At 34.2% G+C, this 72,089-nt stretch overlaps 3 protein-coding genes, 1 long non-coding RNA gene and 1 other non-coding gene across 8 annotated transcripts in view; 1 reads left to right on the forward strand and 4 right to left on the reverse strand.

Moving 5' to 3' along the window:
- Nucleotides 1-433: 433 nt before the first annotated feature.
- On the reverse strand, nucleotides 434-540 carry LOC121225984 (small nucleolar RNA R71). The gene has a single exon (XR_005923885.1). It is a non-coding gene; the product is annotated as a small nucleolar RNA R71 (small nucleolar RNA).
- A 33,722-nt stretch (nucleotides 541-34,262) lies between these two features.
- On the reverse strand, nucleotides 34,263-38,272 carry LOC107920121 (uncharacterized). 2 transcript variants are annotated; one of them, XM_016849653.2, is made up of 2 exons: nucleotides 36,869-38,272; nucleotides 34,263-34,629 (listed from the first exon to the last, which is right to left on the reverse strand). In XM_016849653.2, the coding sequence occupies exons 1-2, from the start codon at nucleotides 37,811-37,813 to the stop codon at nucleotides 34,498-34,500; spliced, it is 1,077 nt and encodes a 358-aa protein (XP_016705142.1). In that variant the 5' UTR covers nucleotides 37,814-38,272; the 3' UTR covers nucleotides 34,263-34,497. The 2 variants fall into 2 exon arrangements, with proteins under 2 accessions (XP_016705142.1, XP_040965653.1); XM_041109719.1 differs by having other exon boundaries at nucleotides 34,263-34,641.
- Nucleotides 38,273-51,036: 12,764 nt separating this feature from the next.
- On the reverse strand, nucleotides 51,037-54,807 carry LOC107919284 (SNF2 domain-containing protein CLASSY 3). The gene is made up of 3 exons (XM_041109720.1): nucleotides 54,074-54,807; nucleotides 53,428-53,589; nucleotides 51,037-53,201 (listed from the first exon to the last, which is right to left on the reverse strand). Exons 1-3 carry the CDS (start codon nucleotides 54,770-54,772, stop codon nucleotides 51,186-51,188), a joined length of 2,877 nt encoding a protein of 958 aa, XP_040965654.1. The 5' UTR covers nucleotides 54,773-54,807; the 3' UTR covers nucleotides 51,037-51,185.
- A 1,129-nt stretch (nucleotides 54,808-55,936) lies between these two features.
- LOC121225413 (SNF1-related protein kinase regulatory subunit beta-2) lies at nucleotides 55,937-58,996 on the reverse strand. The gene is made up of 3 exons (XM_041109721.1): nucleotides 58,425-58,996; nucleotides 57,074-57,252; nucleotides 55,937-56,969 (listed from the first exon to the last, which is right to left on the reverse strand). The coding sequence occupies exons 1-3, from the start codon at nucleotides 58,587-58,589 to the stop codon at nucleotides 56,681-56,683; spliced, it is 633 nt and encodes a 210-aa protein (XP_040965655.1). The 5' UTR covers nucleotides 58,590-58,996; the 3' UTR covers nucleotides 55,937-56,680.
- A 10,313-nt stretch (nucleotides 58,997-69,309) lies between these two features.
- LOC107920553 (uncharacterized) overlaps nucleotides 69,310-72,089 on the forward strand; it is a 6,081-nt gene continuing 3,301 nt past the window's right edge. For all 3 annotated transcript variants that reach the window (XR_001690674.2, XR_001690675.2, XR_005923289.1), the window contains exons 1-3: nucleotides 69,310-69,524; nucleotides 69,736-69,762; nucleotides 72,006-72,089. The exon at nucleotides 72,006-72,089 is cut by the window's right edge. This is a non-coding gene — a long non-coding RNA (uncharacterized lncRNA). The remainder of the gene's footprint in view (nucleotides 69,525-69,735; nucleotides 69,763-72,005) is intronic.

The following is a 72,089-nucleotide window of genomic DNA, read 5'->3' on the forward strand; positions in this document are numbered from 1 at the left end:
GAATATGAATCAAGGAAACGGAGCAAACCTTGCTCAAAATCCTATCCTTATTGCTGATGATAGGGATAGAGCTTTACGATAGTATGTCGTACCAGTATTTAACGATCTTAATCCGAGTATTAGGAAACCCAAAATCGTGGCACAATAATTCGAGCTAAAGCCAGTCATGTTTCAGATGCTTCAAACTGTGGGCCAATTCAGTGGAATGCCTACTGAAGATCATCATCTTCACTTAAGACTATTTATGGAAGTAAGCGATTCTTTCAAGTTAGCCGAAGTACCCGAAGATGCATTGCGACTGAAGCTGTTCCCATATTCGCTAAGGGACAGAGCTCGTGCCTGGTTGAACTCATTGCCACCAAACTCCATTTCTACATGGTAAGAGTTAGCTGAGAGATTCCTCATGAAGTATTTCCCGCCGAGCAAGAATGCCAAGTTGAGGAATGAGATCACAGCCTTCCAACAAATGGATGATGAGTCCCTGTATGAGGCATGGGAAAGGTACAAAGAGTTATTACAAAAGTGCCCTCATCATGGAATCCTACATTGCATTCAACTTGAGACATTCTATAATGGTCTCAACGCTCACATGAGGATGGTAGTGGACACCTCTGCTAATGGTGTTCTCCTTTCTAAGTCTTATAATGAGGCTTACGAAATTATTGAGAGGATTTCCAGCAACAATTCTCAATGGCCAACCAATTGAGCAGCGTCAGGAAGACGAGTCATTGGAATACATGAAGTGGACGCTCTCACTTCACTCGCATCACAGGTATCTTCAATATCATCAATACTTAAGAATCTTACCACTAATGGATCTAATAGTTTTACAGCCCAACCACCTAACCAATTTGAGAATATAGTCTGTGTATATTGTGGGAAAGGACACTTGTTTGAAGAATATCTATCGAACCTCGAATCTGTATATTACATGGGTAACCAAAACCAAAACCGAGGGAGGCAAGGACTGCAATCCAACTTTTATAACTCATCGTGGCGAAATCACCCGAATGTTTCCTGGAGTAACCAAGGGCTGGAACCAGTAACACTTATGCCCATCCTAGACCAACTCAGCCACCTAGTTTCCCCCAACAAGTTCAGAAACCAACCCAAGCAAAACCATCCAAAAGCTTAGAGAATCTATTAAAGGCATACATGGCAAAAAACGACGCCACTCTAAGGAATTTCGAGAATCAAGTGGGCCAGCTTGCTACTGAGCTCAAGAACCGACCACAAGATGCTCTAACTAGTGACACATAGAATTCGAGAAATCTGGGGAAGGAACATTGTAAAGCATTGACATTGAGGAGAGGAAAGACAGTAGAGCCCAACACTGTCGAAGTTGCAAAGGAGCAAGCTGACGCTCAAGATTCAGAAGAAGTTCAACCAAGTGTTGAAATTCCAGTTTCACTAGAACCAGAATCTGTAAAACACGACAAAGTAACCTCAAGACCAGCTAATTCTGATCAAGTAATAATGTCGTTAGATGCAGAATTACTGCCAAAGAGGAATCAACCAGAATCAGTCTCAGTAATGAAACCACCACCACCCTACCCTCAAATACTTCAGAAACAGAAGTAGGAGATTCAATTCAAGAAGTTCCTTGACGTACTCAAGCAACTTTACATCAGCATCCCGTTGGTTGAAGCACTTGAGAAAATGCAAAACTACGTGAAGTTTATGAAACATATCTTATCTAAGAAATGAAGACTTGGAGAATTTGAGACGGTAGCTCTAACGAAGGAATGCAATGCATATCTTCAAGACAAACTACCCCCAAAATTGAAGGATCCTGGATGTTTTACCATACCGTGCAACATTGGAGCAACATATTGTGGTAAGGCATTATGTGACTTAGGTGCAAGTATCAACTTGATGCCTATGACAATATTTAGGAAGTTGGGGATAGAAGTTAGACCAACTATAGTTACGCTTCAACTAGCAGATCGATCCTTAGCACATCCAGAAGGAAAAATCGAGGACGTATTGGTACGTGTAGATAATTTTATCTTTCCTAATGACTTTGTAATTCTAGATTTTGAAGCAGGCAAAGAAGTACCAATCATCCTAGGAAGGTCGTTACTAACAACTGGAAGGACCCTTATTGATGTGCAGAAGGGTGAGTTCACTATGCATGTTTAGGATGATTAGGTAACATTTAACGTCTTTAAGTCTATGTGATTTCCTAACAAAATGGATGATTGCTCTGCGGTGTCTGGTTTAAAGGATTCAATAGTGGAAAAGGAACTCAACTGTGTTGAGGACCCACTGGAAAGAATTTTGACATTGGATCCTCCAAATGATGAAGAGGAGAATGAATGCTTAGCTTTGCTAGAAGCTAATCAAAGGGGATTTAATCCGCAATCTCACTTTGAATCTTTGGATTTAGAAAAGAGGGACTATTCTCAACCAAAAGCGTCAATTGAGGAGCCACCTAAATTAGAACTCAAGGTATTACCTTCTCATTTAAAATGCGTTTATTTAGGTAACGTTTCTACTCTGCCTATGATTGTTTCAATAGAATTGACCACTGAGCAAGAAGAGAAACTTATCTTTGTTCTGAAACAATTCAAGAAGGCCATCGGATGGACCATAGTCAGTATTCGCAGTATTAGTCCATCTGTATGCATGCACAAGATTATCCTGAAAGATGGTAAAAAAGGGACGATCGATGGACAACGGATACTGAACCCCATCATGAAAGACGTAGTAAAAACGGGTATCATCTATCCCATCTCAAACAGTTCATGGGTAAGCCCGGTCCAGTGCGTGCCAAAAAAAAGAGGTATCACGATCGTACAGAACAAGAACAACGAGTTGATACCGACTAGAACGGTTACGGGATGGAGAATGTACATCAATTATCAGAAGCTAAACAAGGTGACTACGAAAGATCACTTTCCTTTGCCATTCTTAGACCAGATGCTGGATAGACTCGTAGGATGAGATTACTACTATTTTCTCGATAGATACTCAGGGTATAATAAGATTACAGTAGCACTGGAAGATCAATACAACACAACATTCATCTGCCCGTACGGTACGTTTGCATTTAGACGCATGCCATTTGGTTTATGTAATGTACCTGCTACATTTCAAAGATGTATGATGTCTATTTTTGCTGACATGGTTAAGAAATATTTGGAAGTTTTTATGGACGATTTTTTAGTATTCGGAGATACTTACGATGATTGCTTAGCCAATCTAACTAAGGTACTAAGGCGATGCGAAGAAACGAATCTCGTACTCAACTGGGAAAAGTGTCATTTTATGGTACGAGAAGGATTTGTTCTAGGGCATCAGATAATTACATGGGATCGAGGTAGACAAAGCAAAGGTAGACGTTATTGAGTAACCCCCACCTCCAACATCTATAAAGGGTGTGAGGAGCTTTTGGGCCACGCATATTTTTATCGAAGATTTATCAAGGACTTCTCCAAAGTTGCTAAACCCTTATGCAAATTATTGGAGAAGGACTCTATATTCAACTTTGATGAGTAATGCTTAAAAGCCTTCAACGATTTGGAGAGTCGATTAGTCACGGCACCCATAATCGTCACACTAGACTGGGATTTGCCATTCGAATTGATGTGTGGCGCAAGTGACTTCGCAATTGAAGCTATCTTGGGCCAGCGAAGGAACAAAGTTTTTCATCCCATCTACTACGAAATTTGAACCCTAACAGGAGCTCAACTAAATTATACGATAACAGAAAAAGAGTTACTTGCTATTGTGTTTGCTTTCGACAAGTTTCGATCTTATCTGGTAAGTACCAAAGTGACTGTCTATATAGATCACTCGTCAATTAAGTATTTACTTGCAAAGAAAGACACTAATCCGAGGCTATTTGATAGGTACTTCTACTTCAAGAGTTCAATCTAGAAATTCAAGATCGAAAGGGAGTCGAAAATCAAGTAGCATATCACTTGTCCAGATTGGAGCCACAAGAAGAGAATTCTCCTCTTATACCAATTCAGGAGACATTTCCAGATGAACATATCTTGAAGGTAAATCATGTCCATAATACCCATTGGTTCACTGATATCGCTAACTATTTAGCTTGTGTTTTGGTGCCAGTTGGTAAGACGTATCAACAAAGGAAAAAGTTTCTTCACGATATGAAGTACTATTTCTGGGAAGAGCCATATGTGTTTAAAAAGTGTGCAGATCAGATGATCAGGAGATGCGTGGCAGGAGATGAAATAACGAAGATTTTATACCACTGTCACTCAGCTCCAAGTGGGGACAGTTCGGAGGTACACGTACAGCGGCCAAAGTATTGGAAGCCGGATTCTTTTGGCCAACACTATTCAAGGATGTATATGCTTACGTGAAGAGTTGTAATCGATGTGAAAGGGTTGGAAATGCCACCAATAGAAATGAGATGCCTCGAACAAACATCATTGAGGTAGAGTTATTTGATGTATGGGGTATCGACTTTCTTTGTCCTTTTCCTCCGTCTTGCGGTCACAAGTACATACTAGTAGCAGTAGACTATATGTCTAAGTGGATCGAGGCTGAGGCGAATCCGGCAAATGATGCTAAGGTTGTGATGAAGTTTCTGTAGAAGCATGTGTTCACAAGGTTTGGAACCCCAAGAGCTATCATCAAGGATGAAGGATCCCACTTTGTGAACAAGTGGTTAAAATGGTTATTAGACAAGCATGGAGTGAAACACAAGGTTGCAACAGCTTACCATCCGTAGACAAATGGGCAAGCTGAACTGGCAAATAAGGAGATCAAAGGCATACTTGAGAAAGTAGTCTGCCCGAACCAACGAGATTGGTCCACAAGATTAGATGATGCTTTATAGGCTTACAAAAAAACATACAAGACACCGTTAGGGATGTCACCCTATAGGTTGGTCTTTGGAAAGTCTGCCATCTACCATTGGAGTTAGAGCACAAAGCTTACTAGGCTCTTCAATAGCTTAATTTGGATCCTAAGCTCGCGAAAGAGAAACGAATGTTCCAACTCAAAGAGTTAGAAGAGTTTCGAATGTTCTCATATAAAAATGTGAAATTACTTAAAGAAAGACTCAAGAAATGGCATGACAATCACATTCGAGTTCGAGAATTTGAAGTAGGTCAGCAAGTCTTGTTGTTCAATTCCAGATTGAAGTTCTTTCTAGGAAAGCTAAAATCACGTTGGTCCGGTCCATTTACGATTCACCAAGTCTATCCATACAGAGTTGTTGAACTCCAAGGTAAGGGGGTAATTTCCTAGTTAATGCTCAGCGCCTGAAACATATTGGAGAGATAAAATTGAACGGGATAAAACCTCGTTCATTTTATCGGATACTTAATTTTTAATTTTTCTTTTTGAATAAATTATTTAAGGTATATTTTCGGGTAAAGTATGCTTAAATAAATTCTGTCTAGGAGATTGGAACTTAAGCGAGACCGTTTGTGACCCCTCCACTCTTTCCTGGGAATTTATTTTGACATAATTTTCTAAGAAATTATCCCCTAAATGGAAAAATAAATTTTTAGTTTCAAATAAAAGGGTCAATTTTGATCCAATTTTTAATTTGCAACTCAATTTTAAATTTTCATTAAGTCTAGGGACTTAATTGAATTGTTTTTAAAATTTAGTCACTCTTTTCGTAAATAATAAAAAAACTAGGTGTCTTTCTTTGTGAATATTTTCAAAAAAAGCATCTAGAATAAATATCTTTAATATTATTAATAATTTGATAAACTTTAATAAATAATTATATTGTTTATAATTTATATATTAATTTTTATCAACTTAACTTAGAACTAGGATTAATTTGGAATTTTTTTTGTATCTGCACAATAAAATAAGAGATGGGAATCAAAAGTAAATATGGACAAGTAGTAAAGTATAAAGTGTGGCAATAGGTATATACATGTATAGGATTGGATCTAGGAAGAGCTTGGTACTTAAGCAGTCAAATTTAGTCACCTCCTCTTTTTTGGAATCCTACCTGGTTTATAGTATCTATTCACTTTAAGCAATAAGGACATTGTTCATTTTAAGTTGGGGGGATCGAAAATTGAAATTATTTCCACTCAAAATAAATTTTTTCTTTTAATTATGAATATGATATATTTTTGTTCAATAAATTTGAATTTTGTTAAGTATGCTAAATTTAAGTATGAATAAAGTTTGATTATTTCAATAAATTGTTGTGTTAGCTTAATAATGACATGAAATGTATTTCTAATAAAGCATGCAAATCATACCATAAAATTTTAGTTCTTTACGAAAGTTAGGCACGCATGAAAGTTTAAGTCTTTAGAATTGACTTCGTAGTTTCTTGAGGCGAAATCCTAGGAAGCATGGAATGTTGAAAATGATTTAGGCAACTGTTGTTTGGATCATTTGAGCCTTTCAAGCCAACCATGATGAAATTTTTATCCTTTGAAACCCAACTTTGAGACTTTATGGCCTAATTTTATTTGAACCCTTACAAAGTTAGCCATCACTTTTCTTAATTATCTTGACAATGTCCCAAACACTAGACTCAGTACTATTCAGAGTATTCTTTGAAAATAAGGTTGGAGGAGTTGCAAAGAAGTATGAAATGCTCTAAAAATTGTAGTACATGCAGTAAAATACTGGAAAAAATAGCATATGTACCTGAAATAAATTGCACTAAAGAGCATGTGAAAAGGAAAGAAAAGTTGATTTATTGAAGGTAATTTTAAACCTAAAATTATCTATCTTTTACCTACCCCTAAGCCCAGCCACGTTACAACCTTGTTAAAGACCTATTGATTCAAAGTTCCAATGTTACCTACATTAGTGGAGAGAAATTGCTCTGTTTAACATATGAAGACATCAGTTAAGCTTAATGATTGCAGCTTCACTTTGAATAAGGGATTAAAATCAAATTGGTAGGGATTAACATGTCTTTAAGAAACATTTAGTCTAATTTTGCTATTGTAGTAATTGTTGAGATTAATTTGAACGATATATATACTTGAGTAGCATAATTATCAAATTTCTTGGTTTTGAGCATAAGTACATTGATTTCATGATTTTGGGAAGAATGTTGTTCTGAAAGAGTTTTTCAAAAAGTGCTTCTGAGAAAATTCTTTTCAAATTTGTGCATTACTCGGGACGAGCAATGAATTAAGTTTGGGGGTGCGGAAATACAAAAAGTTATGTGTTTTTACATGCCCTTTTGAACTTAAAATCATGCTATTTCGGTTAAATTCTTGTCGAAAAATAATTAAATATTATAAAATAAATAAATTACGTTAAAAATATGAACATGATGAATTTTAATTAATTTTATAGTTAATTTTGATTAATTTTGACTATTTTCGATAGATTCGCTCAAAGGGCGAAAATTGGCTCGAGAGACAATGCTCGAAGAATAAAACCGAGAAGTAATTTGAAGCATTGAGGAAAATTTATTTCCAGCCTAAGATGGTCCAAAAATGTGTGTTAATTCATAATATAATTAATTTTAATTTATTCCCAATTTAATTTGGGCTAAATAAATTATTATTAATTAACTATGGAAAAAAAATGGTCCAGTTGAACCACATTGGTTGAAGTGAATCTAGTGAACCAAACCAGCCACCAATTGGGGTACCGAGAACCATCCATATGTTGACCCAAATCATCATTTTATATGACTAAACAAGCTTGTAAAGAAGCCCTTGAAGAACTTTCAACCCTGCATTCAAACCCCTCAAAAAAATGTGGCTTTATGGATTTGCCCCAGACTATTTTTAGCAAAGTTGAATCTCTCAACTTTGCCATGTGTGTGGCCAGCCAAGGGGGGTCTCTTTCTCTGATGGAATTTGCTATTTTTAGCAGCCAGAATCAGCTATAAAAGCCACGTCTTGGTGATCATTCAACTAATCCCTCACACTCTCATTCTCTCTGCCCCTCCCTCACTTTCTCTAAACTTTTCCTTCCCATTTTCCCTTTTGTTCAAGTGTCGATTTCTTCTCTTGGGAAATAGGTCTGCATCAGCCATTTTTGAGCAGCAATTAAAGTGTTCGTAAGCCATCTTGATAGCCAAGGACAACGGAGAACGAAGAATGGAGAAATCAGTCAAGCCACGAAGAAACACCGAATTTGCTTCTTATTCCCTATCGCTTTAAATTTCGTCGTTGTTTTGACAATCATGTTTATGAATATTTATGCTATTGAAATTTTTATTTTAATCAATCTAGCATGAATTTAATCCGTGTTGGGTTGCTTATATTTTGTCTGCTTGAATTATTGAAATTGTGTTTGTGTTGTTATAAGCCTCGGTAAGATGCTTAGTTAAGTAAAATCATGCCTAAGTTATTCTTGCAATATTAATTGTTAGATAACTAATGAATTAATTATTAAATCATATTGAAATTGTAATTAGTCGACACAATACTTAATCAGTGCATGTTTATTCTTCTAAGGTAGCTGAAGTTAATTTAGCATTGTATTTGGCGATACATATGTCTTGCATAACTTGCAAGATTATTGTGATTCAACTGTTTCAAGGTAATAATACTCTGTTACCTCACTTGATCTTTTATATGCTTGTGAAGATTGATTAATCACTTGGATTGACATAGAAAAATGTTCAAGAGATTGATTAATTTAATAAGTATGTATGAGCAGTAGTTACCAAATTACCGAGTTACCGTGAATTTGTTCGTAGCGGTATAAACATAAGTTTAATAATTCTAACTTAAAGGAATGTAATTAATCCAGCACAATTATATCATCTTGATTAAACCTTATTTTAAATCGTGCATTAGAACCTTTTTTATTTTTAAATTTTTTTATTTAGTTTTTAACCCTTAGTTTTCAATCATCTTTAAACCAAAATATTTTCCATCACCGAACTGTTTTAACATTAATTCCATAAATATTCCTTTTTACAGTCCCTGTGGGTACGATAACTTGACTTTTACTTGTCACTTTATTACTTGTTACGATTGTGTACACTTGCACATTTTCGTCGTTCCAGGTATTCTGGTTGAGCTGCAAGTAAAGCCTGTTTGGGTTCAGGAAATCAAACATAAGCAACAAATAGATGATTCTTTAGCACCTCGATTTAATCAGGTTAAGCATGGTTCAACAATAGACTTTAGGATTAATTCTGATGGTATCTTATGTTACGGAGGCAGATATTGTGTACCGAATTACCAAAGTTTGTGACAGTCTATACTATAGGCAGTGCATAATAGCCCTTATCTTATGCATCCTGGTGATAATAAGATATATCGTGACTTAATAGATCTGTATTGGTGGTCGAGTCTTAAGCGTGAGGTAACGGACTATGTGTCAAAGTGTTTGACTTGCCAACAGGATAAAGATGAGCATCAGTTTCCTTCTAGCTTATTGTTGCTGATCCAAATTCCATAGTGGAAATGGGAGAGAGTAACCATGAACTTCGTTAATGGGTTACCTTTAACAACCACTAAAAAATATTTGATTTGGTTCATTGTGGATAGATTGACTAAGTCTGCCAATTTCATTCCAATCCGCACTGATTATTCTCTTCATAAGCTGGCTAAGCTCTAAATTTTGAGATAGTGAGACTGCATCGAGTGCTAGTGTCAATTATTTCATATTGGGATCCCCACTTTACATCTCGGTTCTGGAAAAATTTGCATGAGGCTTTGAGTACACGTTTAGATTTCAGTACGGCTTTCCATCTGCAATCAGATGGTCAGTCTAAGAGGGTTATTCAGATTTTAGAGGATATGTTGAGAAGTTGTGTGACTGATTTTCAGTGTGACAGCCCAAAATTGACCCTAGTCGGGAAGTGGTTTCGGGACCGCTAAACTGAGTCATAAAAATAATTAACCGTCATAATTGATGCTCATTATATGTACATGTGCATGTGTGAAAATTTCGTGTTTGAATTTTGTTTAATTGTAGGTGAATTTTAGTAAATAGGACTTATGTGAGACAATTTTGAAATGTGATAGGTCAAAGCATAAGGATCTATTAGTGCATGAAATAAAAAGGGGGGACTTGCATGTCAATTTCCCCCCTAATTAGTAGTGGCCGGCCATGACAAGCATGGTAGACCAAGTGTGATGGGCAAGAACATGTCATAAACATGTTGAGTTAGTGTTTCATGGGAAGTATGATAAAATAAGGAGCATGGGCATAAAATAATGAAAGGGAATATGATGAAAACAAAAAAAAGTGTGTGGTTGTCCCCCCCATTTGGCCGAAACTAGAAAGAAAAAACAAAAAAAAAGTGTCCATCTTTCTTCATTTCCCTTGGCCGAATGTTCTAAGGAAGAAAGAAAAACAAGTTGTGTTCTTTGGTTCTTCTTGGCCGAATTGAAAAGAAAAAGAAGAAATTGAAGTTAAGGCATTTGGTCACCTTTAAGTTGATTAAGAAGCTCTTGAATATTCGGTGCCTAGGGGAAAAGTTTCTAAGAAGTTTGGCCATGCATGTAACTAGATTGAGGTATGTTTGATATTATTCTTTGAGATTCATGTATATTTTAAGTTGTAAGTTTGAAATCTACCTAGCCATGGTTCAAATTTTGTTAATTGATGGAGATGATATTCGGCCATGAATGTTACATTCTTGGTTGGTATTTTGATGTCTTTGGTGATGAGGTATGAAGATGGTTGATTTGAGTGTTTAATAAAAAGGATACATGAATTATTGTTAAAAAAATGGGTCGAGTGTTCATGATATGAAATTAGGTGTTTAAATGATGTTATAGTTGACATTGTGCATATATACATGCATTCGGCCATCTAATTGAGTATGAAGGTGGTGTTAAATCTAATTGTGATGCCTATTCCGAAGTATATATATATACATATATATACATAAGTATGCCCATTCGTGATGTTACCTTTAATTATGTGTTACCTTTAATTATGTGTATAATCGACTAAATGGGTAATTAGTGAGGATGGTTGCCGAATATACAGACATACATATGCATGTGTAATTGAATTATGAATGTTTAGCAAGATGGTTAAACTAGTTGATTTATTGATTAAGCTCAAGGAGTTAAAGGAGGAGAATCAAGCAAAGGCAAAGAAAAGATCATCGAGTAGCCGAGTTGGAACCGTCTTACCCAATACAAAGTAAGTCATTAAGCATATAGTTTGTATTAATTTAAATGGTCATAACGTCTATGTAATGATGCTGAATGGAATGATAAATATATATATACATGTATGCATGTGGTGATGAAAGTGTTGAATGAAAAGAAAAGAGGTGAGATGTATTGAGTTGTTGATCTCGGCACTAAGTGTGCGGGTATAAACATTTATGATCATGAGATTGGCACTAAGTGTGCGGGTTTAAATTGTACAGCACTAAGTGTGCGAGTTTGATTATATAGCACTAAGTGTGCGAGTTGATTATATAGCACTGAGTGTGCGGACTTAATATATACTTTTGAATCACTATGGACACTAAGTGTGCGACATTATTGAGTTGATCACGGACAGCGGATCGGGTAAGTACCTTGAGTTCATGGCTAATAGGCGCTATGTTTATATTTGGAGTTGAGCTTGGTAAGTTTGAACCTATGTGACAATTATAATTGAAGTCACGTACATAAGATTTATCGCGGAATAGGTGAAAGGTCGTTTAGTTGTATGATTGTAACGAAAATACAATGATGTATGAAAATGCCTCAAATATCCTATTGATTAGTATATGGAATGTGAATGCATGACTTGGTATGAGATTGAACCGATAGGTCTAAGGAACTATGGTATGGTTCGGTATGGATGGAGTAACTAGCCTCGTTCCATTTTGTTTCCTCTTGTGATAATGTTATTAATGGATGGTGGTGCATTGCTTATGACTTACTGAGTTATATACTCACTCGGTGTTTCCTTGTCACCTATTTTAGGTTTCTTGGACTCGTCTCTTTTTGCGTGATCGGGCCATCATCGAAGTCATCACACCGGCTAGCAACTTTTGGTATCTTCTTTTTAGTCGGTCTAGGAGAACATTTCGGCATGTATAGGCTAATATGTTTTGTTGAAATTTGGTATGTAAACTTTTAGCCATGCGAAAATGGCATAAATGTTCGGTTGGATTTGGTTCTATAATGTTAGGTCGTAAGTCTTGGAAATTCGATTTTTATGCCATATGTCATGGTTGATTATTTTTGGTGTCAAAATTCATGATATGGCAATAGTGTAGTAGGGAGATGTTTGACAATGATTAGCCCTTGGCATGGCTAGTCATGATCATAATTTGTGATATGTATGATGAATTACTAGTTAGATCAAGGAGAAATCACGAAATAGGCATAGTTGCTTTAGTAACAGATGCTGGCAGCAGCAGTGACGTGAGATTGAAAAATAACTAAAAATATTAGGAGTGGAATTAATTAATGCATAAATTATGTAATCGAAGCTCGATGAGTCTATTTTCATATAGAAGAAACGAAACGACCATATGAGGTGTCTGTTAGGAGATAATTAAACTCTTGTGAAACAGGGCCAGAGCGATTTCTGGATTCCCTGTTCCGACTTTGAAAATTCATTATAAATTAACCAGAGATAATTAGAAGTCATGCCATATGTTCATAGATTCCCCTTCGAGTCTAGTTTCTATATAAACAAACGACATCAGTAATGAAGCCCTGTACAGGGAGATATCCAAGTCGTAATGCGCAAAGGTCAGTGTAGTCGATCCCTGTAACTTGGGAGACTTTGACTAATAAACTGTACTAATTGGCCCAACCAAAAATTCTAGAAAAATTTATGTGGATGGGCATATGAGTCTAGTTTCAGGGAAAATTTACGGAACTGGATTTCGAGTTTCAGAACTCAAGATATCATTTTTAAAGAGACTAGTACGCAGATTGGCAGCTTGTCTGGGAAATTTTTTTTTAGTGGTTTGAAGTCTGTTAACACCTCGTGTTCGACTCCGGCGACGGCCTTGGGTTCGGGGTGTTACATTTGATTGGTATCGGAGCTATGGTTTAGTCGGTTCTAGGACTACCATAGCACGTATGAGTCTAGCTGTACATGCCTTAATGTTAATGTTTAAATGTGTGATGACTTCTGACGGTTAAAATTTTTGTTTTGATTAGTAAATGGATCCCGGTGTAGAGAGAACCTTGGCGGATGATGTTGAAAGTGTAGCGGCTGCTCCTGCACAAGGGACGCCGCCTGTTGAACCTCAGTCATCTGCGAATAATCAAGGTGAGGGGGCTAAACAAGCCTTCTTTACCATGATGAATGAGTGGGTCACGCAATATGCCCGAACCAATCCGGCTGTCCAACAATTCCCGAATTTGAATGATCCACCCCAAGAGCCCGTAATGCCATCAGTTACTGATCCTGTGAGGCTGAGTAAGCCACCTGTAGACTTGATTAGGAAGCGCGGGGCTGAGGAGTTCAGGGCCATAGTTACTGATGATGCTGAAAGGGCCGAGTTCTGGCTTGATAACACCATTCGGGTGTTTGATGAACTGTCATGCACGCCCGATGAATGTCTAAAGTGTGCTATATCCTTGTTGCGGGACTCAGCCTACTATTGGTGGAGGACCCTGATTTCCATAGTCCCAAACGAACGAGTTACTTGGGACTTCTTTCAAACGGAATTTCGAAAGAAATATATTAGTCAACGGTTCATTGACCAAAAGCGTAAGGAATTCTTGGAACTCAAGCAAGGCCGTATGACAGTATCTGAATACGAACATGAATTCGTAAGACTCAGTAGGTATGCCCGGGAGTGTGTAGCTGATGAGGTTGCTATGTGCAAAAGATTCGAAGAAGGGTTGAATGAAGATTTAAAGCTACTAGTGGGTATTTTGGAGATAAAAGAATTCGTGACACTAGTCGAACGAGCCTGCAAGGCGGAAGAACTTGAAAAGGAGAAGAAGAAGGCTGAATTTGAAGCTAGAGACTATCGTAAAAGATCGACGGGTAAAGCTCCGTTCTCAGCTGTAAAGAAGTTCAGGGAGGACACTAATAAGTCGAGGACGACTGCGGGAATTTCCATCAAAGCACGACCACCGACGGACTCCCGAGCTACTTCGGTAGCTAGTGTGGGCAATAATCGTCAAGAGAAACCTGAATGTCCCCAATGCGGAAGACGACACCTAGGTGAATGTTGGGGTAAGTCTACTAACAGGGCCTGTTACGGATGCGGTTCGAAGGACCACTTCATTAGAGATTGCACGGAGCTTGATGAGAAGAATAAGATTCAAGGTGCAAGACCTAGTGGAGTGACAACTAGAGGTAGACCACCGAGAATTTTAGGAGGTAGGGGTGGTAGTCAGAGAGGGGCCTCTGATACGGCTGTTCGAGCCGAGAACTGTACTCCTGCTAGAGCATATGCCATTCGCGCACGAGAGGAGGCATCCTCCCCTGACGTCATCACTAGTACCTTCATTCTCTTTGATACTAATGTGATTGCATTGATTGACCCTGGCTCTACTCATTCATATGTATGTGAAACCTTAGCATCCAGTAAGACTCTACCTGTTGAGTCTACTGAGTTCGTAATTCGAGTGTCAAACCCTTTGGGTCAATACGTACTTGTTGATAAAGTGTGTAAGAGATGCCCTCTAATAATCCGAGAATCCTGTTTTCCGGCTGATTTGATGCTTTTGCCGTTTGACGAATTTGATGTTATTCTTGGTATGGATTGGTTGACCGTACATGATGCAGTGGTGAACTGCAAAAGAAAAACCATCGATTTGAGGTGCGCAAATAACGAGATAATCCGAGTTGAGTCTACGGACTTAAGGGGGTTGCCAGCTGCAATATCCTCAATGTTGGCCCAGAAATATGTAAGAAAAGGGTGCGAAGCATACCTTGCGTATGTACTTGATGACAAGGAATTAGAAAAAAACCCGAATCTGTACCGGTGGTTTGTGAATACCCGGATGTTTTTCTGAAGAATTACCGGGTTTACCACCTGTTCGGGAGGTAGAGTTTGGTATTGAGCTTGTACCTAGAACTATGCCAATTTCGATAGCTCCGTATCGTATGGCACCAACCGAGTTAAAGGAATTGAAAGCTCAATTGCAAGAGTTGACGGATAGAGGTTTCGCTCGACCAAGTTTCTCACCTTGGGGTGCACCAGTATTGTTCGTGAAAAAGAAGGACGGAACCATGAGGTTGTGCATTGACTATCGTCAGCTGAATAAAGTGACAATAAAGAACAAATATCCGTTACCGCATATCGATGATTTGTTCGACCAACTGAAGGGAGCCTCAGTGTTCTCAAAAATAGATTTGAGATCGGGCTATTATCAGTTGCGAATTCGAGATTCGGACATACCCAAAACTGCCTTCAGAACGAGATATGGTCACTACGAGTTCTTAGTGATGCCGTTTGGGCTCACTAATGCCCCTGCGGTATTTATGGATTTGATGAATCGGATCTTCAGACAGTATTTGGACCGGTTCGTAGTTGTGTTCATTGATGACATCTTGGTCTATTCAAGAGATGAGACCGAACATGCTGAGCACCTGAGATTAGTGTTGCAAATTTTGCGGGATAAGCAGTTATATGCTAAGTTCAGTAAGTGTGAGTTCTGGTTAAGAGAGGTTAGCTTCTTGGGTCATGTGGTATCCGCATCGAGTATTCGAGTTGACCCGAGCAAAATTTCAGCCATACTTAACTGGAAGCCTCCAAGAAATATTACCGAAGTTCGGAGCTTCCTGGGGCTCGCCGGTTATTACCGACGATTTGTAAAAGGTTTCTCGATGATAGCCACACCAATGACGAAGCTACTTCAAAAGGATGCTAAGTTCGAATGGACGGAGAAATGTCAGAAAAGTTTCGATCAACTGAAAACTTATTTAACTGAAGCTCCAATTTTAGTGCAACCCGAATCAGGCAAAGAGTTTGTCATTTATAGTGACGCATCCCTACTTGGGTTGGGTTGCGTATTGATGCAAGAAGGTCGAGTGGTGGCCTATGCGTCGAGACAATTAAAGCCACATGAGAAAAATTATCCGATCCATGATCTCGAACTAGCTGCCATCGTATTCGCTTTAAAAATATGGCGACATTACTTATTTGGTGAAAAGTGCCATGTATTTCGGATCACAAAAGTCTCAAATATTTGATGACTCAAAGAGACTTAAATCTGCGACAAAGACGTTGGCTTGAGTTGTTGAAAGATTACGAGCTTGTCATTGATTACCACCCGGGAAAGGCTAATGTGGTTGCGGACGCCTTAAGCCGGAAATCACTGTTTGCTTTACGAGCGATGAATGTGCACTTGTCTGTTCTACCCGACAATGTGTTAGTAGCTGAATTAAAGGCCAAACCATTATTGATTCGTCAAATTCGTGAAGCTCAGAAAGTCGACGATGAATTGGTTGCAAAACGGGCTGAATGTGTTCCGAATATGGAATCCGAATTTCAAATTGATGATGACGATTGTTTGAGGTTCAGAAGTCGGTTGTGTGTTCCAAAAAATTCAGAACTCATTTCGATGATTCTGAACGAAGCCCATTGTAGCCGAATGTCAATTCACCCGGGGAGTACGAAAATGTACAACGACATGAAACGTCGGTTTTGGTGGCATGGTATGAAACGAGACATCTCCGACTTTGTTTCGAGATGTTTAATATGTCAACAAGTGAAAGCGGAACATCAAGTGCCTTCAGGATTACTTCAGCCGATCATGATACCCGAGTGGAAATGGGATCGAGTCACAATGGACTTTGTGTCTGGACTGCCATTGTCAGCAAGTAAGAAGGATGCGATTTGGGTTGTTGTTGATAGACTGACTAAGTCGGCTCACTTTATCCCCGTGCGTACGGATTTTTCATTGGATAAACTAGCCGAATTGTATGTTTCTCAGATTGTGAGATTACACGGGGTGCCTATTTCTATCGTGTCGGATAGAGATCCGAGATTCACCTCGCGATTTTGGAAGAAATTGTAAGAAGCTTTAGGTACCAAGCTGCATTTTAGCACCGCTTTTCATCCACAAACCGATGGTCAATCCGAGCGGATAATTCAGATACTTGAGGATATGTTGAGATGTTGCATCCTCGAGTTTAGTGGTTCATGGGAACGGTATTTACCTTTGATTGAATTCGCTTACAACAATAGTTTTCAATCAAGTATTAAGATGGCACCTTACGAGGCTTTGTACGGTCGTAAATGCCGTACACCATTGTTTTGGACCGAGCTCGGTGAAAGTAAAATTTTCGGAGTTGATTTGATTAAAGATGCCGAACAGAAAGTAAAGGTAATCCGTGAAAGTCTGAAAGCAGCCACAGATCGTCAAAAATCGTATGCGGATTTGAAACGAAAAGACATTGAATATCAGGTGGGAGATAAAGTGTTTCTTAAAGTTTCGCCTTGGAAAAAGGTACTCGATTTGGCCGTAAGGGCAAGTTGAGTCTGAGATTCATTGGGCCGTACGAAATCTTCGAACGAGTTGGTCCAGTTGCGTATCGATTGATTTTGCCCCCTGAACTTGAAAAGATCCACGACGTCTTTCATGTTTCGATGCTTCGACACTATAGATCTGATCCATCGCACATAATTAGCCCATCAGATGTTGAAATTCAAGCCGATATGAGTTATGAAGAAGAACCGATGCGTATCCTAGCTCGTGAAGTGAAGGAGTTGCGAAACAAAAGGGTTCCGCTAGTAAAGGTGTTATGGCTCAAACACGGGATCGAGAAAGCTACTTGGGAAACCGAGAGCTCGATGAAAGAACGATACCCAAACTTATTTACCAGTAAGATTTTCGGGGACGAAAATTTCTTAAGTGGGGGAGAGTTGTGACAGCCCAAAATTGACCCTAGTCGGGAAGTGGTTTCGGGACCGCTAAACCGAGTCATAAAAATAATTAACCGTCATAATTGATGCTCATTATATGTACATGTGCATGTGTGAAAATTTCGTGTTTGAATTTTGTTTAATTGTAGGTGAATTTTAGTAAATAGGACTTATGTGAGAAAATTTTGAAATGTGATAGGTCAAAGCATAAGGATCTATTAGTGCATGAAATAAAAAGGGGGGACTTGCATGTCAATTTCCCCCCTAATTAGTAGTGGCCGGCCATGACAAGCATGGTAGACCAAGTGTGATGGGCAAGAACATGTCATAAACATGTTGAGTTAGTGTTTCATGGGAAGTATGATAAAATAAGGAGCATGGGCATAAAATAATGAAAGGGAATATGATGAAAACAAAAAAAAAGTGTGTGGTTGTCCCCCCCCCATTTGGCCGAAACTAGAAAGAAAAAACAAAAAAAAAAGTGTCCATCTTTCTTCATTTCCCTTGGCCGAATGTTCTAAGGAAGAAAGAAAAACAAGTTGTGTTCTTTGGTTCTTCTTGGCCGAATTGAAAAGAAAAAGAAGAAATTGAAGTTAAGACATTTGGTCACCTTTAAGTTGATTAAGAAGCTCTTGAATATTCGGTGCCTAGGGGAAAAGTTTCTAAGAAGTTTGGCCATGCATGTAACTAGATTGAGGTATGTTTGATATTATTCTTTGAGATTCATGTATATTTTAAGTTGTAAGTTTGAAATCTACCTAGCCATGGTTCAAATTTTGTTAATTGATGGAGATGATATTCGGCCATGAATGTTACATTCTTGGTTGGTATTTTGATGTCTTTGGTGATGAGGTATGAAGATGGTTGATTTTGAGTGTTTAATAAAAAGGATACATGAATTATTGTTAAAAAATGGATCGAGTGTTCATGAGATGAAATTAGGTGTTTAAATGATGTTATAGTTGACATTGTGCATATATACATGCATTCAGCCATCTAATTGAGTATGAAGGTGGTGTTAAATCTAATTGTGATGCCCATTCCGAAGTATATATATATACATATATATATACATAAGTATGCCCATTCGTGATGTTACCTTTAATTATGTGTATAATCGACTAAATGGGTAATTAGTGAGGATGGTTGCCGAATATACAGACATACATATGCATGTGTAATTGAATTATGAATGTTTAGCAAGATGGTTAAACTAGTTGATTTATTGATTAAGCTCAAGGAGGAGAATCAAGCAAAGGCAAAGAAAAGATCATCGAGTAGCCGAGTTGGAACCATCTTACCCAACACAAAGTAAGTCATTAAGCATATAGTTTGTATTAATTTAAATGGTCATAACGTCTATGTAATGATGCTGAATGGAATGATAAATATATATATACATGTATGCATGTGGTGATGAAAGTGTTGAATGAAAAGAAAAGAGGTGAGATGTATTGAGTTGTTGATCTCGGCACTAAGTGTGCGGGTATAAACATTTATGATCATGAGATTGGCACTAAGTGTGCGGGTTTAAATTGTACAGCACTAAGTGTGCGAGTTTGATTATATAGCACTAAGTGTGCGAGTTGATTATATAGCACTGAGTGTGCGGACTTAATATATACTTTTGAATCACTATGGACACTAAGTGTGCGACATTATTGAGTTGATCACGGACAGCGGATCGGATAAGTACCTTGAGTTCATGGCTAATAGGCGCTATGTTTATATTTGGTGTTGAGCTTGGTAAGTTTGAACCTATGTGACAATTATAATTGAAGTCACGTACATAAGATTTATCGCGGAATAGGTGAAAGGTCGTTTAGTTGTATGATTGTAACGAAAATACAATGATGTATGAAAATGCCTCAAATATCCTATTGATTAGTATATGGAATGTGAATGCATGACTTGGTATGAGATTGAACCGATAGGTCTAAGGAACTATGGTATGGTTCGGTATGGATGGAGTAACTAGCCTCGTTCCATTTTGTTTCCTCTTGTGATAATGTTATTAATGGATGGTGGTGCATTGCTTATGACTTACTGAGTTATATACTCACTCGGTATTTCCTTGTCACCTATTTTAGGTTTCTTGGACTCGTCTCTTTTTGCGTGATCGGGCCGTCATCGAAGTCATCACACCGGCTAGCAACTTTTGGTATCTTCTTTTTAGTCGGTCTAGGAGAACATTTCGGCATGTATAGGCTAATATGTTTTGTTGAAATTTGGTATGTAAACTTTTAGCCATGCGAAAATGGCATGAATGTTCTGTTGGATTTGGTTCTATAATGTTAGGTCGTAAGTCTTGGAAATTCGATTTTTATGCCATATGTCATGGTTGATTATTTTTGGTGTCAAAATTCATGATATGGCAATAGTGTAGTAGGGAGATGTTTGACAATGATTAGCCCTTGGCATGGCTAGTCATGATCATAATTTGTGATATGTATGATGAATTACTAGTTAGATCAAGGATAAATTACGAAATAGGCATAGTTGCTTTAGTAACAGATGCTGCAGCAGCAGTGACGTGAGATTGAAAAATCACTAAAAATAGTAGGAGTGGAATTAATTAATTCATAAATTATGTAATCTAAGCTCGATGAGTCTATTTTCATATAGAAGAAACGAAACGACCATATGAGGTGTATGTTAGGAGATAATTAAACTCTTGTGAAACAGGGCCAGAGCGATTTCTGGATTCCCTGTTCCGACTTTGAAAATTCATTATAAATTAACCAGAGATAATTAGAAGTCATGCCATATGTGCATAGATTCCCCTTCGAGTCTAGTTTCTATAGAAACAAACGACATCAGTAGTGAAGCCCTGTACAGGGAGATATCCAAGTCGTAATGCGTAAAGGTCAGTGTAGTCGATCCCTGTAACATGGGAGACTTTGACTAATAAACTGTACTAATTGGCCCAACCAAAAATTCTAGAAAAAAATATGTGGATGGGAATATGAGTCTACTTTCAGGGAAAATTTACGGAACTGGATTTCTAGTTTCAGAACTCAAGATATGATTTTTAAAGCGACTAGTACGCAGATTGACAGCTTGTTTGGGAAATTTTTTTTTTAGTGGTTTGAAGTCTGTTAACACCTCGTGTTCGACTCCGGCGACGGCCTTGGGTTCGGGGTGTTACATTCAGGGTCATTAGGAGGAGCATCTATCATTTGCTGAGTTCGCTTATAATAGCAGCTTCCAATCTAGTATTCTGATGGCACCTTACGAGGCTCTTTGTAGTCAGAAGTTTCGTTCAACCTTATGTTGGACTAAATTGGGTGAGAGGAATATCTTAGGTTCGGATTTGATTCTTGAGACTAAGGATAAGATTCGGTTAATTTGAGATAGATTAAAGACAGCTTCAGATAAACAAAAGTCCTATGTTGACTTAAAGCAAAAAGACATCGAGTTTAGTGTGGGGAATCAGGTCTTCCTTAAGGTTTCTTCATGGAAAAAGGTTTTGAGGTTTGGCCAGAAAGGCAAGTTGAGCCCTAGGTTCATTTAGCCCTATCAGATTCTTAATAGGATTGGTCCAGTGGCACATTAGCTTGAGTTGACTCTAGATTTGGATCGCATTCATGATTTTTTCCATGTCTTGATGTTGAGACGATATCGATCTAACCCTTTTCACATTGTTTTGATTGAGGAGATCGAACTTAGACTGAATCTATTTTTTGAGGAAAAGCCTATTCAGATTTTAAATCATGAGATTAAGGTTTTGAAGAGGAAGTAGATTCTAGTGGTTAAGGTGCTTTGGAGAACTCATAGCACTAAAGAGGCTACCTGGGAGCCAGAGGACTCGATTCGTCTCCAATATCCTCATCTCTTCGAATCAAGCAAATTTCGAAATCGAAATTTATTTTAAGGGGGAGAGTTGTAACATCCCAATTTTTTTGTTTAAAGTTGATAAATTATTTTAAGGGTGAGCCATTGGCTTAGTGGTTAACAGAAAATAAGGAGACAATACAATTTTCTTAGAAGCCTGAGTTCAATTCTCTTCCCTTGCAAATTGTCAATTTTAGCTATTTTTTGCTCCCACTCCCTTATTTTCGTTCCGCCCATCATAGTAAACCCTAAGTATTTATACCACTTTTTCATTGATTTTTCAATTTTTTCCTCAATTTATCCATTGCTCTTGTCACCCCATCCTTCTTCCTCCTCTTTCTTTCAAAACTTTTCTTCTTTCTTTAATGATTTCAGCATAGTTTTCCCGCCCCCTTTGCTAAAGGTTTTCTATTTTCTTCCAGCCACCATGTTGGTCATTTAACCTCTTAAACCATACCCTTTTCTGCCCTAAAACTCATCTCTTTGCCTCCCCCTTCAACCTCCATTTGTTGTCCATGGTCGCCCCCTCTCCTTTGCTCGTAGTAGTGCCAATAAGTTATCTTTTTTTTTCTCTTTTGCTCTTCTTTGTGTGTCGATTTTTGGATACTATTTTTACATCTAATTAACCTTTGTTCCAAATTTAAAAATTATTCCTTTTTTTGATCAAAGATCCCTCCTTGTGTCACTCAAGTCAGCCCATTTTCTGCTGCCACTTATGGTATTGCTGCCCCTTGGACCACCATTGATTTGGGTTGTTATTTTTCTTTCAATTGTCACCCCTTAAAACAATAAGTATCTTTATTTCTCCTCTGATTAGATCTTTTCTAACTGTTCTCGACTGAGATAGTATCCAATGCGTGTATCCGACAACTCAGATATGGTTAATAGATAGTGTAAAATGCATATCTATGCGAGATCTTGCATTGTTTCAATTTCATTAGTAGTTGTCGCTTAGGTCGAATAGTCTAAGGCCTTAGCTTGAATTTTAGTTACTAATTTTTTTTGTGTTACTTATGTTTTAGGTTCTGGTTTGAACATCCCAGATCAGAAGTGAATTCAGTTTTCATTCGCACTCTCATTCACATCAAATCAATGTAAGTTACTTAACCAAAGTGGACTTAAAAATTATATGGTGTAAAAATTATTTAGTCAAACCCTTAGGGGTGTTGCAAGGCTAGTTTTAACAATAATTTGACGAGTTAGATGTTATAATTTGGTTTTAGGTACGTTTAAGGCATTAGTGCGAAAACACAGGCTCTTACGGCTTAGTGTTGCGAAATGCGTAACAAGGTGTGAGTCCTAACCTTGTTTAATCGATTGTTAAATTATTTTTATAAATTGAAATTTATTATAAAATTGTTGCTGGTTGGGCATGTTGAACGGCCTATTAGGCGTATTAAAAGTTACCGAACAATGTATGTGACTTTAAAACTACTAATTGGATGGTTAAGCCTTTATCAGGATTGTCGATATGTGTGATTGTGATACTTGAGTGTATGGTTGGTTGCAAATGTTATGGATTGATGTATATAGATAGTGAAATCTTTTTGAATTAATTGTATCGAGTTCATTGAATATGGGATGCAGGTGTAATGTTCGACGTACAATGCCATTGTTCAAACCGCGTACTAACGCATGACTAGATTGTATCGTATGCTACATACCAATGAAACTGTTAAATTGATTTTCTAATTGAGTGCAAATCTAAATCGAGCATGTACTAAAAGCATAATTATATGCTAAAAAAATTTTAAGTGAAAAGCATGTAGAGTGTGCACTGACACTAATTGTTGATATGCATGTTAAGCATGCCATTGTACCTTGACTGATATTGATAGCATGAATTGCTTACTGATTGTATGTCATATTACATTTGCATAGGGTGGGTTATTGTGGTTGACGAAGGAGTTCCATGGACCACCTACTGCAATTTAAGTCTGCATCACTGTTGTTAGTGCACTACACCGGGAGTACCAAGGATATTTGTGATTTGATCTCATTATTGGAAATTTTCATCTACAACCACATTGTGTATTCACAACCTACTGGTAGCGTATTCTCCTGCAAATTGTTATTGGTAACTTTTCCACAAAATTACTGGTAGCTTGTCTGCATATTTATTGGTAGTATAATTGCACTATCGTACCGGTGGTATTATCCACATTGACCTTTAGCTCACATTGTTTGGTGTTTAGCAGACGAGTTTTGGGGAACTCATGGTGTGTGACGGATGGATTGGTAGGAAATCTCCTTTTCATTATATCATTTCCATGAATTATACATGCGATAATGAAATGTTATTGAGATGTGCCATGTACTGAATTGTAATAAAATCTTTGATCGTGTATACTTCTGTTGACTCACACTGAGCTATTATATGCTCAACCCTTAGTCTTAACTTCTCACGAAATGGTTGAGACTAAGACCGGACCTGGCATGCAAACATTCCATGGAATATGGACTATTTCAACTTTAAATAATTTTTAATAAGTTTTATTTGGTTTTTGAACTGTAAGTTTTAATTTTGGAATGTGGTTTGTGGCTTTTGGATTTTGGTTATGCATGTATTTATTCATCACTTTGAAAATATATGATAACCAGAAAATGCATGTTATTTGACCTAATTAAAACCTGACATAATTAGTATTTTCTGTTGCATTAAAAGGTAACAAGATTTTACGAAACAAAGAGACAAACAACGAGTTTCCTAAAACGTCACTATCAATAATAAAATAAGTCTTAAGATTAGACGGCTAAATAAATGTATGTTTTCTAAACTAACTCAAGAGCAATCGTAGGTTTTCTTTCCAAAAAAATTCGATTAGGTTCTTTTTATGGTTTGTAAGGTTATTTAGTCCTTTCGATGACTAATGTAATCTTCACAATCTAGTCATAACGTCTAGGCCGGGTTGGGGAGGTTACAAAGGACTTTTTTTAGGTTTTAGTTAGTAGATTTAATTTTAATTAGGTTTCTATTTTCTTTCCAAATAGTTATTTTCTTGTTCTTCAACTTGGATTCAATTTTAATCCAAGACTTTGTTTTTAAGTAATTTTATATTTTTCTTTCACTTCTAGCTTGTCGACATCAATATCTCCATAATTGTTTAAGGATTTCGCAGATCCAACCGCATCCAACTTACCAAACGGGTTGATTTCTATTTCCTATTTTTTTGTTTAATTTTTGTGTTCTTGCATGATTAAATTAATTATTAGGAGAATGACATCTAAATCCCTGAGTGGCTAAGTCATTTAGGAAGATTAACGAGTAGATAGGAAAGTATTTAAGCGAAGAATGAGGGTTTCCCATGAGAATTAGTTAGTATAAATTATATGTGCTTAAACCCTAGGATTGATGACTCTAGGAAGTCATTTAGGTAAAACGAGATCGAGATATAAGTTTGTCGAGTAAATCGTAATTTATCCCAGTTAATTACAACTATTAAAGCGAGTTAATCTTTTGCTGTCAATCGAAATTTCCTTGTTGATTAAGTTTGTTCTAGTAATTTTAATTCATTTCATAATATTAATTCTCTTTATCATTATCGTAATATGATTTTTTTGTGAATATTGTTTAGACCTATTACTATAGAAGATAATTTTAGACTTAATACATCCTACCTTGGGTACAATCCTTGAAGTACTTCTAGTATCCCATTGTACAATATTATATTACAATTTGACCCGTATACTTGTGGAGACTGTTGTTTTAATTTCATATCTTTTGTTGTGATATTTCCAATCCAAACATTCGCATGTTTGGCAGCTGTTAGTCCTGCCTACAAAACAATGTTTTAGATGTTATCTTCACCAGAATCATGGCCTGTGAGACTCCCAAATAAGCTTGGAATAAGCTGGATGAGGAGTTTCAAGGCTCACAAAAGACTAGGCAACAGCAACTCATCAATCTCGGGAGAGATTATGAAAATTTGAAGATGAAAGAGGCTGAGACAATGAAGCAATAATTAGAAAGGATCATGGTAGTAATCAACATGTTGGAAAAAATCTGGTTTGAAAAAGATTTTCCTGCACAGTGGAAAATAAAAATTTTGAAACTGACCCAGTTTGTGGTATTTATAGCAATAAACCCTAGACCGAAATCAAACATGTGTTTCAAATAGACGGATCCTTTTCATTCTTGACTTTCAATGAAAAAATCTTATTCGTTATTCTCGTACCACAAATTGCTTCGATTGTGGGCTCGAACCAATTGAACCAAAACACCAAAACTAGAAATTCTTTTCTTTCATGTGGAAAGAAAATTATTTCTTCTCAAATAGAAACCAGTAAAATTGTTATTCTAGAAAAATATATTTAATAGTTGAGAATAAATTCTCTCTATTTTTTGGTAGAGTAATAATATCTTAAAGTTATGTAAATAGCTCTACTAGCGCCATCTATTTATAGGAAGAGAAAGTGGAACCCTTGTTGAAATGTAGAAGTTTATTTCAACTTGAATATTTCGACCCAGTACTTTGTAATCTGATCCAACTCGATTTTGTATTTCTATTTCCTAAAATAAACTTCAATATTTATATTCAATTAAATAATTTTCTAATCTCAATTTTACCTCCGTTAAATTATGACAATTTTACCCTTGGTAAAATTTTCGATAAAATATATTTAATATTTCACCATTCAACTTGTTCACTATGACTGTAAGGTTTATTTCCATTTTTCGGCTTTAAAATAGCTTAAAAATATAAATTCATTCTTACGATCATTTCTAACTAATCCATGTTATTTTGCAAATAAATCATTTCTCATTTTCATTTTCATTTTCATTTCAATTTCCATTTCCATTTTGAGAAAACCACATTCATTTCCAAATGATTTCATTTTTTCCATTTCGAAGAAAACCATAATCATTTCTGAATATTTTTCATTTCTCTCTTTATTTTTCATTTCTCTATTTTTATTCATTATGTTCATTTTGATTCAAACACCATATTCATTTCTGGTTTCAATGAGCTAGCTAAGAGATCGATTGGACATATGCAATTAAGGATCAAATGGTTTATAATTATGTTTTAGCTTTGCACCTATTAATTATAAGCTCATTCAGTCATGAAATCATTTCACTATAGTATTGTGACTGAGCTCTCTCCAACGGCATACCATTATGAAAGCAACTCAATTAGTGCTCATCCAATGACCTAGTCATAAGTGTGTTACCCTCATATGATATTCTTAATCTCTTTGGTATAATATTCATTCTCTCAATATGATCCTATTTTATCTCATCATAACCATTACATCTTCCTTCATAAAAAGTCAATTACTCTCAAACAGTAATCAAGTCATTCATCACAAAGATGAACGACTTGTGGCCACGTTTACTTTTCATCAACCATGTAATGCCAATGAAAGGATATCATTTGCCCATGTCTTAGACTATGAATTCCACTATTGTGAATGACACTACATACTGAATAACTCCTACACTCAACGCACCAACTTTCGATTCATCATCTATTCGAACTCAAGCTTTTACTTACATTAAAGTGTATGAGCCACGCATACATAGTTCGTCATCCACTCAAGATTTAAGCATGCCACACTATGAATGTCATAAGTGAATAATCCATAAATAGATTCAGGATCTATTCTTCTGGATCTAGTTTGATGTATTGTTAGTCCACTCCAATCAGTCACATTTATGTCTTTATCTTTTGGGTGACATTCATTCCAATGTCCAAAACAAATCATCTCCCCAGTTGGACTTGATAGATGATATATTAGTCTTTTAATTGGTTTTCTCATTTTCGATTAGACTAAGGACATGTTTAGGTTCGTCTACTAATACAAGTTGTCTTTCCGTATCATGATCCAACCACGTGATACCGCTTTGTATTAGTTTAAACGTTAGACAACCAATGGGAAACATTTGGTTCCATTTTGTTTTGTGTGCAAAAACCATATGAGGACATTATACAAAGTATTAATGTAATTCATGAATAATTTTATTAACCAATACGTTCAAAAAAATTCCAAGTGTAAATTAACAAAAAAAAATACTACACTTAGGGCACCAGATCCAACACAACAACATCAAGCTACTAGGAAATCAGTTTAGTGACAACAAGGTTGTTGAGAAGGTTATTATAACACTTCCTAAGAGGTATGAGTCAAAAATATCCCCTTTGAAAGACTCAAGAGACCTATCAAAAATTGCTCTATCTGAACTAATAAATGTTCTATATGCTCAAGAGTAAAGAAGAGCATTTAGACATGAGGAGCATTTAGAGGGAGCCTTTCAAGCTAGAAACAAGAAAGGCTCAATCTCCTCAAGCTACAAGGGAAAGAAAGGCTGGACAAAGAAGAAAAATATGCCAATGAGAGATGGTGGGAAGAAGAATATCCACCATGCTCTCACTACAAGAAGACCACTCACTTGGCCATATAAAGATGGTATGCAAAAACAATGGACAACTATAGTGGCACCAGTAACAGCAACACAATGCTTAGGCTCAGGCAACTAATGAGAACCAAGCTCAAGAGGAGCAAGTGTTCACTGCCTCTTATTTTGCTTCAAGCAAAAAAGTCAACAAGAATTGGTTGATTGACAATGGCTACACCAATCACATGACACCTAATGAAAGCATCTTCAAGCAGATTGACAGAAGCTGCAATTTAATGGTTCAGATTGGAAATGGCCAGTTTATTTAGACTAAGGGTAAAAGTGATGCGCTAATCAGCACTCTGTCAGGTACTAAGGTTATCTCCAATGTTCTTTTAGTGTCTAATATTGATCAGAACCTCCTTAGCATTGCTCATTTAGTTGAGAAAAACTATACTATGATTTTCAAAGATTGTGGCTGTAAAATAACTAACTCACTAGGACAAGAAGCAGTGTCAGTAGCTATGAACAACAAAAGCTTTATCCTATATTAGAATTTGGTGGCCACAAGTGCCTACACCATTTTCGTGTATGAATCTTATCTTTGGCACAAAAGGCTAGGACATGTGAACTATAGGTCCCTCAGTTAGCTTTGTAGATCAAGTTTAGTAGAAAACATGGTCAAAAAAAAGAATCATAGTGGCATTTGTAAAGCTTGTCAGCTTGGAAAGCAGGTTAGGCTTCATTTTCCTGTCAATAAAGCCTAAAAGGCAAGTGGGAAGCTACACTTGGTCCACACAAATGTATGTGGACCTATGAAGACTCCTTCTCTAAAAGGTAGCAAGTATTTTATCCTGTCTATTGATGACTCCACAAGGTATTGTTGGGTTTATTTTTTGAAACAAAAGTTTAAAGTAGCTGAAGTTTTTTGAAAGCTCAAAACAGTAGTAAAAATAAGGCTAATTGTAAACTAAAGATGCTCAAGTTTGATAATAGAACCAAGTGCACTGCAAATAAGTTTGAGAAGTACTGTGAAGAAGTAAGAATCCACCACCAGTTCACTAACATTTACACTCCACTAAAAAATTAAGTGTGTGAAAAAAAATATGACTGTAATGGACATGGCTAGGTGCTTATTGTTTGAAAGCAAGCTGCCAAACAAATTTTGGGTAGAAGTAGTAAATACCTTAGTGTATTTGCTGAATAGATTTCCAACCAAAGTTGTGAAGGCGAAGACTACATTTGAAGCTTGGTTTGGACACAAAATTTCTGCTTAGCACATGAAAGTATTTGGTTGTATCTGATTTGTTCATGTACCATATGTGAAGAGAAGCAAACTAGAAAGAAGGTCACAGTCAGATGTCTTTGTTGGATACAGAAGCAACAAAAAGGGTTACAAGATCTTTAATCCATTTATAAGCAAAGTCATTGTGAGTAGAGATGTGAAGTTTGATGAAAGCAGAACATAGAGATGGGATGCAATTGAAAAGGAAATGCTCAAGCAAAGTGAGCTTGAATTAGACCTACAATTTAAAGAAGTTTAAACACAAGCTAATGAAGGGTTTGATCACTTTCCAGATACAGGTATCAGGCCTATTGTTGAATTTTATCAAATATGTAACTTAGCAATACTAGAGCTAGTTAGATTTGAAGAGGTAGCATAAGAAATTGATTGGAGGAAAGCCATGAAGGATGAAATTAGCATGATCAACAAGAATCAAACATGATAACTTGTCAACAAACTAGTTCACAAGAAGATCATTAGGGTCAAATGGGTATTCAAAACTAAAATAAATCATGATGGTTCAGTCAACAAATTCAAGGCTAGGTTAGTTGCAAAGGGATTTAGTCAGCAGTATGGTGTAGACTATGGTGAAACCTTTGCACTAGTGGCAAGGTTAGACATAATTAAATTGCTATTAACTCTTGCAACTCAAAAAAGATGGAAGATACATCAATTGGATGTAAAATTAACCTTCTTGAATGACTTTTTGAAGGAGGAAATTTATGTTGATCAGCCTCAAGGCTTTGTTTCATATAGAAGTGAGACTAAGATTTACAAATTGAAAAAGGTTTTATATGGCCTGAAACAGGCTCCAAGAGCCTAGTATGAGAGGATCGACAGTCATTTGACAAGTTTGGGATTTGGAAGAAGTACAAGTGAGCCAACACTGTAGTGAAGAAAGATGAGAAAGAAACATTTTTGATAGTGTCACTTTATGTTAATGACTTAGGGGGAGATGACTTACTTCCTTGGTATGGAAGTATTTTAGACTCATTAGGCAATTTTCATAAACCAATAGGCTTTTGCCCTGAAGATTTTGAGCAAATATTGTATGGAAAGCTACAAGCCAGTGAGCTCTCTCATTCCTCAAGAAGAGAAGCTCACCAATAAGGGAGATCTTGAAAGGGTGAATGAAACAAGCTACAAGAGCCTAGTTTGATGCTTACTTTACTTAACAACATCTAGACCAGATATCATGCATGCTGTAAGTTTTTTTTCAAGGTTCATGCACTACAGCAATGTGGCATATTACAAAGTTTCCAATAGAGTTCTAAGGTATGCAAAAGGGAAACTAAGCTTTGGGATCAAATTCATGAGAACTAATAAGGTGAACCTACTTGGTTACACAAATAGTGACTGGGTAAGACCAATTGAAGATATGAAGAGCATCTTTGGTTATTTTTTCACCTTAGGCTCAAGTGTTTTTTGTTGGAGCTTAAAGAAGCAACAATCTAAAGCTCAATCAACAACTGAAGCAGAGTATGTTGCAATTGTTGTAGCTGTTAACCAGGCCATTTGGCTAAGAAAACTCTTGACTGATTTGAATTTGAACCAAGAGGAAGAAACATAGATCAAATTTGATAATCAATCTAATGGTACAATTGCAAAGAATCCAGTGTTTCATGGTAAAACAAAACATTTCAAGATCAAATATCATATTTTGAAATAAGTGGAACAAGCAAATGAGGTAAAACTAGTTCATTGTAATTAGGTAGATCAACTAGCAAACATTCTAACAAAGCCTATTGGGATTGCGAGGTTCGAGAATTTAAGGAATGATATTGGTGTTTGCAGCATGGAGGCCAAGGAGGAGTGTTACAAGTTGGCCAACCATTCAGCAACTCGAACACATGATGAACTACGAGTTGACTCCGCAAAGTGGCAAGGTACGAGCTGCAGCTGAAGTTTTAGTGCATGCAGATTCTGTGGAGTTGCATGGCAATCTTGCTTAGTTCTTTTGTAATTAATCTTGTTAAGTTTTTTTTCTGAGGTTTAGTTGGTTTATGTGTAGATGTTTAGGTGGTGATTAAGCTGATTAGTCAGCTTATCCATGTGTACAAATAATGTTTTACAAGTTACAAGATAGCTTAGTGGAGTTAGTTGAGTATTTGGTGAAGTAAATGACATATAATGTATTTTTATTTTGTTAAAAATAATACAGATTAGTTTTGCTTCCTCTCTTGCTCATTTTCATATGCCATTTTCTCTTTTTTCTTTGTTTTAACACCAACATATTTGGTATTCAACAAAGTTGTTTGTCTTTACCCCTTTGAGCAAAGTGGCATAGCAAAATGAAAGCATAGGCTTGTTGTAAAGATAGGGCTAACCTTTCTTGCTCAAATTATCTCTTAATGAAGTACTGGAGTTATGCTTTTGTTAGTGCGGTTCATTTGATTAACAGGCTACCTACTTATATTCTAAAAAAAATAGTTCTATTCATGAGGTGTTCTATAGGGTGCAACCAAACTAGTCATTTGAGACTGTTTGGTTGTTGTTTCTATCCACATTTGAGGCCTTACAATCAGCCTGAGCTTGAGTACAGGTCAAAGTCTTGTACTTTCCTTGGATATAGTTCTATTCATAAAGGTTATCAATGTCTTAATACAAACGCTATGTTGTCTTTGATAAGCAGCATTCTTGTTTGCTTCTCAACCTCATTCAAATGTTTTCGATCAATATGAGGTTCCTTATGTTTCATATCTTATGCCTGTAATATCCCCAAGCTGGTTTGTTTTAACCTCTTCTCCTTCACTTCCTCAGATTTCATTACTTTAGACAGCCTTACAACCAATGACAATGTCCATATGATACCTGAAAATGTACTTGTGATGTTAGAAGAGGGTATCACTCCCATTTTACCAACTCCCACAATCAGATATGAAGTTCCTATCACTTAGAATGTTGCTCCTCAAAGTACACACTCTATGGGTACAAGATCTAAGGCCAGTATTTTTAAGTCCAAGGCTGACTACTAAACTAGATATAAGAGAGCTCTGGATTGCAAGTAAAGAATGGAGGCAGGCTACCCAAGTAGAATATGATGCCCTCATTCAAAATCAAACCTGGACATTGATCCCATTCCTCTAATAGAAAGCCTATTGGTTGTAGAAACCCAGATGGGTTTGTTACTCAATACAAACGAAGACTAGTTGAAAAAGGGCGATCACAAGTTTTAAGCTGTGATTTTTAAAACACTCTCATTCCAGTTGTGAAACCCATCACTATTCAGACTACCCTTTCTGTTGTTGTTAAAAAAAATGGCATTTGAGACAAGTGGACATGAACAATGCATTTTTAAATGGTGTTTTCTATGAAGAGATATACATGGAACAACCTCCAAGATATGTTCAAAAAAGAGGACAACCACTTATTTACAAGCGTTGGAAGGCACTATATTGAAGGATTTTCTACTATTTATAGGTTTTTAGTTGTATAAATCTGATGCTTCTTTGTTTGTGAAGGTTTTATGTGGACGATATCATCATAATTGGCTGTGATGCTGCCAAAATCGATGGGTTTGTGCATCAATCAAACCCTAAATTTTCTTTCAAAAATATGGTTTGCTAAACTACTTCTTGTCATTGAAGTAACTCATACTGCTAGTGGTGGACTATTCTCAAGCCAACGTAAATAGTTGAGCTCTTAGAGGACATTCATATTGATTAAGCTAATGGAATGCCTACCCCTATGGTTAGTACCTGTCAAATGTCCAATGTTGAAGGCAGCCCTATAGAGAATCAAAAAGAGTATAGAAGTATAGCTGGAGCTTTGCAATATGTAGTCATCACTCGACTTGAGCTTGCATATGGTTTACATGTCTGCAAATAGATTGTGAATTGTTAGCTTTGCTGATGCTAACTGGGAACTTGATGTCAATTATCAGAAATCCACTACAGGGTATTATTTATCCTTTGGAGGCACCCCTATATCCTGGAGTTTTAAAAACAGCAAGTCGTATCTCGTTCTACGACTAAGGTAGAATATAGGAGTATTGCAAGTGCCAAGACCGGTGTTATGTGATTGGAGTCTTTGCTCAATGAGTTGTATGTGCAAACAATTTTAACCATGTCGTTTCCACTAGTTCAGTGTTGCCCTCCAAGTTCAAACATGATTTGTTCTTCATTAGCGAAAGAGTGGCAAAAGGTAAACTGATTGTTGGTCAAGTGACAGCACACGATCAAGTTGCACACATACCAAGCCTCTATCTGTTTGGCTTTTGTGTAAACTACGAGACATGTTAAGAGTGGTAGAACTGACAAATGAGGCAGTTATAGTTTGTCACAGATCCCAAAGTATTTTGTGTACATACTGAGAATTGTGTACATTGAAGATTAAGAAAAATCCAAGAGAAATTCCCAATTTTCTATTTTTCTCTTCTTTTTCCTTCCATCTTCTTCATTAAAAATCTATCATTATGCTAAAAGATCCTTACAACTAACAAGTATTGAAAGTAATGGTAAACTTTTAAGTAACCTAAACTTAAACCTTAAATTAGAAAAATCATAAATTTAAAACATAAATCGTAAAATAATATAAAAAATATTTTAAAAAACAAAAATAAATAAAAACTTGTTTTCTGAACGAGTATTTGATTGATCTATCAGCATCATATTAAATACACATTGTAACTTACGGACCAACAACTTTAAATACATTATTTAAAACTAAACCGAAAAATAACTAAGTAATTAAAAATTTTCCTTAAATTGAATCATTTTTAAAAAAATATTTAAATATATCTAAAAATATAATATATCCTAGATGAATGGTTTTAGAATTGAAGTCAAATTATTACGACGGTGGAAATGATGCATGATCCAAAAAAATAAATGAAAAAATAATTAAAACAAAAAATAAAGATATTACAAATACACAAACATCTCAATACATAATGAATTCATGATGTTAGTGAAGGGTTTAGGATGATGTCCTGTTTTGACATGTTTTAATTATTTTCTCTATTATTTTATTATAAATACAGGCTCATCTTAAACCCTTCAGTAACATTGAAGGGCATTAAAAACCCCCGGAGAGGAGATGGCCTAATTCTAGTATCTACTGAAATCGCTGGGTGTGGGAGTAGTCTATACAATTAGAACCCTATTAATAAACTCTACGGTACAGATAGAAAGATTTAGTAATATAATAAGATAATTGGTCCAGGTTTTACAAGATAAAGGGGACTGAAACAAATTACAGTCTGAAGTTTACATACAATTTCAGAACCCATACATAACCAAAAGAGTAAACTGAAAACAATCATCCTTACATTAACAGAGCAAAGCAAACATAATATTATGGCTTACCTTGTGGGCACCCTCCCTGGTCTTTTTTTTTTCTTTTTACACAGTATCACCTTCATCTCATACTCATCACAGACCATGTATTCACCCCAGCGGTGGGAAGCGAAGGCCGTATAATTGGGACACGTCTTACAACTGAAAAAGCCTCGTTCAGACGAGCTGCACGAGTCATAAACTGGGACACCTTCTGCAAATACAACTCAAGCAAAGAACAAAATGTTGGATGTTTATCAGCAGTCGACTATAATGGTCTTTTGATATATATAAAGGACAACTTATACTAGTTCAAACTAAAATTAGTTTTAGCTACATTCAAACTTTATACCATAAATATTTTAACAAACCGGTCATTTTAACGTACCAATTCTACTTGTTATACGCATGAAGTTTCGAATTTAACCTACCAATCCAACCACTTCCATTTCCACAAAATAAAAGGAGAGAAGCAGTCGTAAAAAGTTGGTATTTATGAAGAATATAAATGGCCCAAACAACCAAGATAGAAAACCTTCACCTTTTCTCTAACTCCTTGGAGTGCAGATAAAAGTTGTTGGAATGGTTGATTTTTTATACTTTACATCTATGTTCGTGTGCGTCCAGGACAATGTTTTTGTGAGTGCAATGTGTTGACATTCATGACTACAACAGAGCTTGTAAGGATATATCTCAACTTTATTTGGCTTTGTTTGGTCTGTTATTTTTCGGGGGGTTGTAGTTGTGGATTCATGATTCCATTAATCATTTCAAATGTTAGAATTTACTTCCAGGCTTTTTCTGCTATTGCGACTTGGAAATTCAGAAGTATAATATTTGAGACTTAAATTTTTTATCAAGTGTTTCGTTTGGGAGTCTGCTCTGTTCACATGGTAATTATGGCACAATATTTTTCTTGTGGGGGAGATCACGCATTCTATTAATTAATGTCATATTGGCTGTTGATGCAATGTAAGTAAAAAAAAAAAAAAAACTCTTCAAAAGAATAAGACTCCTGCAGAAACTAATTGCAACTTATCAACAAACAAAAATTTTAGCTATACAAGAAAAAACCAACTTTAAGTTAAATAGTCATGAAAATCCGTTTTTTCCCAATGCAGTAATGCAATATATGTTGCTCATGCTATATCCTCAAACATATCCATCACTTAATCCTTCGTACATAAAAGTATACAAACACAATAATACTTCACATCATTAGAAGCAAAAGGTGTATCGTCCTAGCTAAATTGGACTAGATGGGAAAGTAGCAAATTGAATGAGAAGAGAATGGAGAATCAACAACATATTTCCTTTCTTATAATTTAAATTTCATGTGAAAGAAAAATGATTCCTTCCAAAATAAAACACAACATAACAGGAGCACGTTACTAGTAAGATAGTCACTATTCCATTAGCATAAGTGACATCCAGGAAGTTATTTTCTGTTTTCCAATATAAGACATGGCAGAAAAAGATATTGGTCGAACTAAAATATTTTACCAAGAATAAATAAATAAATAAAGGAAAGCAACTCCGATAGTTTTACTGGGAGAAGTTGTTTTTAGAGGTCAACCTTGCCAAGAGGACCAACTAACATTTGCCATCCTCGGTCCCTGTCTCTTCTCAAACTCTGTCCCAAAATTTTATTTGGGAAGTATGGTTTTACAGGCAAATCTTGCAGTGGACCAATCATCAACTGTATCGACTGAACCAAAATTTTCCTGATACTTGACTATCCAATGTACCTTATATATTAATTACATGTACTTTCACCATGATAATGTGTGGGCTATGATTCAGCTATCAGCTAAATAGTCTTAAATCAAATTTAATGGTGAGAAAGTTTTATGTTTGAATCTTGATTTGGTTTTTCCATTATATATGTGTTTTCCCTTCAGCTTATCCTTGTACCGTGTATTGGTTAAAAGTGTTAGTGAAAGACGGAACAGAACAGTGGAGGAAAGGGAAACAAAAGCAGAATCAGTCCTCCCCAAAGAACATTTCTTTTAGGAAGTTACTTATAGCGAACCAAGTGGAGCCACGGGTAAAAAGAAGGAAAAAATTCAGAGATTAGACAAGGAACTAATGATCAATCAAACACGAGGTTTACTCAAGAAAGCTCCTAATAATCAAATATTTCCAGAGCAAGAAATTCGTAAAGATGCAGAGTAAAAACTCAGACAAATCAACCAAACAAAGGATCTCAACTAGTCATTGAGAAGCTTGAAGAGATGACGCAACAAAAATGGAAAGGATCATAAATAGTCTTGTCTTGTATAAAAGGGAATGAAATTCAATTTCAACGTGAACCCTAGAGCAAAAATGGATCTAAATTATGAAGCAGCAGGGACAACTTACGGTGATCTGATTACATAATAAATCTGAGACAAGTGATAATTCAATTTCCAAATATTGACAACAATAATAGAAAAACATAAGCAGCAACTAACCTTATCATCCATGGTAACCTTCAGCTGCAAGCTACTGCTCTTCCGCTTCATCTTATACAGTCTACGTCCCAATATAACAAAACCCATCACGGCCGCCGCTACAGAGAAGGACCAAACAGGGCTAACCCTTAAAACACAGTATCTCAAGAGCTCGAAAGGAACTTTCCACCATACTACCTTCTTCTTCTCCCCCTCATTAACTGACTTCGCACTTAACTTCATTTCATCAATGGTAGAACCTTCATTACCAGCAGTAGTACCGTGCCCTACTCCCAAATCCAAAGTTGAGGTATTCCTATTATCAAGCTCGCCTGAATTCTCCATCTCCGCTCCCTTTTCCATACAATCACCAAAATCAATGCCAGCATCTTTATCAACATCCTTAAACTTCATTGAAACCAAACCATCTCCGCCAGAATCAGGCCACAACTCGCTCAAATCCTTATCCTGATCTTGAATATCGCCAAACCCACCAAAATCTAATTCCTTTATCTTATCCAATTCAGTAAGTTCGGCACCATCAGGCTTAAATGTACCCAATTCGTCAGCCCTAGCTTCCGTTTTACTAATCCCTTGTAAACAAACCTCATTCTCAGCGGACTCCAAGTCTTTTTTCAAAGAGAAATCACTTAATTTACGATCATCTGACCGATCACTACCCGAATCGGACCAAAAATCACCCGAATTATTCCTCCTAAACTGAGTCTCCGGCTTGGGATCAATCCAACTCGGATTATCTGACTCAATAGAGCCTTCTTCACTCGCATCCCCTTCCTTCGCATACATACTCTGATTATCAAGAGAAAAGTAATCAGACCTAATCATCCCTCCAGTATCACCTTCGATTACCTCAAGATTCCTCACCTGGGGCGAGTTAACCAGGATAGAATTAGAGTCAGAATCCGAGTTGTGGAGCACCTCCCAATCTAGTAAGTCTCCTTCCATGGCAGGGAATTGATTGATGTTTTTTTTTCCTTGTTAAAGGGCGAACAAAACCAAAAACGAAGCACTCCACAAACCCTAATCCCCAAATTGAATCTGAATTATATGACTTAGGAGACAAAGGAATAAAAATTCAAAGAGCAAAGAGGATAAGGCGGGTAGGCGCTTTGAGTGTTGAACAGAGGGAGACAATTGAAGTTGTGAGTGATGACGTGGCGTAATCATTTGGTTGGTCAAAACAGAGATGGTTGACTATGTACATTGGTCACCATTAGAATCTTGACACGTCAAAATACGGGGGTGGAGGTGAAAACAGAGAAACAGTTTTGATATGATTTCTTATTTCTTATATCGAGAGAAGACAAATGAGGAATAGAAGAGGGCAAGTGATAACGTGAATAGTACACGTATCAAGGAATGAAGTACCCATTAATTATAATTTACTTATGGTATGATTAACAAAACCTAAACCTTTCTGCCCACGAGATCACTATATATACGAATTGGCAGAAAACAATACTTGGATACGGTGAGTTTCATCAGTTTTTTTCTTTTAGGTGGCGGGCCGGATCTTATTCATAATACTAGTCGAGTTAGGTTGGTGTCGAATTTAGGGAAAATCCGTTCCACCAAAATTATTATTATAAATATTTATGATATAAAATTTATATTAATATTTACTCTAATATATTTATACTTAAAAAAATTAACGCAATCACTAAAATTAAAAATCATTTTTTTTATTTTAATATAAATATAAAATAAAATATTCATGACATATCAAGTTAAAATCGATTGTAACTTTAATTTTTTAAATCTAACTTGAAAGGAGTAAATAAATGTTTAATTTCGGATCGAATAAAGATTAAATTATTTAGAGGTATATCAAGTTGAGTGAGCAAAAATCACCCACTTACACTACTTACATGTGAGCTAATTTGCCAAATTAAGTTAAAGATATTTGATTTAAGGTAATTGAGTTTTAGTTCAATTGGCATGAGATTTATTCTCAATATAAAAAGATAAGGTTCGAGTATGTTGAAATGTGTTATCTTTTTATTTATAAATTAAAGATGAACTTTTACTAATTCTAAACATTATATCAAGAAAAATATTATCAGAACTTATAATTAAATTATTAAAAAAAATATTTGGTTGTTGTTATTAAATTTGAGAAGGTTAAATAAACTTGTCATAATTATATCATTTTTCTTTTTTAGTCAAATCCACTAACTTTCTAAAATAGGCAAGAAATACATTCATCATAAAGTTTCATAAAAATATATAAATATTCTAAAAATTCATTTATTAGAGTATTGTTTGATAAATTAAAAAATAAATATTTAATTTAGGTTATAAAATATGTTTGGTATTTTTTAAATTAAGTAGACAATATGATTAGACTATTTGACAAATGTAATTTTTAAAATTTTAAAGGTAAAACATTTAAAGGATAAATTTAAAAGAATTGAAAAAATATTATATTAAATGATAAATAGCTCATTAAGACAAATTACATATAAAAGTCTATTTTTTTTAAATTTACCGAAATGGGCCCGGTAAATATTATCAGGTGACGAAGCAGGAAAATCCTTCCTCAAGGACGTGTTTTGCCCATGTGTCCTGCGGTTAGGGTTTTGGGTTATTGGTTTAGGGTTAGGGTTAGAGTTTTGGTATTTTTAGGTTTAGGGTTTTAAAGAAAAAATTAAATAAATAAGGGATTAGGGTTTAGGGTTTGTCAATTAAATTAATTATAATATTTTTTAAATTAGATTAGGTTTCGTGTTTATTGTTTTTAAGAAAAAATCAATTAAATTAGGATTTAGGGTTACTTGAGTAATTTAATTAAAAAAAAATTTAAAAATTAGATTAGGGTTTAGAGTTAAAGGTTTTTAAGGAAAAATCAAATAAATTAGGGTTCAGGGTTACTTGAGTAAATTAATTATAAATTTTTAAAAAATTAGATTAGGGTTTAGGGTTTTTAAGTAAAAACTCAAATAAATGAAATAATATAGAAATATTCAACATATTGCCTTATTTAAAAGAATTTCTATTATATTAAAAATGTAAAAGTAAATTTCTATTTTATTACATGAAATAATATAGAAGAATTTCTATTTTATTACATCAAATAATATCAAAATATTCAAAATGTTTGTACAAATATATTAAAATAAAAATCAATCTCCGTGCCCGCCAGATTCAGTGCCACATGGCGGTCGTGGACGGTTACGTGCTGGATTCCTCCTTTGTCCAACTTTCGGCGAGGGTTGTGGTTGCTCCGCCGGGGATTCTGATTCCTCCGGTAGGGGATCTGGTTGTCGGTGTTGGGGCGATGAGCCACCTTGATAGAATAGTGATTGTAGAGGTGTTTGCATCACCAACGGCGAAGCTGTTTGAAACCCATACGGTGATAGGGGTTGGTAAAAAAAAGAGCTCCCCGACGGCCCCTATTGCGATCCCTCGTGCGATACTGGCCTATACATCTGCGGTCCACTCGACGTAATCAAAAATAGAGATAAATCGGGCCATGGACTCCAACCTGCCATAGGACTAGAAAAAGGAAACATATAAGGGTTAGGATACATAAAAGGGCTAGGATACTCAATTGGCATCATCTGAAAAGGCTGTGCCATGGGTATCGTCAGTTGAACTACTGGGTCGGGTGACTGTACCGGTGTTGTTGCTGGGCCTGGTGATTGTATGGGTGCTGATGATGGGCCGGGTGATTGTCTAGGCCTCGTTGATAAACCTACGTCGTCGTCCCTTCTTCTTGGATTTAAAGGGCCACGTTGTTCTCTTTGGACACGCAATTGTCGCTGCCTCTCCTCTGCCGACAGTAAATACGACTGGCCATGGATCCTAAACAATGGCATGTATTCCAACACGCACCCTAACTCTGGAACGATGATCGGTTCCTGAGTAGGTATATAATCATATCGATCTTTTTAAATTTAGATGTAGTATGACCAAAATCTCGGCCAATCCGTATGCAATTACCATAGGTCGATTTTGTAATGATCATCCAACACCTCAAGTGCCACGGGAATCGATTGTCAGAATCTAAATTGCCGTAATACTCTGTCCGACTGGTGCATCTCCACGGTCGCATAGTTGACCAATGCAACTTTCACATGCCAAGCGTTTGGATTTTGGAAGTACTCATCCGGAATTACTACTCGAATTGTCGGATCCTCGTATGGTGTCCATTGAAACTATATGAACATGATGGAAATATTAATTATATACATAATACATAATACTAAATACTAAATACTAAATACCAATCGACTAGCTCGTGATGGAAATATCTATTTTATTTAATATTTACTTGTGCTTCCGACTGTTGGTCTAATAGAAGCCGTATATCTTCAAGAGAGGTAGGTAATCGAGCATAACTTGTCGAATGGTTCCACCTAATTAAATAAATTTTTAGCATACTATTATATTTTAAATCTACGTAATAATTGTAAAATCTAATATAAAATTTACCTCGTTATGAGTGAGAATGTATATGGGTGGTCCACTCGAGGACGTAAAATGAAAAGCGAAACCATGCCCATGACTGCAGTAGTGACAGGCAACCTCCGATTTTCGCTTTATTCGGTCGCGTTGCCCCGCACATCTCCTGGTACAATGTGGCCAAAACGGTAGACCCCCAACTAAATTCACCAGTTGCTCTAAAATCAACGAGTTTCAGCAGCCATCTTAGATGTACAAGGTTCCGTGACAAGTCTGGCATCAGCTAAACTCTAATTATCTGAAGAATGTACGCCCGAGCATATCGGATTCTTTCTAGTTCGGTAGAATCATCATCCGGCTCCGGGAATATGTCTCGTAACCAACCCATCTAGATCTGAACTCCGTTAATATTCTCTGGAATAGCACCCAAAAGCTCGTAGCATACCGCTACCCAATCACCAGATTGAACAGACCCGGTGACTGCGTACCCGCCCACCGGCAATCCCAATTGCAAATTGACATCTTCCAAACTGATAGTACACTCTCCACATGGAAAATGGAATGTGTGCGTCTTGGGTCTCCACCTCTCAATCAACGAACTGATGAGTTTCGAGTCCAACTTGCATCCCTGGCCTACCATCGCCACGTGCCAAAAACTCGCTTCCCGCAAGTAATTCTCTACCAACGGTGATGGAGGACCATGCATATTACGGATATAGCATTGCAATATCCGATCTACAGACTTTTATAACAAATAATAAAATAATAATTATTTAAAATTGCATAAATAAACAATATCTTAAATAATATTTAAAAATTAAATTTAACACTTACCATTTTTATTTGTTCGACGGATATGTGCTTGTCATCAAAACGAATTAATTCTCCGGCCATTGCTAACACGATCAAATTTTTACGATTTAAAAAAAATTCAAAAAAATAAAATTTAAAACTTTTTTAAAAATAATTAAAAAATTAAAGTTTTTTTAAATAGGAATTTGAAAGGAATTTGAGAGAATATTAGAGAGATTGAGAGAAAGGATTTAGTTGTTAAAAAAAATGAAGGGGGTTTTATAGTTTTTTTTACCGTTGGGGGTCACCAACGGTCAAAAAAAGTAGCCGTTGCTACTATTCACGCGCAGACAAAACACATCCCCAAGGGAGCACTGACGTGGCAGGAAAACGCGTCCTTGAGGGCGCACTTTTTGTCCACGTCGACAAAGCGCTTCCTTGAGGAAGCATTTTCCTGCCACGTCCCCTAACATCGCGCTGATGTGGACGCGCTTTCGGGGAATTGGGCCATTCCGGTAATTAATTATTTACCGGGCCCATTTCAGTAAATTTAAAAAAATTGGCTTTTATTAGTATTTTTCCCAGCTCATTATCCAATTATCATTTTCTATACTTTTTCATTGAAAAAATTCTATCATTTTATTTTTATTATGGGTTATCAAAGGTGTTTAAAAAATTAAATCACTAGAAATATTGCCACCTTGTTCTTCAACTAGTTACCCACCAACTGACGGGAGACATTTGAAGTAATTGACTTAGTTTGAAATGGAAACACATTTTCATAAAAGGTAACATGACAAGAGATGTATATTTTACTCGAATGATAATGATACCTATACCCTTTGTGAACTAGAGAGTAACCAAGAAATGTGCAGGGTGTGGATCGAAACTAGAGTTTGTTAACATGATAAGGGCGAAGATTAGGAAAACACAAACAACCAAAAACTCAAAGAAAATAGTAGTTCGGTTTTATATAAAACAATTTTTTATAGGGAGAGATGACTCCTAAAAGAAGGGAAGGTAACTTGTTTATCATATATACAACACTGCTGAAAGTTTCATACTAGTATGTCAATGGTATGGAGGCATATGCAAGCATAGAAAGACCAGAAGTAGCAATCTATCGATGCTTCCGTTCAACCAGCCATTTTGCTCAGAGGTATAGGGACACGTAAGCCGATGGACGATTTCCTATTGTGACAAATACAGTTTCAATGCTTGGAACTCACTTCCCCTCTTTATTTAAAGAACCTTTAGCTTGTACCTAAATACCCTTTCAGGTTATATAACCTCCCAAACCCGACCTAGACGTTATGACCAAGTTCTGAAAGTTACATTGACAACCAAAATGGCCTAGTAAAACTATTAGATTTCAAAACGCGTTTTTAGAACCATTTGTTTATCTTTCTATATAGAATCGTGTGAATCTCTTAGTTTTACAAAAACGTACGAGTTTCAAACATAAAACAATTAATTTAAATAAATATACTTTGCAAAGGTTGATTATTTTTGAAAACTTAGTTGATTTCTAACTTATTTACTTTTCAAAACTCATTTTTCATATTGTACCGAAAAAGTGATATTTGATAGATTTTTAATTAAAAACCAAGTTGTTTGTATAATTAAATCAATTTCGAAGTTTAGACCGTTTAAAACTTAAATGTCATGCTTGCCAAAATAAACACAAATTAAAGTCTCATGCCATAGTCAATCCCAAATAACAAAAAGTATAAATATTAAGTTCAAAAATATGTTTATTAAAAATTATCCGAGATACTCTTTCGATTGCCGAGTTTGAATCCTAACCTCACTGGTTATCTGAAAAGACAGTAAACTAAGGAGTGAGCTTAAGAAGCTTAGTGTGAATCATAACTCAAGTAATCAAAATGGTACATAAAAATATATATATCACATCAGGAAACTAAAATACAAAATATCATAACAGGTAGAATCAAAATTTTTAAAATACATGTATATGATCATGTATGACTATGTAGTTTTGAATTATAGAGAAAAATCCTACCCAACACGGCTATACACCACAGTAAGAGTTCTTCGGAACTCATCCATCCCTACACATCATGTTGTGGACAAGCCACCAATATTTGCAGATAAACTGTCAGAAATATGTAGACAAGCCACTAGTAGTGCATATAACTACAAGAAATATGTGGATAAACCATCAGATATGTAGATAAACAGCCAAAACTTCCTCCTTTCATAATCGACTCAACCTCAATGCAATGCAATATGGCATATAGTGTCAATAGCAGATTCAGTACAGTAAGCATGTTTTTAACATGCAATCAGATTTAATAGAAACAGAGGACATTATTTATCATGCTTCAGTATATCAGTATTTGTGAGCATTTTTATCATGCTATCAGTAATAACAGTAACAATAGACATGTATTAGCATGTAATCAGATTTTCAATATCAATATGCATGTTTTAGCATCACAACACATGCGAAACAACACAAAACATATAATTGCAGTATACACAATTTCGACCAAAATAGTAAACTTTAGTTAGGGACACTTACATACGGTTAACCCTAACAAAGGGTACAGATCTCGATCCATTATCACTCCAAAGGAATTCATGACATCGGTTGGTTACAATTAATATATATAATCACTCAAATATCATCAAAGACACATATATACTTAGTTAAGACAGACACCTTTATTGAACGTTTAAATCGTACTAAATCTAAACCGCAACTCTCACTCGCTACAAATCTGAACCTGTAACATCCCAACTCTAAAAAAAACAAAGAGAAGAAGAATATTTATGGTAGAAGTCCTTGAATAAGTGATCTATAAATAAATAGTAGTATAAGAAATTGTGATCGTTTTTAGATAAAACCGTCATATATGAAAACATAGAGGATTATTAGTAGGAGTATGTGGTTAAGTTAAAAATTCGGTATCGAGTTTAGGGATTAAATTGAATAAGTTAGAAAAGTATAGAGACTAAAGTGCAATTATCCTATTTTATTTTGATGGAAAGGACTTAATGGTAATTTTTTCATTGCTTAAAAAATCAAAAGTTTCATGATGTCTTTAAATAATATTTTCATTAAATAATTATTATTTAACATTTTATTTAAAATAATAGTAATTTATTAAATATTATAATATTTATAATAAAAAGAGGGAAAGATAAGTTCTTTCTTATCTTTCTCACGAGTTGTTTCTCATCTTTCTCACGAAAGATTGAAAAAAACCCATTTCATCATTTTCCTTCAATTTCAATTTCAAGCTTAAGGTATGGTTTTTCTTCAATTTTTTTTTATAGATTTTGAATCTTTGAAGCTTGCTTTACATATATATATATCAATAGTTTTTTATTTTATCAAGTATTTTGGAAGTTGTCATTAAAGGACATTGATATAAGCTTAGAAAACTTAAGTGAAATAGATATATTTTTGGATAGAAAATTATTAGAAGATGAGTTCTAGCTTGTTAGAAGTGTGAAAAAGAAACAAAAATAAATGAAAAGTTTATTTGGTATGTTTGGCCATGTTAAAGGGGAAGTAGAGAACATTGGCCACTTTGTGTAATATTGGTACTAAATGATAGCTTATGAAGCAGTGAGTACTCTGGTGAATACGAAATTGAAAACGGATAATCAAGCCTAAAGAAATGCGAATTTCGGACTAGAAAAATTAAGTTGTCAATATGAATAATCATGCATATTGAAGTTTATTTTTATTAGTTTTAGTTTTAGAATGGATAAATGATGTTGTTTCGTAATGAATTGCTCCTATTGTAGCTAAAAACAAAGCGAAGATCTTGAAGGAGAAAGGTAAGAAAAGGAGTAAAGCGATTAAAACTTTGGTTTGTGGTAATATCTTATTTTCATTACATTAAGCTTTAGAATATTTAATTTAATATGACTAGTTATATTTATTTTATTTTATTTTTATGAGTTTTGGATGAGCTTGAATAAATTAGTTAATATTTATAAAATTATGTTTCGAGATGAATACTATGTTTTTCATAGGACTAAATTAGCGAATTCATTATTATGATTTGGATTTGAGTATTATGATTTTAGATATTGAGCAAGAAAATATTTAATATGTTTCAAATTGGAAGCCTATTTTACATTAGACGATATGTGTTTTGAATATGAAACAGAATTGAAATCTGAATTATATGAAAATAGAATTGAAATGGATCATGAAATTTGATTTTTACCTCGTTTCACTAAGTTAGACTAAATCAGATATAGTTGGCATGTCATAGAGTCTTTATGTCATAGAATTTAGATCTCCCTAATTCCCAGAGGGTTGAGGGAGAAAAGGTCAAGTCAGTCAGTTGTTATTATTGTTAGCCCTAATTCCCAGAAGGTCATGGGCAGTCTCAATTCCTAGAGGGTTGTGGGCTACTTTGATAGCCATCATTGTCAAACAGCTCGGGGTAGCGGATTCGTGTATTTGGTTATGAGTCTAAACTTTAGTTCAGGGTCTAAATTGAAAGAAAAGCAAAAACAAAACTTGAATTTATTTGAATTTCCATATTGTGCAAATTAAATTAATTACGCGATTTTGAATTTAATTAAAAAGCTTATTTTCTTTATTCAAATTGTCAATATCAAAATATTAAAGTTTATTAATATTAGAAATTTCTTTTATTGTGATGTTATTAATGATATTTATAATCATGTTTTAGTTTATTTCTATCAATTAATTTGTGTCTAATACTTATGTAATGATTTATATGATATTAGCACCACTGAGTATAAAAATTGCTCAGCGTACGGTTTGTCTATTTTTCTGTGCGCAGGTAGTTAGATTCGTTAGATCGTTCTAGCAGCATCCGAAGAATCAAAGTGCAGCTCAAATAATGCTGGTGAAGAGTTTACTTTATAGTTGATGTAAATGGCATGTACCTAGGATTATAAATATATAATATTATGTCGTAAACTGAATTTAAATATTTTCATTATGCTTTCTTAGCTAGTATTTTATAACTAATATTTTGATAAAAATAGTAAAGCATAGAAATCTAGTTTATTGATATGTTTGAGAAATCGTAGTGCTAGGAATTGATTTGGGAGATAATTTGAATATAGATATTTTGTGAAAATTTAAATTTTGCAGAGAGTTTTATGTAAAATAGGCAGAAATGCTGTTGAAATTTTTATAAAATAATTTTACCACTACGTTTCTTTTTCAGAAAAATGGAAAAGTGAGTTGCTTCAGCAATGAAATGTGACATTTTATATTTAGATCCAACAACTGGGTCGGGTATAAGGTGTCACAGTATCATTCACGACTAAGCGTACACAAAATAACACATATAAGATTCAGTCATAAGCATCAACCGAGATTTGGCCAAAGCAGAAAGACACCCAATAATTAGATCTTGATTTACAAGGATACTTACTCTTTTTACTAATTCGGAATAGATGCGCGATAGTTTCAATCGTTAATGAAGGTTCAGGTGGATTAAATCTGAACCTTTAACATAGAACACAAAATAACACCCTATATTAGATTCAATTAGAGTAGAGAAAAAGATTTCGAAATTGGATCAAATTGGAAAATAACTTTCTGATCTGTCCTAATTTGATATGACAAATTAGGTTTTCTCGATATACTTAAGAGGCTTATTCTCAAGCAAAGTAGCGTCTTTTTTTGTCGTTTTAGATTTTAAGTTAATAAGTGTAAATGCCTTGTTTTTACTCATTTTGAGACTCAATCTGGCCAATAGTGTTATTGGGGGCCCTAACATGTGGTTGAGTGGTGTAGGGACGTGTTAGAGGTTGAAAACAAGCTAAAACGACACCAAAAGAGAGGGTATCGCGATATCCAAACCTTGGAATCGCAATACCTCCAATAGACTTGAAGATTGGAGACCACCCTTTAGTGGTATCGAGATATCCACCCTCCAAGAAGACCCCCAAGTTTGAAACTGACTGGGGTATCGTGATATCCTCTTCTTAGGTATCATGATACCGATATCGTGAAGGGACAAAATTGAACAAAAAGGGTGGTCTTTATCCACTCGACGCACCAAACATACAAGGCCTATGTAAGAGAAATTTTGGCAACAAAAATTCATCAGACATCAGCCTAAAATAGCCAATTTTGATTGAGGAGAGAGGATACATACATTAACTTAGTTTTAGCCTTAGTTTCTCTAGGTTTTCTCTTAGTTTTTTGCAATTTTTTCTAAGGCTTATATTTTCTCTTCTCCTTTCTTAGTTTTAGAGTTCATTTTATTACACTTTCTTCTTGTTTTTAGTGTTCTTATAGTTAGTTATCATTATAACCTAGGTTTATTTGAACTTTCAGTCCCTGTACTTTAATAGTAATTTAAGATCAAGAGAAAATTGAGCCACTTTAGTAATTTAAATAATTTAAGTCTTTTATTCGAAGATCGGCGAACCACATCAAAGTCAACCGACCATCGTTAGTCATTTATGGGTTAATTTCGTAGTCTTGTACTATTTACAATTTGTCCCCTAGAGTAGCGTATTTAATTTTCTTACAACATTTTCTTGTTATGATTTGTCGTACTATAAAATCGTACCAGTAGCCGTTTAGACTCTAGAGCGTACGCTATTTATTACTCAATCGTCATCTCCTTTGGGTTCGACCCCTTGGAATACTTCGATGTTCCATCGAACACTATAAATATTACAACTGATTTGTATGATTGCAGTTAAAACCGCTCTTCAAGAAAATAATTTTCTAAAATTATTTGTTTTAACATTCACACGTGCGAGTAGTTACTTATGCTTCATCGAAATTAGATCAAAATGAGATGGACTCAACGGAGATCTTGATTAAACAAGAGATATTCGGCTATGGAGTAGTAATAATAATAAATGGAGAAATGAAGAAAGAAACAAAATAAAAAGAGATTCCACCACAAGGACCCACATTAAATATAAAAATATATATATTAAAAATGGGACTCACTTAACCATATTTAAAATTTAATTTAAAAATTAAACCGACTTTTAATATAATTAAAATAGAAAATATTTTGAAGCTCAAGCCAAAACCCAAAACTAAGTTTCCATATTTTCTTGTGTTCCTTCTGTTATATATATATGATTTATGCTCTCTAAAAAAGGTGATGTAACATGTTATTTTTGGATGCCTAAAAATTAATTTTTTAAAATCATTGTAATATAAATGTTTTTGAATAGATTCTCTTCTTATCTTTCTTTTATTTTGTTAGATGGATTAATTTTTTATTTTTTTTCAATTAATAAATTTTAAAATAGAAAAGACTAGGTGAATTTTTTTAAGAAAAATCCACATGGCATATCTCGCTCAGCATTTTTGGTAAAGAATAAACCATTGCAATATTTCATTTCTTTAAAAATAAAAATTTCAGCATTTAATATTTTAAATATATTTGATAATCATTTTAAATTTTTATTTAATATAAAATTTTCAATAAAAATATGTTCAATGAGATAAATAAGTAAGTTGTCACTTATCACTTAAGGTAAAAAATAATATAAAAAATAAGATATTCAAATTAAATATGTATATTTTATCTAAAATTATCTAAAATATTATATTAATAAGATTAAATTTTAAAAATAAATAATATTTTAAAATAAATATTTACTTTTGTCAAATAACATAATTACATTCCGTACTTATATTTACTAATTTATCAAATAATTTTTTAATATAAATTTAATACCTATAAAAATTAGCAGTATTTATATATATAAATTTTTAATTTATCAAACAGTATTAATTACAAGAAAATCGATCGATCAAATTATAATTTTAATACCGTAATAGTTGAGTAGTCTCTGTCGTTTAATAATGATACTCAAAAGAAGTTGATATTTGAACACCAAATTTAATACCAAAACCCTGATCTATATTACTATGGGTACTAAAAACAAGAATATTACTGTGGGTAATTTTACAATATTCACAAAAACCCAGCCCCTACAGTCTATCCAATAACTTGAAAAATCAGCGTTGGAGTTGTAGTCGACGATGACTGAGATTGCTGGGGTTTCTTTCATATGTTGTAAATGGAGGTGGTCCATGCTAGCAAATGTTGTAAATAGATGTGGTCCGTCCAAGCTTTTTCAGTCTTAACTCGAAAATACTTTTCTTTATCGTTTCATATTGGTCATTTTAATTGATGTAAATATTATGTGTATATCGTAATATTTAATAATATGTCAAAAAAAATCAAAACTTGAAATGTCTCAAAATGAATTTTAATACAAACCAAGTTTGTAAATAAGTTGTATATAAAGTTAATGTTAGAAATTCGAGCTACGCATATCCAAGTACCTTCATAATTATTCACACGATCAATACTAACATTTATTCCGAATCTTGTAGATACCAATCTCCATCAATGGAGGTTGGAAACCCCTTCATAAACTGCACATACATCTCCATGGATACATACATCACTTATAAGTTATCATCCTTTACATCTTATACAATTCATTATTGTAGAAGATGGAATCATATAGTCAGATTATATTAAGCAATGATTAGTTGTAACAGTTTAGTTAGTTGTTAGCTGAGTTAGCTCAAGTAAGGGTGATCAATAAACAAGTAGATAATTCTCTCATTCATACTATTTTAAGTTCGAAAAGCTAATTTACTACTCTAATCACTCCCCAAAGATATCATAGAATTCTTTCACCCAGCAAAAACTTAAATAATAAATACTTGTATAAACTCCTTTAACTAATAAAATAATGATAATAAAATTAGCATCTTTTAATTTTTTTAAAAGCTACACTTTATTAAATATAATTAGAGAAAAAGACGCAAAATTTCTCCCACACAACGGTTTTGATATATACTAGGGAATGTGGCAATAAATGGTAAAGTGTGGGGAAAGGAAAACGTATAAACATTGGTGCACAAAAAAAGACTAAACAAAACATGTTTTGTGTTTGCTGTAGAGGGAAAGGAAAGGAAAAAGTTGGGGAAGCTCTCCATAACACCACCATCACCAAACATGTTCCTCACATTCATCAATCTTTTCCCCAAACAAGGAATACGCAGTGGCTTGTAAGATATCTCAAAAATTAAACACCCACACCAACATACTACGCTAGTAAGGAATCCAAATGTCAGCAAACAGAATGAACATATCTACTACGAGGGGACAGATACCTTTTCTTGATCCTCAAAAGCTTCAATGAACTCAGAATCTTTGGGCTCATTAATGATCTTTTCAAACATTGACTTGATTGTTCCATGCTGCAGCATCTCTTCCAAAACTTTATCCTCTACAATATCACAGACTTGCTCCTGATGCTCATCAGAAGAGAACAATAACTCAGATACCCGATCCTTGCCAGCTTGTCGATTAAATTTGTGCCCCTCAATCACGGATGAGATAAGTCGGTAAACGTATACAACCTTTTTCTGGCCTAACCTATATGCGCGGCATATAGCTTGTCTTTCCACGGATGGGTTCCACGTCATATCAAGCAACACCACCCTTGAACCTCCGATAAGATTTATACCTTCAGAGCAAGCCTTTATTGATGCAAGCAACACCCTTGCTTTGCTCTCTGGATCATTAAACACATTAATGGAGCATTGACGCTGTTTTATATCACATTTCCCGTGCATGAACAATATCTCCTCCCCTTCCTTCCATTTTAAATGATACTCAAGCTGCTCCATTATTAACCGTAAAGGTCCAAGATATTGACTAAAAACTATAACCCTTTCCTCCAGAGCTTCACTAAGCTTAAGCAGATTCATGAGGAATCTTGTTTTCACTCCTTCCTCAGGTTTCAGTCTTATCCTTTCTATCTCTTCATTGCTAACAATGGAGCTTACAACTTCATTAATATCCTTCTGGTCTGGAAGCTGCTTCAACAGCTGCTTCAACAATGAGGGATGGATTGAGATCATGGACACATAACGATCAAAATCAAGTGCATTCTTTTTTTCTTTCTCTCTTTTTCTCTTGAACAGATTCTTTGCTTCCTTAACACGCTCCAGGATTTCTTGTACATGCTTCAGGATTTCTTCAACGCGCTCCAGGATTTTCTTCTGCAGTTCAGTGGGCCGTAATACAACTAGAGTGTGCCTCAAACCGGGAAGTGCAGTCTGTAGAATTGTGCCTTTATACACGTGAACAAAAGGCTTAATCACAGCTCTAACCTCCCTCAGTCCCCCGATTTCATTTCTAATGGAACCAATCCAAGAGGTAAAGTTTCGCTTTGCTTCGTTTCCTTTGCACCCACGCCTACTATTATGCTTGTATCGATTAGAATACCGGATTCCTTCAGCAAATGTGGGTCTCACTAAGCAGAGTGTGTTGAAGAGCTCATCAAAATTATTCTGGAAAGGAGTTCCAGAAAGAATGATACGGCGATTGGTTTTAATTCCAGACAAAGCCTTCCACAAAAGAGTAGCAGCATTTCTAGGTATGTGTCCTTCATCAAGGATTAGAAGGCCAGGAAGGTCGAGAAGGATTTTGCTGACTTGCTTATGTAGATTTTTACATTTTTGTTTCCTCTTTGTCTCTTTTCCAGCAAGTTGAGTGAAAAGGTTGTAACTGATCACCAAAATGCCTCCATCGTATTTCCAGGAAAGCAGTTTCACCAAAGGCCTAACAAGTCTATCTGCATCCGGGACACCAACTTTAAGTTTCTCATAAAGAGCAACTCCATTTGTTTTTCCCATTCCACAAAAATCCGGACTGTTCATATTGTGAAAGGGAATATCAACCTTCCACTTACTTAACTCTGCTTCCCATGTCAGTAACATACTACATGGAGCAACAATCACCGGCCTGCAACTTGGATTCTCTTTTAAGTATGTCTGAAGAAAGACAATAGTCAGTAGACTCTTCCCTGTCCCTGGAGCATGTGATATAATGCATCCTCCACCTTCACTGGACGAGTTTTTAGACTTATCACGATATATTCCCCCTGCTATATTATTCCAAATGAATTCAAAACCTTCACGCTGATGGGGGTAAAGTTTTTCCTTTATGTTTGGAATGATTTCCCATACTGTTCCTTCGACATTGGCAGAGGAATCACAACCAGGCATATCAATGTTAGGGTCTACATCTTGAAGACCATCAAACATAGAGGAGTCCACAATGCCAGAATATTGGCTCCTAAATTTTCCATAAGGATGTTTCATCTGCAACAAGCAAAACAAGATTATAAGAATCAAATATCTGAAGCTCAGTAAGATCCATTTACTCAAGTGCTGCAGTATACATATTAGGCTCCTTGACATTAGCCTATTATTCGAGCCATTTAACTTGTCTATGACAATAATTCTCATCGGAACTGTTTACATCTAAATCCATTTTCAAAATGATAGATTATTAGACATGAAACATAGAGGTTCATATAAAACTTACAAAAGGTGAAGCAACGTATTTGATTTCCAGTTGCAGAAAGGAGCAAAATTTGCATTTTATTCCAATTTCTTCATCTAGCACAAGATAATGATCCCCTTGACGACATAGGGCTGCTCTGTCCTGTTTAACCTCAAAAACATTAGCGGCATCCTCAATTTCCACCTGCTCATTAGTATGAACAATATAAGTTTAAGTTCAATCATCTAAATGTTGACACCTTGAATTCACATGAAAATGCTAATTTTCACTTTAAGGAGTTCCTATGCAGATAGCTCTTTCTTATACTGATAAAAAAAAAAAGTTAACTGTTCCTAAATGATGTTAGAAACAACCGATATATTTTACATTTAATTCCTTTCTAAACAAGTTCGAGGCCTCTTTGCACTTCAGTTTATAGCATTTATAGGGAGATGCGCATGTCCTATGTTTATGTTCCTATGTACTAAAAGGGAAAACAAACTCATTCAAGATAAAAGCAAGGGATTTAACTTTGATTTTAGTTTACATTTGAAACTGTGGATACAATGGGCTACACATATGCAAAGCATCATTTAATGAAACAATAAATAAATAATGCAGTCTTAGTAAGTATTGGTTGGTAGACATGCAATGCAATATAATAAAGTAAAACATTAATTGACAGTACCAAGGAAGGCTTTGAAGCAATCCCATCAGACGCAAGACAAAACTGCATCTCAGTCCACAGTGACTCCATTTCATCATCAATAATATCTGCATTATTAGGAGTAACTGTGTTCTCAACCCAAGAACCGAACTTGATAGGCAAAGAGTTGTTCTCAGATTCAACTTCGACTACCTTATTTGAATCCGAGTCTACATTCTCCAAAATAGCATCCGCCTCTACTGTAAGAAGGTGGAGTTTCCTGGAGGAGGCCGAGGCCGCCCCCACTTTTTTACCCTTAGATTTAGGCTTAGACTCGGTACCGGAAGATGTAGAATCGTTGATATAAAAGACGTCCTTCTCCTCTTCTTCCCCACAGTAATCCAAATCCTCGGATTCATCATTGTCTTCTTCGCTTGGAGAGGGGAGAGCCTCATGAGAACCCTCCATTGAATCATCATTGTCTTCGTCTTCGTCGTCATCATCATCATCATCATCATATTCTTCTTCTTCTTCATCATTATAATCAAGATTGGAAATATTAGCAGGGTGTCTGGAATCTTGTTTACAGCGGTGTATGTCAATGTTAGGTGCTTCGTACAAGAATTGGGTTTCACCGGAGTGTTTCTTAGTAGGTATGGGGCTGGGGTCCTGCACCACCACCTCCTTCCTGTTGTTCCTCCGCTTGCTTGGAGGACAGACCTCGGACCAGTAGGCTTCCATCCTACTTCGGGTTCTAGAAGCCACCGGCAAGGAGGGATTCAACATCTTGCTTGTACTAAAAGAAATAGGGTTGTGAGGTTGGACTTTGGAGTAGAGGCAAAGGCATGAAGCAATGCAGCAGTAGGAAAAGAAACAAATTAAATATTAAGGGTGCGTTTGGTTTGCTGTATTGGATTAGAGGTGTGTTGGATTAGAGGTGTATTGGGATTAGAGGTGTATTGGATTAGAGGTGTAATAGCTAATCCACTGTTTGGTTGAATGTAATGGAATAGAGGCGTAATAGTAATCTTGTGTTTGGTTGAATGGAATAGAGGTGTAATAGCATAATGGAAAAAACTAAAATGACTAGAATACCCTTAGCATAAATTTGTTTTGGTAAATGATTATTGTTATTGTTATTTAAATTTTAATAATATTATTATTATCAATAATAAATAATTTAATCATATTTAAACATAATTATTATTAAATATATTTTAATTAAAATATATAATTTAATAAAATTCTTAATAATCAATATTCTTATATGAATTTACTCGAATCATAATATATGATACTATAAATATAAATTAACATAATTATTATTAAATATATTATAATTAAAATATATAATTTAATAAAATTCTTAATAATTAATATTCTTATATGAATTTACTCAAATCATAATATATGATACTATAAAAGATAATTTGAAATAATTAATATTAAATATATTTTAATTAAAATATATGATTTAATAAATTTTAAAATAATTATAACTAATAAATTATCTTATATGAATTTGTATAATTTAAAATAATTATTATTACATATAATTTAATAATAATATATAATTTCATAAAATTCTTGATAATAAATTTTCTTATATGAATTTATACAATTTAAAATAATTAATATTAAATATAATTTAATAATGATATATAATTTCATAAAATTCTTAATAATAAAATGTTCTTATATGAATTTACTAAAATCAAAATATAACTTGAGAATTATAATCTGCATAAACACTCAATCCGAGTTCCAAACATACGTGCCAAGGAAGACGATTATTAAACGTGTCATTGTATTATTTTGGCTTGTTTCATGTTTAAGTTGATAAGAGAATTCTTGGACCGCCAAGATTTACATAAATTAAGTAAAATTTAGTTTCAACTGTATCGGTTCAAAACAAGTAAGATTTGCCAGTCCATGCTTTGCTGGCTTTTAAGTTTAAAACAGATGGCATATAGCTGACAATTTTCATCGAGGAAAACAAGTAGTCTGTTCTACCCAAAATATCTCAAGAGTTTTAAACAAAAGGTAGTTAGTTAGATGTAAACACGCCTTTTCTGAAACCTACAAATGTCAATGGCTAGTTCTTAATTACAAGCAGATCATCCTCCTTGCATATGGGCACCTAGTTCACCAAACTGATCATCAGCTTCCACAGTATCCTCAGACAGGCGAACTGCATCCAGCTTCTGTTTCAAGATTTCTATAGCATTAAGAACCAACTGAGAAGCTTTGATCGCACCAGTGGATTCAACTGTAAAGATGAAACTGTCTTCTTTGGCATATATCTCCACAAGACCTGGCTTGCCCATAGCCCTTGTAATACAGAGACCTCTCAAGTACTTTGACCAAAGACGGTAATACAAGCAAGAATGCATAGTAGTAGTCCCATGCATCTACGGTTTGCCACTTTCACAATGAATATAGCAAAATATAATAGAAAGTACGAAAACCGGATGCTATAGCCAAGTGGAAATCGACACTTTAGATCACACAAGGAACAAAATGCTTTGATGCTTAGCAATGCATGAACATTAACCGTAACGACAATGATAGCTTGATAAACAAGTACGTGTTACAATGCATCAATAGGAAATACCACCAAGGAATGAATTTATTCCGAGCTGAATATTCCTAAGCAGAAGAATGGAAGACAGGAACAGATATATATTTACAGAAAGCTCTCGTATTCAATGAAAACAAATAGTTGGAAATCCTAAAACTACGAATACCATACCAAGATAAAGACAATAAATTTACCTGCAAGTCCAAAATGTTGTTAGCATTGCCTGTGCCGTCTTGAGCCCATGGCAAGTCAGGGGCATACCTCCATTGTCCATCGACAATGAACCTATACTGGTAAACACCTGATGGTAACACTTTCATAATAGTGAAGTCTTTTCCACATCTCTGCAAAGGGATTCTGATTAAGATAGCAAACACATGTTAAATGTCGCAGTTCATAAAGAGCTAACTATTTTTCTTTCGATATAAAAAAAACATAGGGAAGTAGTGAATATCGAGAACCTTGTCTTCCAATTATCCCATGATCCCTCAACGGCTACTTCTTTGCCACCATAGCCCCATGTAATCATTGTTGGAATTCCCTTCTCGGTGCAGCCATCTTCGTATCCAATTGCAGACTGCATCCACGATGGGCTTGATCCGTGCATCTCATCAGGTCTTTGTAAAGGAACAACTGGAACCTGTGTTGAAAGAAGACACGGTGGACAAAATTGTAGGCTTTTTCAGAGAAATCAACAACACATGAACAACGAGAAAAATCCTGAAACAGACCGAAACTAGAAATCTAATAAAATAACAGATTCAAGAAATCTGGCCATGCAACGTGTATGGGGTTAGGCTTAAAAGAGATTTAGGGCAGGATTTGGATTACAAGGAGAAAAGGGTTTTTGGATTTAGAAATAGAAAGGGGAGCTCAGAATAAAGGAGTCCGAGACAAAGAAATGCGGGATTATTACATGCAGAAATGGTGGGAAGGCTATGAAGCATTTGGAGGGACTAATAAGAACATTCCTTGTCTTGCAAAAGTTAAATGAAACAAGCATTATAACTAACCAATAAACAAAGGGATCACACTAAGACTTTCCACCAAAATTGCAACACGAAAAAAAAAACATGAATTTATCAAAGGAATTAAATACAAACTAGGCTTGAATCCCTAATACATAATAGTCTCCAATTTTCATTTGTGACTTTCCAATTTCATTGAATCTTTGAAGAAACATAAAAAGCCAAAACTGAAGATTTAAACTATGTATTCTTAAAAATGAAAACTCTATATACAAAATAGTTTCTAAACTATAATTTTTTGCAAATTGTGCGAACTTTAATTTCATTGAATCAGGCACCAACCACTAAGTTAAATACTCGAGTTTATGCGAAAATTACAGATCAAAAACAAACTCCTGCTACAATGTAAGAGCTTTGATTCATTATTTACATGAAAATTTTTAAACCTCTAAGTTTAATACTCAAGTTTAAGCGAAAATGATGAATCAAAATCAAACTCATTCTACAATGTAAGAGCTTTGATTCATTACTTACAAGAAAATCTTGAAGCCTCTAAATTTACAACACATTGATCCATTTATAAGTTTTCTTTTTTCTTTACATTGTTTTAAATAGAAACTCACAATATTTATTGAAAATTTACAGATACTTCGCATTAATTGGGAAAAACAGTTTTGCTAGTAGCTATGAACCAATAAACAAATGAACTACTAATTAAAAATTCACTTTCATAATCATTCTTTTATCTTGATATTATGCGTTCCCATGCAAGAAAATCAAATCATATTCCACGAAATCAAAATCCCAAGCAGAAAAATGTAAGAAAATAAAAGTAATTGAGTACCTGAGGAGTAAACATGAGAGGAGAATGTGTTGATGTGGGACTGTGTGGAGGTGAGTGACCCATAGGTGCCGCCATAGCTTCAAGAGCACTGTTAGCCCTTGTTTCTTCTTCTTCAATCCCTGATGGGCTATTATTCCCATCTTCTCTTCCATTCACATTCCCCATTTTTTTTTAATTATTAGTATTAAACTATTAATTATTGTTTCTTTATTGATGATCAATTTATCACTTCTAAAAAAATTTATATAAACTAAGCAGAGAAAAAAAAACCCAAATTCCCACCACTCACGGAATCTCAAAATTGATTCATGATTCCCCCATTATAATAGATACCCATACCCATCTTTCAAAAACAAAAACCCAGATGTAAAATTGGGAGAATTTTGTAAAAAATTTGAAAAGAAGAAGAAGAAGAAATTGAGCGATGAGTTAGGAGGGGTGATGAAGTAGTGGGGATCTGGAATGGGGGATGAATGGATGATGGTCACGTCATCATTTGACAAAGTCTTTTGTTTCTCAGTTTTGGTTTGGTTTTTTATTTGGTTTTTTCGGGGGTTGAGGTTAGGGCAATAACATGAGCCCTTTTTTCACCCTGTTCTGTCTCTGATTTCTATCGCCCAAAGGTAGAAGGAAAACAGAACGTGGATTTTGGGTAAAACAGAAGCATGAATCGGGAGGGTTAAACAGGGATCAAAATTGAAGCAGCACCTAATCTGAGCTCAAGGAAGGGATTAGAAAACGGTAGATTTTGGGGATTAGATCAGTAGTGTATTAGACCTGTAATAGCAATACACTGAACCAAACAAAGTATTAGAGAGGGATTAAGCGGGACCCACCGATTAGGGGTGTATTGGCTATGCCAATACACCCAACCAAACATGGTGATAATAATAAAAAGGTGAGGTGAAAAGGCAAGAGAAGCCTTTCATCAACTCCACTCTCCAACAAGTCAGCAGCAGCGATCAAATCAACCTCAAAAACCCTTCCTTAATGTAATAAAATATTATTTAACATTATTAATCGTATATTTACTGAAAATATTAACTCCAAAATACCAGAATTTTGAATAAAGACACAATTTTAGATAGAATTTTCAAACAAAATAAATCTACATTTAAACTATTATATACTTTAAAGAATAATGCAAACCAAACTTCACCCTAAAATCAATCTTATCACTCAAGTCTTTCTAAATTTAAAATAGTAAAAGAATATGGAGGAGTTTATTCATATTTATCCCTTTATTGTTAGACGAAGATTGTTTTATTTAATTAACACAATTAATAATATCACAACAAATATTTTGTATTATCTTTCCAGAATATGTTTTCAAAAATAAAAAATCTAATTTCGTTGAACTTCAACATTCTAAAATCTAATATAACTAGTTTTCTTACCTCTCTATACACAGACTATCAATTAAATTATTTTTATTTTTTTTAAATAGTAAGTAATGTTGTGAAAAATAAGTTTATATTATTTCTTAAAAAAAAATTTTTTTTAATTTTTAAACAGTATTCTTTACATAAAATAAACATATATAAAATTTTAAATTATAGAATGCCTAAAAATAATTTAACTCTATTGTTTTTATCATAAATATAAAACAGCATATATGAATTATTGAGTTTTGCGGTAGATCTTTGAGTTTTAAAATGTTGTTGGGTCTTTTTTATAATTAAGTTTTAAATATAAATTTCTTATAATTTTTAATTAGAATTAGAATTTATTTATAATTACATTAATGAGATGTTTAAATACATTAATTTTAAACCCATAATTATATTTATTTTATTGATGATGTATTAGCACATAACACAACACATCAATCGATGACAATTACATTTGCTTTGTTGATAATATATGAAATCGTATATTAACATTATAACTACTTTTTAAAAAATGTTCTTATTAATCTACACGGGTATAAACATCATACGATAATCACGATGTATAAAGGATTTAAAATTGCAACTAATACAATATATCATTATGAATTAATTATTATTGATTTTATATTTCTTAACCTATCAATTAAATATAATTAGAGGGAAGAAAGTCATTACCTTATTACTACAAATTTTATAACCAACAGTCAAATATATGATAAATTTTATAGACTTATTTGTTTTAATTTGCAAGATAAATTGTGATTTTTCTGACCTTAAGTAATACAATATTGCAAATAGTTGTAAAATAAATTGTGATGTTAATTTGTAAGAGATATTTCACAAATTAATACATTTTTGGAAATATGGATTTGATACATTGACATTTAAAAAGTTATTAATTTGAATATTTTACCAGAATTATAGGTTAAACTCTATTTTTACTTCCATCAATTTTTAGTAGTAATTTAAAATATATATGGAAATTAAATCTGGAATTTTTTTTTTTCATATAATGCATAGAAAGAGGGGAAAATCTACAATAAAATAACCCAAAATAAGTACACTGTTCATATTATCTATAAATAATGAGGAATCATAAACTTTTCATCATAACGTAAAATCGTTTTCTCAGTGATTTTGTGCTATACAAAGTAATCTTAATTTATTATTATTTGAATGTAAAATATTAATAATAATTTACCTTTAAATTTTTAAGGAATTTTCTAATATATGCATTTTTTCACAATTATAGCACCATTTTTACGGTTGAATTTATAAAAAAAATCTTACTTATTAAAATAAGTATTATTAACCAAAAAAAACTTAAATATGAAACAATTTATTTCTTATTTCTTTTTAGTTTTTAAGTAAAACTTTTTTTTTCAAAAACTGGCAAGTCAAAAAAGAATTAAAAAAAAAAACTTTGGTAACATGTTAAATAATTCAACTCATATTTACATAAAAAAAATCATAAATACATTTAAACTGCTTCTGAATATTTCAAATGAATATGAAAATATTTTAGAAATTGCTTATAATATTAATAAATCAAATGTAAAAAGTTAATACAATATTTAAATTAGATTATTGGATCAATAATTTAGCATATCAAAAGTTTTAATTTATCAAAAAAGTTGTTGAGAAATAAGATTATTTTAAAAAAATTAACTCAAATTCTAATTATGCAACGTAATTGATAATTTATTCAAATAATTTAGTTATAACATTTTTTTGTTTTAAATTTGCATTTCAATACATTAATTTTTTAAAACTACTATTTAATTATCATTTATGTATTGCAATATTATATACGTACATTCTCAAAGAAATTGTAAATTACAATTTATTTTCGGGAAGTTAGTTGGGTATATATATTTTTATATTTTTATTATTAGGCATTTAACTTTATAAGTTTTATATCATTTTTACTATATATTAGTTATTTTAATCCAGCTATTTGAAAATATTATATAATTCTCATGAATATAGATAATAGAATAATTAGGATGAAATAATAAACTTTAACCAACCATATATACATATATATTATAACTGTTGATGCATTGGTGCAACAAGGAGGAGATAAGGAAGAGGATATAGTGGTTGTCACGGAGGCCGGTTCTTTTAGTCAGGATGGGGATTCAAAGGTAACAAAGAATGGAGAATAGGAGAGTATTAAGGCTAAGTGTAAGAGATAAGTTGCAAAGTATAGGGTTGGTATCTTGGAGAGTCGATCCTTTTCTCATCATTCTTGGAGGTACTTATAAGCGAGGGTCCCGTGTAGAATGGTGTTAACATGTTGGACTCTCTATCTAGTCATTTTTACGAAACACGTGGGATGAATGTCTTCGATGGGACAAGAATGTCTGTGATGGGACAGATATTGTCATTCATTATGACTTGACAATATAGGGCAGTTGAACCCATGTGGTATTGGGTGACCAATGACATCACATCATTAATAGAGGCCTAGGAGGTCTGGATATCGAAGGTTTGTGCCTGCCCGATTGGTTATTACGAGAGGTAAAACTCATGGATAACCTTCTAGTTGGTTGTTGATGGGTTTGCTACTTGGGCAACCTTTTGGCTTGTCACGTGTCCTTAATATAGGGGGTATAACAATATTGGTGAGGTGAGCATGGACAACATGACTTTGTAATCCCACAACGGTGTCCCCGTCATCCTAGCCAACCCAGCCAACTAGATCAATTCCTTCGCTTCAGCCAAGACCCTCATCCCACCTAGCTTAGGAAAATTTTCTAGCCTAAACTCTACCTAAGTTCCTTTTTTTTCTACTATTGCAGTACCATCCTTGCAGTATGGACATACCCTCCTATCCATTTTAGAGCAGTTCATAAAAGCTCTAAACATTCCCTTGAGTTCTAACCTTACTATCTCCACTATGCTAATTTACCCTATCCCTCCAGCAGCCTCAACTCCCTTAGCCACTGCAGAGTATCAACCATCATCTAGTGCACCTCCTCTTAGACCCATGGGGCAAGTAGCACATTACTTTTAGCAAGTTGTAACTTGCCTTACAACTACACCACCTTCACGATTGTGACTTTCACTCCACTAGACCAAAGTTTTCATCAGCAAGTTTCTAACCCCTAGCCTCTTGATTTGAAAACCCAAGAGAAATTGTGACGTATAGAAGAGCAATTCTCTCAACAAGATTATCATTTTAAAGAGTAGTAGAAGCAAAAACACATCTTTAATTAAAGGAATGCTCAAAATGAATAGTTAATTGCTGAGTTGAGGGCAAAATAGGAGGTTCTTAGACAAGAAAACTCGATTCAACAATAAGATTAGGCATAATTTTCCCTTTGTGGAAACCACAAGTTAAGAAAATTATTTTATGATGTACCCTTATGGCCTAAACCAATTTCACCTATTTCTATTTGTTGTGATAGTAAGGCTACTTTAGCACATGCATATAGTCAAGTATAAAATGGAAAATCTAGACATATTGGATTAAGACATATCTATATTTGAAAATTAATCTTTGATGGAGTGATCACTATTAATTATGTGAGGTTAAGTGAAAACTTAGCGGATCCTTTGACAAAAAGTCTTACTAGAGAAGTAGTCAGTAAGACCTTAAAAGGGATGAGACTCAAGCCTATTAATTAGAGTCACCCATGATGGAAACTCAACTCAACGTATGGTATAACATCAAGTATTGAGTTCAATAAGACAAAATATATTGTTAATGTCTGACTGCTAGCACTATGAATAAATCCATCCTAAGATGAAAGTGCTAGGTACCCATAATGATAAGGGAATGATGAGTAATGTACTCTTCATGTACAAATAACATAAATATGTTTGAGTGTTATAATTACAGGAACACTCTTGGTAGGATCTACCTATGTATGTGTGAAGTGTGGTCCCTTATAGAAGCTCAAGGGGTTGGTTCTAACAATATTCATGAAAAGAGAACATAGACACATGGCCATACTAGTGTCCCTAGATACTATGTATTGATCGGTGTTAAAATCATTGTGTGAGATGCGTTCGGTTAATCAAATGAAATAGTTGGTTCAAAGCTTAGTCTACTATGCAATTTTGATTAACTTTAACATGTTTTCACTAAGTGAAGTTCAATCATAAGGCATATTCATTTATGCAAATTGATTTTCAAGATTATCAAAATCTAAAATATTTTGAAAATGGGCGAGATTGTTGGAATATTTTCAAATATTTATAGTGTTCCAATAACTATAAATGAAAGGATGTAACTAATCAAAACTTATATCTTTTGGTTATTGATCAAGAGTTATATCACTTGATTTTTGACAAAGAATTATAACTATATAAGCAATATTATTTGAATAGTTATGAGATATTAGTTGAATAATTATGTCACTTTTAAAGATGTGATTATTCAAGAAAAGACACATATTGAAAGTTATGTCTATATAAAGAGACATGAGAATTCCTATAAATAGGAGTGAAACTTCATCTGAAAAACATACTAAAAATTCTCAAAAGTTTGTTTTTATCATTTCTCCATCTTCTACTATTATTAGATTGTTCTATAAAGAATTAATATAGAATTTTTTTTATAGAAATTGATTTTCTTATTATACTCTACTTAGTGCTTAGTGGACTAGTTTTGTCATTGCAAAACACAAATAGTTACTGAGCTTTATTGTATCCTCGAGGTTCATTTGCTTGACACTCATTTATACTCCGAGTATAGGTGCGGTCGAATAAAGCCTTAAAGATAGTGGCTTGATACACGCCTTGCAGCTTTGTCATATTACTTCATTTTTCTGTTGGAGTTTTAGTTTGTGTTCCGTTCATGTGTTCGAAATTTTCCTTACCAAAGTTCCAAATTAACAAGATAGAGGGATAAAGACAAGCAAATAAAGAGCTTTAATTTAGTACAACCTGAAGAAAACATTTTGGTTAGATTTGCAGGAGAATCAACTCATTTAGAAGATCCCATCTGGGAAGTTAGAAGCTTGTCTCATAGGCCTTAGTTTAAAGCCCGTGACCATCGCACAAAATACATCCTATAAAGGTTTATCAGTTAGATGGGGATCATTTGAACCATGAGAGCTGGCCAAATTCAAAAAATTGTTGGAGAAGCCTATCTATTTGAAGCCTGGATAGCCCAATGATGCGGATATAGAAAGTTGGGCTACCTTGGTAAATAGGGAAACTAATCTTAGAAGATTGAGTAGAGTAATATCTTGTAAGATTAGATATGATTTGATTATGTAAATCTTGTAAATCCATTGATTGTAGAGGTAGGCTTCATCTTGTTCGTCAATGTAATTTGATCTATATCGTCAATTTTGGGGGAGCTCAACTATAAATAAAGAGCCTCCCATTCAGTTGTAAATCATCCATTGTATCTTGAATTCTAAACAATAATAGAATTATTTGAGAGTATTTACTCAACCACCTTTCGTGCATTATTTTCTGTGGTTATTTTATTCTTTGAGCATTCTTTTCACTTTGTGTTACTTCCTCTATATAAATTGGTGTCTTGGAGGAATTCCACAAGAATCATCAATTGTTGGGAGTTAGGCTGACTCAGGTGTGTTTGGAACAGTAAAATCGCCTAAGGCCACACAAATTGCGAGACTAAAGTTCTAGCCCCGTGGCAGTTGGTATCCAAGCTTTGGTTGTGAAGACACCATTGAGATGTCAGAAGAAGTTGCTGATCAGAATGAGTCAAAAGAGACCCATTGGTGGGCTACAAAACCAATCCTATTAAAGGACAAGTTACCGATTGTAGAGGAATGAGTGGTCAAACTCGAGGAGTCCATAGGTGTAACACCCCTAACCCATATCTGTCACCATATTAGGGTCAAGAGGAATTACCTAACACATTTGCAGATTCGAACATTCGTGTAAGTTAATTTCATATAAATATATATTTATAAAAAATAGTAATTAAAAGTTAAACATACATTATTATAAAATATTACAAATACAAATCATACTCAGAAACATTACCCGAATCCATACCATGAATGCAATTATAATTTCAAACAATTAAACCTGCACTAGGTTATATAATATATATACACGATTTACGAAACACATAACTAGAATCGTGCGCACTTCACATTAATAGCATTTGAATACCTAATATAAATTAAACGTTCTATTTCATAATTCAATACATGCTTATACTTGGCTAAATGTCTATAGACGAATGAGGCATTAACCACTGCATAAAATGTTCAAACATATATTAGTAAACATTAAGACCTTATGCACAATTAATTTCATCAAAATAAATCATTCAAGTATGATCATGTGCACACATTATCTTTTGATTTATCCTCTATTCGACTATCATGTTACCTTATCCAATTCTATGCCATTCCCTATCATTAATAGAATGATAAAAATACAACTAATAATACCATAGGCATAAGTTTATTAATCTTACCAAATATTAATCAAATGCAAACATGTTTACAACATAACCACTTCCAAAGTCCCTATTTCACTATATTACAAACAAATCATATTATTTTTGGCTTTATATATATATATATATAATTCACTAAAACCATATCTTGTTTATAACATATTATAAGGCAATTTCAACCTTATGACAATCGGCCATCCCATTAAACTAACATACATATTCCCTTATTCTACTCTTTTAAATTAACCTATACCATTGAAACCATAATGTTTTCAACTTAACATCCAAGCTACAAAACCTTATCTGATGCAATTCAAACATAGAGTCATTTACTTACTCTATCAATAAACTGAAAGTAACTATGTACCAATATTTACAAGCATACTTTAATTATAATTTACATAACTTAAATGCCAAAACTCATGAACAAAATGCCACCTTAAACATATATTTGTACCTCACCTTATAAATACTATCTGTAAACTATTAACCATGATATAAGTAAGTTTAATTCTTAGTTCAACCCAAACCAAACACAAACAAGAATAATTAAGCCATTTTCATATGGCCTTATATACATAACCAAAAATTGGACCAAAGTATATATATACATACATACTAGCCTATACATGCCATATGTTCAAAATAAAACTTTTAAAAGTACCAAAGTAGATGAAAGTGTGAATGGCTTCACTACGATCCCCGAGCATGTAACGATCTCCAAAAATCTATAAAACAAAGACAAATAAAAAAAATATAAAGTAAGCTAACTTAGCTTAGTAAGCCTTTAGCAATATATATATTTAAATCTTATAATTCCATAGGAAATTTTATTAAAGCCGAATATACATTTATATAACCTTTATCAATACATTCATTAATCTCAAGTCATTAAAATCATAGCTATTTAATATTACTGAAACTTCCAATCATGTATGTATAGTTGACATAAGGCCAAATATACTTATCACATACATATACTTATAATAGCAATATGTATCATATTTGTTATATTCATAACTAACCAACTTACTTACCTCATTATCAAATAGAAAATAAAATATCACATACTTGACTATTTTAACTCCTCAATCCCATTTGATACCATATCAACATAAAAATTATTAAGCTCAAATCTTGAAATGATACACCGGCACGAAGCCTGCTAGGCCTAAGCTTGATTTGATACACTGGCACGAAGCCTGCTAGACATAAAGTCTGAAATAATTCACCAGCATTAAGCCTGCTAGGAATCGAGCCTGAATATCACAGATAAGAAGTTGATCTTTCACATAATTCTTTATAAGAAATTCTAAATATTCTTTAAGATTCATTTAAAGCTTCTCAATTATTGTATATCAGCAAAATCGAATATATACTCAAATCTTCGTAGCAAACATACATTCAGATAATATATATATATATAATTCATACAATTAAATTCTACTTATAGAACTCAAAAAATACATTCGGCTAACATATTTATATAATTTATAAAATTTGTTTCAACTCATAGAACTCAAAACATACACTGGCTAACATATTTATATTTCATACAATTAGTTTCAACTTATCAAACTTAAAACATACATTCGGCTAACATATTTATATAATTCATAAAATTAAATTCAGCTTATAGTAAATATATATATATTCTAATTTAATGACATTTATTTGCTATTGACTTAACTCGGACGGTGAAAATCGGAACAGGGCGATTAATCGATGACTTTGGTTTTTCCTCGATCCAACTCCGATTTCTTTGGTTCTTAATCTAAATATATTCAAAATAAACTATTTTAAATATAATTCCATTCAATTTAGTCCAAAAACACATAAATGGGCAAATTACCATTTTGCCCCTAACATTTACACTTTTTGCAATTTAGTCCCTATTGCATAAAACACAAAATACACAAAATTTTCACACACTATGCTAGGGATGAATGTTCCTTGTACACATACAATTCCAAGCATTTCCTTTATTTTTCATTTTAGTCCCTCAAAAATTTATTTTCACAATTTAGCCCTAATTACTCAAATTCACCAAAAATTCAAAAACAAAACATATTAATCTAACACATATATTTCATATTTCACCTACTAAAATCATAAAACTCAAACATTCATCAATGGCACATTTCAAAATCATCAACAATTCACAAAATTAAGACATGAGTTTTGAAGTATTCAAAGCATCGATCTCAAAAACGTAAAAAATATCAAAAACAGAGCTAAAACTCACCTTGAATCAAGTTTAGAAATGGTCAAACCCTAACTTTGTTTTCTTTATTTTTCTTTTGTTCACATTCGGCTTTGAAGGAAGATGACAACATTGATTTTAAATTTTTGTTTTATTTTAACATATATTAATCATTTGTTGTTTTACTAATTTAACCTTTATTAATTAAATTATAAAACATATAATATAAGGAAAATGTTGACCATTGCCGCCCACTATCATCTAAATGGCCTAATTTCCATATAAAACCCCCACTTTAAAAAGACAACAACAGTTAAGCACTTTCATATTTAACCCTCAAATTTTCACTTTACGCGATTAAGTCATTTTCTCAAATTAAGCACACAAACAATAAAATTAATTTGCCAAAATTTCAAACATGAAAATTCACACATAATTAACCCAAAAAATGATATTAAAATATTTTTTCAACTCAGATTTCTGGTCCTGAAACCACTATACTCGATTAGGGTCGAAATCGGATTGTTACAATAGGGGGCATGAGGAAGACGTTCGATGTGGTCGAGGGACGCATAGACGAATTAAGGAAGTATTCTAGGGACTTTGTGATGATGTCTCTCAATTCCAATATGGAAAATGTGCAAGAATTTTTGAATTCCACTAGGAATAAGCTAGCGAAGAGGAATGATGCTCTCAAGGCCATGGTGATGACTTTGAAGGAGGAAGCAATGACCAAGATGAAAGCTTACCTTGTGTTGAGCAATCGTGGGGAATGAAGTGTCGAGTGCAACACTTACAACATGTTTGGTTGGGGGAATAGGAATGCATTCCCCCAATTCGATGGGCCCACCACCAAACCAATGTTTGGTTGGCTGTAATACCATTATAGCCTGAATCCATTTAGGCCCTATTACATGAAAAGGCTGTAATAGCCATTCATTGTCCACAGATCTGATTAGCTATTCCATCCGGCTTTCTTTTTCCCATTTTCCAATTTTTTGCCCTCCTTCATCTTCTCCTTCACTTTATTGCCAACCATCTCTGTTTCCCTTCCTTTCCAACCATCTTCTCCTTCTGTAACTTTCTTTCCTTCTGTTCCCATATTCCAGGTAATTTATTTTTTCCTTCTTTGATTTTTCCTTCATCAACGTTTCTCTTCTGTACTTTAGAAACTGAAGTAAAGGCAAAAAAAAATGGAGAAAATGATGACAAAAAAATTTACTGGAAATGTTAGGCAGTGTTTCTTTTCTTCATTTTATCAGTTTCGAAATTTTTAACTCTTTGCTTAAAACCCATTTCTTGGGTTTTATTGTTTTTCAGGGTTTCTAAAAAGAAGAAATTTTTGAGGTAATATGCTTTGTACCCTTTTACTCCTACTTCTTGTTTTAAACCCTTTCTTGCACGTGATATTTGCTGAGACATTTATGCATGTCTATGGTCTTGCATTTTCTTTGTCCATCTTGCCGAAGTAGAGAGTTCCTTGTGTAGTTGACCTTTATTAAGGTGAGTCTTTTCATATTCCAGATATAAGAGGAAAAAAATCACCCAATCTCTTTGATGTTTACTCGACATGTTGACTTTGTGAAGTTAGGTGGCTAAAATTTCTTGTTTTTGGCTGTTGATTCTCATCATTATGGTTCAGGCTACTAGTTCATTAACAATATATATATTAACATAAATGTAGTTTCATGCATGAGTAGATATTGCTGTAATTGGAATTTTGATTTTATGTATCTGCATTCTCTCCTTGTTAGCATCGCGTATTACTCTTCCCTTGCCCAGTAATGATGGGTTAAGCAGATCTCAGTGATGCTTATATTAAAAGATGAGAGTTTTGTTAGTCTCTCTCAACTGCTGATTCTAGTTCTTGGAGTTTGGGAACTCCTAAATTTCCATATTTCCTTTTATCTGGCTTTGCAATTGCATGTAAATCTGTTGTTGAAGTTTTCAATTGGAAATGGTTTTTGTATTTTTCTTGAATGATCTGTTTATATTGTGCTCTGGATTTAAAAAGAAAAGAGAAGAAAAAATTATCCAATTTACTTTTATTGAAGTTAGCTTTGCAAATTGTCCATAAAGCATGAAGTTTAGAGGATGGATACTAAATCACAAGGGCCAGTTTCTTTTATTATTATTATTTTCTTGAAGGAATGTTCGATTTCATTCTTGCATAAACAAGTAATAAAATTAAATGGGGGAAACAATTGATTCTTCTTGGAGGATATGAAATCCCACCATGTAAACATCATACTTGAGATATTTGGGAAATGAGGGGAAAATTTTGGGACTTTTTGAGTAACATCATGTGATGGTATCCCAGGGTTCGCAACCCAATCAGTTGCTCTCTATTAACATTCACCACTCCAAGAGACCCTTTAATATCATTAGTGATAGCTTTTCCTTTTTCCCCTGCATCTTGTGGTCTTTTTTTTTTGTAATATTATTCCCCTTATCATTATACTTATTGGATGTTATTACAACAATTTTGTCTTATAGTTTAAAGCGAGAGACATGGAGGAAAATGCTTTACTATTAGACTGAAATGTATTCATTTAATACCTTGTTTTGCAATTTTGCTTTCTTTTATCATTTGGAGCTTTAATATTAGACTGAAATGTTTTCATTTAATGCCTATGTAAAGTTTGAAATTTTAAGTATGAAATTGTTGAACTGAATATACTTAAATTTGTTGAGGATATGGACTGGTACTGATTGAAATAATAGGGAATTCGAAGAGGTTAAATGCCAACTTTGGCCTCTGTCCAAATGCTAGACTTTCAGCATTTAATTTCCCTATTTAAAGATGTTTAAACTTGCTAAAAATGCAACAATTGCATATGTTATTTAATTAATTAAATAAATGATACTGAGTTCTTTACCTTTTCTTCCTTGGTTGTTTTATTGCATCTTTATGCTGGTATGAGTGATGGAATTTAGTGAAATTTTTAGTTGTCGAGGGAGCTGCTGAAGCATGTAGTTTGCATGCATGCTGTCTAATTTCTTACCAATTTAGGTGGTCTAATCGATGGTTGTTTATTGTTGTCCAAATAATAATTAAAGATCATCCAAATGATGAGGAAATTAAAATGGTCTGAACAATGTGAAACTAAATTTTTAAATGTTAACTAATGATGTCCAAATGGATATGAATTTATGATGTTAGTAAGCTAAAAAATTAGGTGTTAAATACTACAATTTATGGTGTTTGAAAGTTGTGATTTATGATATTCGAATGTTGTATTTTAAGTTGTTCGGATGTGTTAAAGAGTTGAGTTAATATAATGCCTAATGGTTGTTTATTGTTATTCAAAGCATGATGAAATAAATGTGTTAGGTGTAGTTTAATATATGCCTTGCTGACCCGTAAGGTTGTCCAAAACAAGACAAAATTTAGTTGTCTTTAAGATGTTCGAATGTGGTTGTTCGAATGGTTCTTCAAATTTTCCAAATGTGTCTTTAAGGTGCTCGAAAATGTCATATTAATGTTTTCCATATATGATTTGATATTTTATCATTTGGAGCTTTAATATTTTAACACAAGTCTATTCCATTACTTGTCTTGATAACATCTTTATTATTTACTGATGCAGGTGGACAGACAAGTATCACGTAACGAACATAATCAAATATCTCCACTGCAATGATGATACCATTACTCTTTTCTAGTAATACAG

This window comes from Gossypium hirsutum, chromosome D13, assembly GCF_007990345.1.
Source record: "Gossypium hirsutum isolate 1008001.06 chromosome D13, Gossypium_hirsutum_v2.1, whole genome shotgun sequence".
NCBI classification, from domain to species: domain Eukaryota; kingdom Viridiplantae; phylum Streptophyta; class Magnoliopsida; order Malvales; family Malvaceae; genus Gossypium; species Gossypium hirsutum.

What these genes read in the sequence shown, in the direction of transcription:
- LOC107920121 (XM_041109719.1), bottom strand. Translation starts at nt 37,813, where the DNA reads ATGGAAGGAGACTTACTAGATTGGGAGGTGCTCCACAACTCGGATTCT. An exon ending in AGGTTACCATGGATGATAAG is followed by an intron (nt 34,642 to 36,868) that starts GTTAGTTGCTGC and finishes TCTTTGCTTGAG; the next exon opens with TTGTATTTGCAGAAGGTGTC.
- LOC107919284 (XM_041109720.1), bottom strand. Translation starts at nt 54,772, where the DNA reads ATGGAAGCCTACTGGTCCGAGGTCTGTCCTCCAAGCAAGCGGAGGAAC. An exon ending in TTGCTTCAAAGCCTTCCTTG is followed by an intron (nt 53,590 to 54,073) that starts GTACTGTCAATT and finishes ACTAATGAGCAG; the next exon opens with GTGGAAATTGAGGATGCCGC. An exon ending in AATACGTTGCTTCACCTTTT is followed by an intron (nt 53,202 to 53,427) that starts GTAAGTTTTATA and finishes TGCTTGTTGCAG; the next exon opens with ATGAAACATCCTTATGGAAA.
- LOC121225413 (XM_041109721.1), bottom strand. Translation starts at nt 58,589, where the DNA reads ATGGGGAATGTGAATGGAAGAGAAGATGGGAATAATAGCCCATCAGGG. An exon ending in CTCTCATGTTTACTCCTCAG is followed by an intron (nt 57,253 to 58,424) that starts GTACTCAATTAC and finishes CTTTCAACACAG; the next exon opens with GTTCCAGTTGTTCCTTTACA. An exon ending in TGGGATAATTGGAAGACAAG is followed by an intron (nt 56,970 to 57,073) that starts GTTCTCGATATT and finishes TATCTTAATCAG; the next exon opens with AATCCCTTTGCAGAGATGTG.